We start from the raw sequence: 72,089 nt of genomic DNA, 5'->3' as shown, positions 1-72,089 counted from the left end.
AGAATGCGGAACGTGTGGTTAATTCGTTGAATGTGTTATTTATTTAGTAATTGTAGCAAGCGACGCCGGCACAGCTGGTGGTGCTCCGGAAAAATATAATTTTTAAATCGGCGTTCGAACGCTTCACAGATACCAATTTGACCTCCGAACAACCGATATAATCATCGCACCTCATCATAAAATACTCGCCTTCGACCACCGAGTACGAGCTTCAATATTCCTACTTTTGCGTGTTTCTTCCATATACTTGCGTAAATTGCCGGGTGTCAAGCAATGCCAGCCGGTGGCGCCAACGCCAAGCTCCCGAACAGCGATGCAGCCTGGTAGAATCGAGATCGGTGACCGCGACGGGGACACTCTGGGCTTGTGAGTACGTTCGGCCGGGCAGCAAGGTCAATCCAGATAGGGTGGGGTCACTGATCAGTGGGCGGGGCTTAGAGCGTGCCGTGACCGCCATCTAAATTGCGTTAAAAAGCGTAAATATTGCGAAAAACCGTTTCTTACGTTGAAAAATTAAAACAAGAAATCTGGGTCCCATATCAGCCCTTACAAATTTTTATTGTTTATTTTAGTGTTTCTTCAGGAAAAAAAGAGACGCTCGTTTTTTTGTTTACTTGGCTTGAATCCCCTCCTTTTTGCCCTCATATTGGATCCTTCTCTCTCGTGCTAGGGGGCAGAGTGTCAATGGAGCGAGCAGCTAATGGGGGGGGGGGGGGGGGGCGGAGGAAGGGGGGACGAGCGCACTTTCTTACGAGGAAGTCCATTGATGGCTCCGTCACACAAGTGTTCCAAAGTAAGGAACCGTTTTTTTTGTTTGTTTGTTTTGTTGTTTGTCTCGAGCCAAGGGCGTGACACATCTTCACTTTGTTTCAGGCAGGGTCTGTTAACGATGTTAATGCCAGCCCGTAGATCATGAGGAAAAATGTATTATGCGCTAGGCTCCAAATAAAATTTGGTAATTGTACACATCGATTTGTTTTGCATTTCAAATTGTAATTCATATGTAGTTGACCTCCCGAACGTTAGGGGAATTTTGTTTCTTCAGATAAAATTGGCAGCCAAGTGAATTTAGGCTGTTAGTACTCTAAGGAGAATGATTGGAGATGGAATTTTCTGCATGCTGTCACATGGTAAATCTCAAAATGTGCCGAACACCTTTTCATATTAGTCATTTATATTGGTTGTGAAAATATTTATACAGGTGAAAAATTTTACTGAAAAGTGTTAATCTGTGTCTTACATTAAGTACAAGTACGAATGCCAGTCCTGGGTTTTTACTCGTCACTGCTCAGTAATGTTGACACATAAGCAAAATCGATGAAAAATATTTGTCTTTACTATTTTGATTTGACACGAATGAATATCGTGTTGTATCGTCTATCTGGGTCAGTTGAAAGCTGCTTAGATTTATATCATCACTTAAAGGGAAACTGAAGAGGTTCTGTGTTCGAAGGAAACACCTAAATCGTCTTCATTTCAACTCCAGGATTACGAATATCAACATTATTTTTCAATTTGGTGCACAGAAGCTGCAAAAATTAATTTGCAAATTACCGATGAAGCCCCTTCTTTTCGGATGTGACGTCACACTAGGAGTTTTCGGAATCTCCTCTCTCGCGCATCTTCAGCGCCTGTCAAAGCTATGCGCGCCTACTCTTGCTATTTCCAAAAGGTCATAAAGAGATATCACGACTGGTGTCAGTGCGGGTGAATACATCTAGCGAGCTTGCAATTGCACGCGCTGCCCACAGAAGTGACACGCGCTTGGTGGCAGAAATATCATGTTATGACGTCACGCCTGGACCGAGGTTTCTCTCGATTTCTTGCGTTTAGCTACATCTTCGGAAAAAACGAAGTGATTTTCAGATTCACGGAAAAAATACGTCAAAATACACCTTTAACTCGCTTTATTCAAAAAGTGTATCCGATCTTCTTTTTAAGTAGGGTGGATTTGAATGGTGGACCAAATTCAAACTAACTTCCGTCTATCACAAAAAAAAAAATATATATATATATAACGGAAGAATTACCATTCCTGCGTCACCAAGTACAATGCTGAACTTTCTGCAAGCACGATAAAAAAAAAGGAATCTATCTCAGTAGTTTCGGCTTGTTACGGTCAGCTGCGTATTAAGTAAGTTTTGGAAGATACCCGGATGCCGTCGCCGCTGTCAATGACCTGTCGTTCGCCTTGCACGACATGTTTAAGCCCTCATTTCGCGTTTAATGGATCGCGCGTATTTGCGCAATTAAGCGGTTGATGAAGCAGAAAAGAGCACCCTCAATACCCTCAGTATTTATAGAATACATAGTTCGCGAAGATTTAAGCGATAGAATCCAATCTTCTTTTTTGATAACGAAGTGCTTAAGTTGCAGTGAAGATTTTTATATACGAGTATTTACTTGATAGTCGGATGTGGTCGTGGGTGAAGAGGTTGAAAAATGACGTATGTTAGAAAAAAAGAAGAAAACAAGAAAGAGAAACAGAGGGAGGAGGAGAGATAGTATTGAGATTGATAGTATAAATAAACTGAGAAGAAATATCAAGGAGCAACAGAAAAACGTACGACTCTATAGAACAACGAGAAGCGCTATTTACGCAAGAGAGCACACAGGAAATTTAGTTTATTCTTATTTGCATTATATTTTGTTTAGCTTTACAGAAAGCACATGTACCGGATTATGAGCGAAATATGGAGAAATCTTGCGCACCCCAAAAAGGAGGGGGTAATAGCTCGGCTGGCAGACGTTGACTCTAGGATGTTGCAATGGGTGTTCCAGCTTAGCCATATGTAACACCATTGCGTAAGTTGTGTTACCCCTTTTCACATCAGATGCATTGATTGAGTGGTCGTTGGGCTGGATTGTAGGAGGGTTGAGGTTAGGCTTATCGAAAGCTACTAAAGTTCTTAAGAGAGGTCTTTTTGTGACGTGCATAGAATTACGTAGAATTTGAGCTCGACTGATTGGCGACGCTGCTTTAAGATATATATGCCTTTAACTTTAAGGAGAAGCTGATGTAGGTTTAGAAACGACGACAACGATAACAACAGTGGGATGGAAATCGACTAGTTCAGCTAGAATACGCGCAGTGAAGGATCCGTAACAATAAAAAAAAGAGATAAGAGAGAACAAGCGTACATCTTCGTATCCCCATTACGTGTTGCACTCAGAAAAAAAAGGGTATACACCTACACCCCTTGTCGCATATAATGCACCTAAAATCTTCCGTTCGATGTACAGCTCACAGACGTCAACACGAAGGTATCAACTTTCACGGGCGGCTTGGTATCTGAGAGGTGCAACTTACTAAAATAGCTAATGTACGTTTTTCTGACTACAAAAAAAATAAATAAATCGGGGTTTTCTTGAAGTTACTGCACAACTTCAGTTTTTTTTTCTCTGTACATTGAAACGTAAATTAGCTGTTTAATAAGTTATATCGCACGGTTATCAAGTCCATCGTAAAAAAAAAAAAACTGGGGTCGTCCGTTGGATGCCAGTGCGCTATAGGTCGAACTGAAGTTTTTGGTGTATTATTTGGGACAAAGGATATGAGTATAGCCTTTTTTCTAAGAGTGTGTCCCAGTGCGTGGAGGCACTGAAAAATAAATTGACTGTTTTAAAATACGCAAGAAGTAACAATATAATTGTAAGAGATCCATGGATACGGGTATGATTGATAAGTTTATTGCATAAAGAGTGCCAAAGACGCTTATATTGGCGAAGAACGCTTCCAATACGATAATGCTCCATCGTGATTTTGGAGTGACTGGTTCACACCGACCCTTTGGAAAGTTCAAAGATTTTAATGAACCGAGATGGCGATTTCCATGGCAACGTAGAGAGATTAGCCAATCGCCTTGCGAGGTTTTTGTCATCTGCGTGCTAGTATCTGTTTGTGTCCCGCTAGGAGGTACGGAAGGCAATTGCGCTACTCTCCCAGGATCTAGTGACTGTAATCTACACCTTGTAGACAAGCAGCCCGTTGAGGCAGACTAACTTAAGACTGTATAAACATACACACACGCAAATCGGCCTGTGCTTCCTCGACGCGGTGAACGGCATATGTCGGCAGCACTTCTCCCTACACGTGCATCGTCTGCGAAGTGGCGGCGTAGATTGCCCAAAACAAGTTTCTTCTTTTTTTTTTGTCTTTTAAACGAGTCAAGTCCATTTCTTGATTGTTTTCACTGTAAACATCCACTACTTCGATGCAGCAGTGTAGTAAAGCACGGTGCGATACGTTAAAAAATCGTTTCTTCCCGGCTGTCTAAAATGCCTTTCAAGCGTTAGTGCACATGCTGTAGTGTAAGTAATGTATTTTATATTGTGTAAAAAATTTTGAAATTTTAAAATGTCCATTTCGCGCAGCGATGGCGATGGAATATATTTGTACTTTATCTCGCTGCATACAATAAAACAGAAGACGAGCACGTACACTGATTTCAATGCAGGCAGAAGAAAGTTGAGATTCCGTGGTATTATAAATTTTCTAGAGCTTCAGAATTTAATCGGTCGAAACAATCAAAGGGGCGGTGCAACAAGTTTACACTTGTAGCAACTGCTGCTTAGCAATATTTATTGACATTCACAACCTAACCTAACCCCCCCCCCCCCCCCCCCCAAAAAAAAAAAAAAAAAAAAAAAAAAGTTTTTGGCTGATTGTATTTTCAGTGTTCGTGCATATGGCCAGGGATATGCTCGCTTTCTGAGATGACGAACATGAGCGAGCTGGGCTGAGGACTGGAGAAAGTTGGAATGGTGTAGAAGCCGCCAATGTTTATAATAGCCAAGCGCCGCGGATGGCAAATGACAGGGAACTCGCCGCATTCCTCATATTGTTGAGGTTCATTTATCCCCGTCATCGCAGCGATTGGGCACCAGCCACAACACGTATGCATTTCGAGGCATTGATTGTCACTAGTTCAAATCGAATGCTATAAACAGTGCTCCTGTCTATTGTATGAGCTTCTTTTCAATGGCATCTTGTCGGGGATAGCGGAGCTTAACGAATGAATTCTGGGGATCGCATTGTTGGTATTACCAGCAACGCGATTTCCGCAACTTTGTCATCAGGTTTTATGAACGGGACACTGAAAGAACGACGACCGCTTTTATCGTCGAAGTTATGGACTAACATAGAACCGTCTTTGTCAGTGACGTTGCGTTGGAGTGTACTTGGTTCCCAGAAGTTTCAGTATGCTTGCCTAAAATAAGAAACATTCTTACCAAATATCGCTGCATGGCCCCTGTAAGTACGTGAAAGAAATTACAGGAGTTTACTTAGGACTGCCTACGTAAAGGAGTGCGAAAGCATTCCTACACGCAGCGCATTCCCTCAAACAGCGCGCCACGTTTTCCTATCGCGCACGCGCAGGCACACCGCGCATGCGCGGCGGACTCCGCCGGCTCCACGGCTTCCGTGACGATGCACCTGCGTTGCTGTGCTTTTCTTTGTGTTTTCATTTTCTGAGGCGCGTCCGCTTTGGCCTTGAGCGCCCCGCTGACTTCCGTGACAAAGCATCTGATATGAGGCGTCGCAACCAATGGGAACGCGCCGCAGCCATTTTATCTGCCGTTTATTTCAATGCCTCTTTTTCGAGTTCACATCCAACGCTGGCTGCGCTTTATGGAACAGTTAATGCTTTCACCTTAAAATACAATTTCCTACTGCGAGGCTGAGCAAGAAAGAGTTAGCGGGAGAATTTGCAGTCTTATTTGTTAACATTGCAATGGTTCATACACATCCACCAACTGCTACTCTTGAAACGCTTTTCCCATTCCCGCGTCTCCAGCGTTTTTATATATAAAAAAAAGATATAAGCGTCATAAATTTGAAAACCGAACATTATTAGTTCACTTTAAGTCCTAGCGTAGCCGACGATACAGTTTTATGAAGCCGTTCAAGCAGCGACAAAAGTGCATCCTAACGGCGCTTGTTGCCTTTGTTAGTTTCCCATCACTGGCTAGACGAAACAAGTGCCGGGAGTACGCCCGCATGTGTACCTTTAATGCAAAACATTAACATTCCCATGGAATAAAGCCGGCGTTACATGATGTCTGTAGCAGCAAAAAAGGATGCCTAATTAAAACCCGTCGGCTGAGCGAAGCGAAGTACCATTGGCTGAGCGAAACGGCACATAAATTCCCATTGGCTGCACAGCAGACGCGCCTCAGGGAAAAATACAACACAAAGAAAAGCGCAGCAACGCAGATGCCTCGTCACGGAGTCCGTGAAGCCGGAGGCGGTGCCGCGCCTGAGCAGTGGGAGAGCGCGATATCACCGCTGGAGCGCCGTTTGAACAATGGAGACGTGGCGCGCTGCTTGTAGGAATGCGCTGCAATCCTACATCTAAGCAGTCTTAAGTGTCTTCGTTTAATTCTTTGTGCGTGACTGAATGCTACACAAATGAGGTCTGCGCGGGTGAGATATACGACCACACGGATATTCTATTCAAAAAAAGAATGGAACTAATAGATGAACAATCAACAACAAGCAACTAATTCCGTTAAAAATTACACGTTTATATTGACGAAATGAGGGCAACCAATGTTGAAGGGCAGCCCAATTTTGTTTTTTGAGAAATGCTTGATCGAGCACGACAGTTCAAGTTATTAATTGGGAAATTGTTCTGGAAATTGCTCGATCGCGAAACCAAACTTGCGATGCCCTCCGGAAGGACAGCCATCGCTTGGCGCCGGAGGTCACGTGTTAATGACGAAATTTCCGTCACTATTTTTCGTCACAGCGCGGCAGAGTTCACTTCGTTATGTGTTTCATGGCTGGCGAACTAAAGCAATCAGCCTCATTACCGGGCGCGGCAGGCTTCCCTGCGCGATGTCAGTGAAAAATATTTTATACGAGGGTGCGAATCAAGTTAAAAAAAAAAAAACCTGAACATTAATTACTTTACAAAAATGCAATGCTTTGCCACTGTCTGACTCGGACGGCGTGCTTGATCTAGGGTTTTTAAAAACTGGGCTGCCTTCAACATCCCTTGCTCCAATTACTTTAATGTAAACTTACGCTCGAAAACGTATAAATAAAAGCAGTATTTTAGGAACTTTTCGTTAAGAAGTCATTTATTAGTTGCACCATCTCTTGAAGAAATTGTCCGCCTGGCCATATAACTCACCGCAATTTATGTAGCTTTTATGGTTCTTTTTTTTTTAGAAAAATTTGTATTCGATAGGAATGAACACCCTAGCTGTATATCTCAATCCACGCCGATGATCGCTTGCGAGTTACGACACACTACATATAGTTTTGTAGTTCACTTTGTCTCGGATCTATAAATTCAACTTTATAGAGCACACTTGCGTAAGTTACTGTCCCCATTGCCAACATATTGTACCAGACAATGTTACACACCTAAGAGCGCTGCCCTTAAAAGATGACGCTTGCATCACGGCAAGACGATGGTGCAATGTCTTTTAGGTTCTAAGTTCCACATCAAATCGCTAATCCGATTTACGGGCGCAACTAAGAATAATGATACAGAAAAACCGCCGGGGATAGCAGCTTCTTTTCTTTTATAAGTCAGAAAACTAGGGGTGACTTCAAGAGACGAATTAGGCCTAAGTTTGAGTCTAATCCGTCTGATATCCCTGCAAGAAGCCTAGTAGAATGTCCGACAGGTTTTTGTCACCACCAGATTTAGACCGAAGATGAAGATACCTGACCGAAAATACGAGCTCAGAAAAATAAATGTACACTGTGCTTTGTCGCATGATTGATTTAACCGGATGACCGTTATGATGACGTCGGGTTTTCTCGACATTTGATTGGTCATTTGGCCGAGCAATGTTGTGACGCGTCGCATACTCGACATGGGATTGGTCCGGTTTGGCTTTAGCTCTCGTTGAAGTTCATCTCGGGAGAGAAACCCGGTTTTGCTGCTCCACGTTCCCGTCCCCTCTGGGGTCGAGGACTGCAGACGATTTCGGCGATGAGGGACGCCGGATTATCGAGGCGGTGACATTTATGTCCCACGGGACGCCGCCAGGACGGCGCATTAGTGAGGACTCCGACAAAAGCTGTTTCTGATGGCTCTTTATCGCCGCGGATCCTAAATTAATCAGCTCGCCGCTCAATTCTCCCACAAAGTTAACATTAAAAAGGGAGTGTCAGAATGACGCAAGTGCGGTACAGACGTGTGCAACGTAAACATTGTTGAAATATTGGGATATTGTATGGGGACGGATATAAAGGAAGGTATTTTTGATTCGAAAAAAAAAGAGTTGTGGAAAACGTTAAACGAAGGCATATGTGTCTTTTCCTTTTTACTTTTTTTTTACAATACTGCTCCCAAGCAGGGTGGGTCAATTCAATGTTTGCAACAATTTGACATGGTGCGCCGCTAACAGAAGTATACTTTCAAACAAAAGAAAATTATACTTGCAAACAAAATGTATCTGGACATTAATGGCCTAAACGCACGTAGTGCATTAACGATATTAATATTATAAAACAGAACACGAATTGCACACAGGAAAAAATGTGATGTGTCGTCATTCCACGATATTAAAGTACAGCCTTGATGAAAGATAATCACAATTGAAGTAAAGAATAACGTCCCTTAGGAAATGGATTAACAGATGAACATTCCGCAATTTCGTTTGGTAGAAGGTTCAATAAACCCTTCCTGAAGTTCCACAATGCACCGCTGAGACCCAACGTGACCCCGCACGGCACAGGGAATTGATAGGGCCTAGTAATGTATGGGCGGTGTTGGCAGCACAGACCTGTTTAATGCCAGATTCGGTTAATACTATTATAATGCAATTAAATGCAAAGGTGCAAGCGAGCTGGACAAAAAAACGAAATTAATCCCTGGAGAAGGGGAACAAGAGGGACAAAGGACAAACATAAATCTCCAAACACAGCAAGGTGACTGATGAGCGACCGAAAAAATCCGCCTGGTCCGGGTATCGAACCCGGGACCTCTCCATTACAAGTGGGGCGCTCTACCAACTGAGCTAACCTGGGGTTAGACGTCAGTGGAGCAAACGAGTTTTACAGCTGCCTCCAGTCGAACACAACAAGGGTGAAGCTTGCCATTTCAAGGTTAGAATTATAATGCAATTAAATGCAAAGGTGCAAGCGAGCTGGACAAGAATGACGAAATTAATTCCTGGAGAAGGGGAACAAGAGGGACAAAGGACAAACATAAATCTCCAAACACAGCTAGGTGACAGGTGAGCGACCGAAAAAATCCGCCTGGTCCGGGTATCGAACCCGGGACCTCTCCATTACAAGTGGAGCGCTCCTTTGTCCCTCTTGTTCCCCTTCTCCAGGGATTACTTTCGTCGGTTAATACCTCCGCGTGTCCACGAAATGACGGCACTTGACCTTGACCTCTTGAGGTCCGAAAGTAAGTCGGCATTTCTCCTATGTATTTGAAGCGTTGCGAGTTGCTATACTTCGTTTCAGCTTTCGTCCGAGCGCAGCCAAAGCTACGTGTGGCCGGAGCCAATCACACGCCGGCAATAAGTGACGGGATCTCGCCTGCACATTTGTCTCACTCCGCTGCGCCGCTGGTCGTCCGCGCCGCCCACGCTCGTCGTGTATTTCGTCTGCTACGGCTGTATAAACGGTATTGTCTGCTTCAGGTTCAAAAGTGCCTTTTCACGTTCTGAAATTTAGTCACCGGGGATGTCAGTACGTAGGGTGGCCGCTGGCGTCTGTGTTTGAGCTTTGCACCTGTTCAGTATTTCGGCATAGTTTCGAGATGTAAGTACACACTGCGAGATACCCGATGACCCGGCCGTTGATGTTTTCTTCTACTGTCTCGATGTACCAGCTACCAGGGCTCGAGGCGGAGTCCTTTCCCCCAGATTCTCGGCGTTCAATGTGATCGGCAGGTAAAGGGGTGCCCTGATTTCGCCGCGTAAGAGTGAAATGTAGTGGCCCGGACGCTTTTCTTGTTTACAACGCATTCGGGGTACGACGCGGCCGGAGTCTTCTGATGAATTTGAAAGCAGACATTCATCACGACATCTCGCGCCTGAGGCCCAAACGTGCCTTTGCGAAAGAACGTTCTGAAGCGAATCGGTGAGGAAAGCAGCGAAGCACATGATTTGGCCATTACGGGAACGAAATCACACAGAAAAACCGAGCGCTGCAGCCGTGTTGCCAGCGGATGTACTTGTTTTCACCAAACCACATGCATTTACATATATTAATAAAAACATAAATTTTAGATATTTAATTTTTTTAGTTGCAAATCATTCTCAGCAGTACACATCTGGAATATTGTGAAATGCTTACGCACAAAATAGTTATTATACCAAAAATACTTTTGAGGACTACTTTGTGGTGCGTAGCAATGCTCTTCTCGAAGTTGCGAACCGTCCCTCAGCCTTTCGCTGCGCTCGGACGGAAGATGAAATGAAGTATAGTGCTTGGTCTGTACCGTTTTATCGGCAACATTTCATCTCGGCTCGTTTGAGATTTGAGGAAAGATAACACGACGTTGCTTTCCTCACGCCTAAAGTTACGTATTATCGTATGCTACTTCTACTAATACTGCTACTATTACTACTACTACTTCTACTATACCACTACTACTACTACAACTGCGACGACGACGAGGTCGACGGCCATGACAGCGACAACGGCGGCAGAGGGGGTAGCATTCTCTGGCAAGCAAACAAAATCGCGAAAGCAACCAGCACACCAGCCAGACATTCGCGGCCTAAGCCTCCGTCGTTACCGAAAAGAGGAACGGCGGTTTTGAAAAGCACAAATCGTTACTAGTTTCGGTACATGAAGCTCACACGACCTTACCTTCTTGGACGCCAACTACAATCAACTTCTAGTCTGTTCGTTGTCTCTGCTTCGAGTGACTTGCCGAAGCAATTTGCCGCCGACAACGCCTAACGAAGCCGCAAGCGTAACGCGTCCCCGATTGCGGCCACCAGGAGAATTTCTGTTACTACAATTCACTGGGTCTACAAGCGTATCGGGAGTTTCCCAGGCCTTGTTCTGACGCTCAGAAATTTCCACTGATTTGCAGAAGTCATCGGCTCTCTCAAGTGTTGGGTCTTTTTTTCCTCATCTGCTTCTCTCTGAGTTTCTTACTCTGTATTCCGTACTAAATTTAATCTCGAAGCATGGACTCCGCTAGCACTCCGAAGTTGCAGGACTTGACCTTTAGTTGCAGGTCTCGAATGAACAGGCCAAAGCTATCACCTTCCGTCTACTGACGTGTTCTAAAGACGCAGCGCTCGAAGGTTTCGTTGCACTTTAGAAGAAAATATTCCTCGAATCTTCGCACGACCAGTTCATAATCGTCCTTTTCAGATTCTTTCAGATTGAACATGTTATAGACGTCAATGGCCTGCTGGCCAGCCACATGAAGAAATATGGCTGTCTTCTTCTGCTGCTCGGACCTCACCTCCTTCGTTTCTGTTGCCAGGAAGTAGATTTCGACGCGCTGCTTGAAGCGCTTTCAATTCTCAGCTCTTTCCTCCTATAGCCGTAACCCTTAACGTGGCGGTATTTCGACCATGGCGGCAGTTCTTCTCACTGAAGAGGAGCACTTCTGACACCATGTATCATGCCAAGTAGGCACAAATCAAGAGTTCACTTCGCTTCAGAACGCTTATCTGCCGGACGCGCGCCTCTGTCACATTTACTTCCTCGTCTTCGTTTAGCTCGTGCGCGCTCAGCTAGCTCTATAGCCGATACAAGTGGTACTTGCCGGATCTATTTGCCGTCGACAGCGCCAACCAAGCCGCAAGCGTAACGCGTTCCCGATTGCGGCCATCGGATACCCATAATTCCCGGAGGGCCAGGACGCTTGCCAAGAGGCGCGTTTTTTTTTTTTTTTTTCGGAAGTTTACCTATATACCTAGCAAGTGTGTTCTAAGATGCGTCGTTGGCGAATCGAAATGCAAAGAGGGCACGCCAATCGAACGTGAACATAGAGAACGCGAAGAGAACTGGCAATGACGATGTAGCCAAGCTCGTGCCGTCATTGGATAAAATAGGGGAAACAAACTCACTTGGACTCCTTCGAGGGGTAAATCAGCGCACGAACTTGTAGACCGTATGGTTATGGCAAAGACGATGAACATTTGAACATATTTATAATGGGTACACAGGTACAAATATGTTTCGAGTTATTTGTTCGTATGGAGTGTTTAAAGGGGGGGGGGGGGTGCCACATAGGTTCAATGCCGGTTTGCTTGTTTGCTATAAAGTACAGGAGTTTAAGTGTTGATAACTTTGTTAGGCAGAAAACAATGCAAGATTTGATAATCACATTATATCGGTTATATAATCTGTCCTTCAGTAATGGACAAACACAAATCGCAAGCTCTGGCTTTGCAATCGTTCAAGTTTAAAAGAATCAGCTTTAGTGCCTGGGTCCCAGACTGCGCTTTCCTGGTCTTACATTGTTCAGATGAGGGTTTTGTAGGCGGTCAGCCTTGTCGATGCCGAAGGTAATCTCAACTTTTCTTTATGTGAAACAAAGTTTCCGAAATGCAGATGCACATTTATTATCTTTGGACATGCTCCCGCTGAGGCCAGCTGTTAGAGGTACTCTGAAGTATTTCACAAAGTGAACACTAGACACTTCAGAGAAATTAAACATCTTGTCAAATATCAGTAGGTTTTTTATTGCAAATGTGATAGAATCTATTTTTGAAGGCTAAGCTTTTTCTGCCATTTCTGACACCCATGAGATACCATGCAAAGACTGTTGTTGCGGGCACCTTGATCATTAGAACCCTCTTTTTTCTTTAGAAGGAAGACTAGTCTGCAAAAAAGATTAGATTATAATTTGTTTACTGATTTCATTCACAACTACATTTATATAAAAAATAAAAAAATAAAGGACCCAGCACAACCTCCTGCGGGATACCAGAGAAGAGAAATCTTCCAGGGACTCAGAACGTGTTTTTAATTTCAACAAATTGCACTTTCTCATTTAAGTAAGACCTTATCCACGGAAGAAATTCATCACAAATCCCAGTTGCTCTTAAATAAAAAAAAACATCATAAAGCACGGTGTCGAAGGCCTTCGAGAGATCGATAAACACCTTATCGATTTTCCCCTTCTCATTCAAAATGCTTGCCAGTGCGTGCACAGCGGAGAAATGTAGGTGATGGCAGATCGACTACGCCGGAAACCGCGCTAGGAGTCGAAGAAAAAGTCAGTGCTTTTGAGAAAATATTTTATGTGCTTTCTCAGTATCCGTTCAAGAAGTTTTGATTTGGCGCATGTTAAAGTTATAGGACGGTAGTTTGAAACACAAAACCTATCGCCTCGCTTATGCACCGGAACAGCGCGCGCAAATAGCCAATCTTTCGGAGCAACATCATCCTGCAGAGAGGACTTAAATATAATGCAAGGAAACATCAATACCCATCGGCATATGTCTTCCTGAACGCAGTAAGAAGATCATCTCGGCCAGACATCTTTTTTTTTTCAAGGTTAAGCAGCATAGATATTACTGTTGAAGGTATTTAAACAGTAATCGTTATACATCAGACATCGAAGGGGTATTACAACCTGGAGATGCAAGGGCTGTTACTACGCCTGCATGCCTAGTGAATACAAACTTAAAACAAAGATTTAACTCGGAACTGATATTTTTTTAAGCTATGAAAGAAAAAGTTGTGTATTTTAATTTCACCAACCACGGCACGTTACGCCAAAAAGTTTGGGGGGCAGTTCGCATCAACGTATTAAGGTACATGAAGGAGATGAACAGCTCAAAAACGCGGACAGCGATAGATAAGCACTATTGGAAAGGAATAGCTGTCGTGTCGTGTGAGTTTATTTTCTACTTCACGCTTTTTTGAGCTGTTCGTCTCAACCACGCACCAGGACTACGAACTTGCCTAAATCACCAACTTACTACATGTCACGGGTCGGCGAATAGAAGGTTGCTCCACCCCTGCTACTTTTGTCTCTCAAGAAAGAACACAAGAACACTTATAAAGAAAACTCACAAGGTGAGTTTTCTTTATAAGTCTCTCGAAATTAATTACGTCTAACATTATTCAAGGGTGCGGCCTATGAGTAGATACTCCTTTTCTGAGGAACAAAAAGCTCCATACAATATTGCACAATGTCCTTAAATATCGTCCAAAGACTGTTTGTTTTTCCAGAGGGGTTGCTGACTGAATCGAAGCTTGTTTCAAGATATATCGGCTATGCCAACATCATCCTCTCGAGAGATACCCTGTATTAGTTTATGTGATACTCTTTATGAAATCTAAAAAAAAAGAAAAATTTAAAAGTGCAATAAAATATATTGATATGCTATGTCTTCATATATATGCTAACCTCAAATGGCATAGAATAACTTACACAAGCTAGATCTAGTACAGAAGTTGTTGCTGTGGTGACAATAAGTGTTGGCTGAGTAACTACTTGAACAAGGTTGAAGGTTGAAAGAATACCAAGTAGTAACGATTCATTTGATGCACCGGAGGAAGTCGGTCATAATGAAGTTTAATATATTCCGATTGGAAAACCCCAATATAAACAGCGTATTATGGATATTGGTAAACAATATCTTTTTATTGTATTACAATACGATATGGACAGTGTATTGGAAAACATTACATTTATTGTATTGTATTACAATAAGGGTTTGTTATGGTATTCCAATATCCATAATACGCTGAAAACATTGGAATCCAATTCCGTATAAACCCTTATTGGATCCCCATGTGTCTACGGGGATCCAATGAGGGCTTACGATTCCAGTGTACTTAGCGTATTATGGATATTGGATACAAATATATTATATCGGCTACTAATAAAACTATATACGAGTTGGAATATCACGTTCAGCACGATATTTCTTTGCAACACAGTCTCTTCTTGTGTGTATTTCTGAGCGATAAAATAAAAATGTTGCTGTTGTCAAATTATGAATAAAGAAGCAAAATACTGGGCTTATCCAAACCAAATATATTTATCATATTCCTGAACTGGAGAGTCTGGCATTTACTGCAAAAGAAAGTTAATTGTTTAGGACCCTCATTCAAAAACTTGATGTTTGAAAACAGAATGTGAAATCCTCACCTTTTAAGGAAAACTGCACCTGCTAGCTGCAGCCATATAGAAACTGCAAAATAAAAATGTGTGATTAGTTCGCAACAAGTAGCAATCCTTCACTAAGCCGGATAGATTCAAAATTATGTGTGTTTGATTGCGGAAAAATAAGCTTCAATTCCACTGCCACCGGTCATTCTGAGCTCGGGTCAATTAAATATACCTATCCGCTCGTCTGGCTTCACTATTCCTGCTTCACACCTAACTAGAGTATCTGGAATGCTCACCTTTGAGGAAAAACAAACTGGTGCTTGCTTCCTTGTAGGCCGTGGAAACTGGAAGAGAGATTTGCGATTAGTTGCGTTCAAGTAGCAATTACATTGAGTAGCCCCGTAAAGTACACGAAGTCGGAAAGATTTAAAAATTACATGAACGGGATATAGATAACCTCTTGTGACGTAACTAGGCACACGTCAATGTCGCTCGCGTGTATAACAGAAAAATAAGCTTCCATGCAGGAGCCCCCAGTCGTTCTGAGCTCCATCAACTAAAAAGGCTGTAACGGCTGTCTGGCTTCAGTATTCCTGCTTCGGGAATCTGGAATTCTCACCTCTGAGGAAAAGCAAACTGGGACTGCTGGCTCTTAGGCCGTGGAAACCGCCAGAAAGATTTGCGATTAGTTGCGTCCAAGTACCAATTTTTTTGACCAGCCGCCTACAGCACACTAAGTCAGATAAATTCAAAATTACATGTGCGTGACATAATATGCCTCTTGTGACAAAAATGGGCACATGTTTTGTCGCCTACAGCAACACTGCAACCAGACAGACAAGCGGTACGGCATATTTAATTGACGAAGCTCAGAACGACTGGGGACGCTTTCACTAAAGCTTGTTTTGCTGCAATACACACGTGTGCTGCAGCAAAACAAGCTTCAGTGAAAGCGTCCCCAGTCGTTTTGAGTTCTGTCAATTAAATATGCCGTACCGCTTGTCTGGCTTCAGTATTGCTGCTTCAGAGCAATCTAGAAAATCTAAATCCTCACCTTTGATCAAGAACGAACTGGCGCCTGCTGGCTTGTGGGCCGTGGAAACTGCAAGAGATTTGCGATTAATTACCTCCAAGTGACAATTTTTTTGAGTAGCCAACTACAGCACATTTAAAATTATATGCACGGGACATAGATGCCTCATGCGACGAACTCCCTTCATCCTTGTTTTCTGTTAACTCTGCTCACCTTCACCACTCGATTCCAATTTCTGCGCTACTTCTTTAATCTCGATTCCCTGGTTCCCAAAGGCCATGCCATGGCTTGTGCCAGTCACGAGTCTGTCAGCTCTGCAACCGGCGCCATTGTGGCAAAGACGCCACAGCACCTGGCGCTGGATGTGTTCTCTTAAAGGCCGACGACCAGACACGAGATTCTGCAAGGCAAAAGATCCTCCTCCCCCTGGGGGAGGAGGAAACGGGCAACGGTGGACAGGGTAGAAGGGCCGAGAGAAGGAAGCGAGGAAAAGTGGAAAGCGCAAACTGGTCGTCGGTCTTTAATATTTTGAGCACGGCTCAAAACAGGTGGATGGGTGTCTGGTATGCCTTTTGCTTATTTGCGGATCGTTCCGAATCAGAGGGTAGGTGCTTCTGTGATCTGGGCGCATGCTCGGTATTTTACAATAGTTGAAATTGAACTCTGCAGGAATCTTGAAACATAACAAACATAATGTACACGCCAAAAGGCATAGCAAATGAAACACTTACCATCTATCTATTTTCGTTTCTTGTCCGCAAGAAGCTGTCGTAAATGTAGCCTCCCTTGCTTAAGCCGCTCCTCCCTAGTGTCCCGGTTGGGTCTCATCCTGATGAATCATCGGTGGAGACCTGAGGTGCGGTCAACATCAGATCAGACCTTTTTGAGACAGAACCATATACTTGCTGAGAGGACTTACACCCAAACAAATCTCAGGCATGTCATTTATAGTGCGTTTTGAAATGAGATGCATGATATAAAATGAGGCGTCAATACTGACGCACCCCTTTTGCGAACCTAAACTTTGAAGGCCTTGTCCCCCTCGCTAGGCGGACAATCACATGAATCCTGACATGTGGATGAAATTCTTGCCTTAACACCCCGACTCAATGCCCATCCCCGAATATTCGACCATCCCACTTTAAGAAAAAAAAAACGATTTTTTTTACAAAACACAGAGTCATCGACCACTTCGACAAAAGCCTGCACCAAGCATACTCGTACCGTGGCTTGTTTGCTCCGTGCCGCCCCCAAGTTAATTCAGGCCAACAATGTTTTTTTTTTTTTTTTCAAATGGAACCCACATTCTTAGTTTCGGTTTCACTTGTAGAGGCAGGTGGATACTTTTGTAAAGCTTCCTCCTTATGCGCTTCCGAGTCAACATTTTTGCAATGGCCAACCCCCGGGCTTTGATTTTGCGCTCCTTGACAAATGCTGAAACTCATATAGGCGGGCAATAGCTCGCCTTGAAAATACTTGCTCTTGGTGGCCGAGAAGAAACATGTGTTCCTGATTGGCAGCCATTTGCTGCGAAGAATATTTGCACATATCCTAAAGAACCCAGTCTTAGTCTAACACAGATGCTTTGGCCGGACAGAGACACAAAAGTCTGACACAAGACCACTATAAAGACAGAAAATAGAGTGCCTGTGAGGAATGAAACCCACAACACAGATAGGCATCAATCACTCACCTTGAAAATACTTGCTCTTGGTGGCCGAGAACAAACACGTGTTCCTGATTGGCAGCCATTTGCTGCGAAGAATACCTGCACATATCCTAAAGAACCCACCCCATCCTATTGAAAAACCCCAATATGAACAGCGTATTATGGATATTGGTAAACAATATCTTTTTATTGTATTGCAATACGATATGGACAGTGTATTGGAAAACATTACATTTATTGTATTGTATTAAAATAAGGGTTTGTTATGGGATTCCAATATCCATAATACGCTGAAAACACTGGAATCCAATACCGTATAAACCCTTATTGGATCCCCATTTGTCTATGGGGATCCAATAAGGGTTTACGATTCCAGTGTACTTAGCGTATTATGGATATTGGAATCCAATATATTATATCGGCTACCAATAAAACTATACACGAGTTGGAAAATCACGTTCAGCGCAGCATTTCTCCACAACGCAGTCTCTTCTTGTGTGTATTTCTGAGTGATAAAATAAAAAATGTTGCTGTTGTCAAATTATGCATAAAGAAGCAAAACACTGGGCTTATCCATAGCAAATATATTTAACATATTCCTGAACTGGAGGATCTGGCATTTACTGCAAAAGAAAGTTAATTGTTTAGGACCCTCATTCAAAACTTGCTGTTCAAAAACAGACCGTGAAATCCTCACCTTTCAATGAAAACAGCACCTGCTTGCTTTGCAGTTTGTGTACAAGCATTATGGGTTTATGTCATCAGTTTCAGATTTGTACCCAAGATGGGATTGAGTGATTTAGCAACGCAGAGAAAAACAGGACGGCTGAAGTTTCTTTATAATATGATACAGGGTAATTTGCGACTGCGTCTCTGTGATTACACTTCATTTAACGAAACAAGGCCCATAAGAGGCAAACACCAATTAACACTTGTCGAACCATTGTGTGGAACCACTTTGTTCAAAGCGTCCTTTTTTCCTAGAACCACGTGTGAGTGGAATAAGCTTCTTTAAAGTGTTTTGATTTGAGATCATTAGATGCTGTTATTGAAGCACTACTCTCACACTTCGTTGGGTAGTGGCGCTGTCTGCTTGTTATTTATTTATTTATTTACAGAAAAAAACCTGCTTCGCCGTGAGGCATTATTGCAGGGGGTGGGTTTCATACAAACACTTTTGTTTTAGAACATAAGTAATACACAAAAAAACAAACAAAAAGCAAAACACTTTCTATGGATCAATAATGAAATTAAATAAAAACATACTGTCTATAAAAACACTACAAAATTGAAAATTTAAAAAACGAAATTTGCCGCAAGCACATCTTTTGGCAACCTATTCCACTCTTCAATGGTTTTCGGAAAGAATGAAAAAGCAAAGGTGTCGGTGGGGCAAAAGTACGGTCTAATCTTCTTGGGGTGATCTGCTCTTTCGGACACATAAAACGGTTCATGTAAAAACACATCTCTGTTAATTAATAGTCTATTGTTGTAGATATCATCTAAAAATTTCATCCTAAACAATTTCTACGCTCACTGAGTTTCTCCCAATGTAGGGCATGTTTCATGTTAGTGATACTCGCTCCAAGTTCGTAATAGTTTAGTACAAATCTAGCACATTGATTTTGTATTTTTTCAAGTTTGTCTATTAAATACTTTTGGCGTGGGTCCCAGACAACTGAGGCGTATTCCATACACGGACGGATATATGTAAAGTATAAAGTTTCTCTAACTTTCCTCGGGGCTTGCCGAAAATTTCTCCGTACAAAATTAAGCATTCGTATTGCCCTTAGGGCTATCATTTCAACATGTCCTGTCCACGTTAAATCATTAGATAACATAACACCTAGGTATTTTACATTCGAGCTAGGTTTAATTATTTCATTATTTATCATGTACACGGAAGTAGTGGGATTTTTTTTCTTAGTAAATTTAACATGCACGCACTTTTTAACATTTAGGTTCATTCTCCAATTTTTACACCATACAGAAATTTTATCTAGATCACTCTGTAAAGTATTAATATCGTTAGAATCATTAATTAATCTATAAATAACACAATCGTCCGCAAATAATCGAATATACGATTGCATGCCAGAAATAATGTCGTTTATATAGATCAGGAAGAGCAGAGGACCCAGTACCGAGCCCTGGGGGACACCAGACTCGACTTTTACATAGTCAGATTTTTCCCCACCGAGCACGACACATTGACCCCGTCCACTTAGGTAATTCTTAATCCAAGCCAGTACGTTGCTATGCAGTGACAGTAAGCTAAGTTTATAAAATAAGAAATCATGATCTACAAGGTCAAATGCCTTTCGAAAATCCAAAATAAACAATCCACTTCGTCTCTAGCGTCAATGGCTCCAGCAAGAAAATGAAAGACATCAACAAGTACTGTGTTACAGGATGCTCCAGTACGAAATCCGTGTTGATCTTGAATAAGAAACTTTTCGACGTTTAGATGAGCAATGAGATTACTATGAATGACGTGTTCCATTAGTTTGCAGCAAATGCACATCAAAGAAATAGGTCTATAGTTTTCCGCACAGTTTTTTGCTCCTGACTTGTGTATAGGCACCACATTTGCCATTTTCCAATCAGATGGAAGCTTTTGTTCCAGTAGAGATTTATTAAAAAGAACACATAAGTAATTTGCCAACTCTTCCGAACAGTTTTTCAATATAACCGGAGAGATGTTATCCGGTCCGATTGCTTTCTGGACATCAAGTTCTCGCAAAAGCGAGGCTATACCATTATATGTTATTTCAATGGGCGACATGACATGTTTAATTTTTTGTTGCACGTTCGGGTGACACCACGTTGGAGCAGGTTTAGAAAAAACAGATTCGAAATATTTATTTAGATGCGTTGCCTTTCTTTTTTCATTCTCGATAAGTTCATCGCCTACTAAAAGAGGAGGAACAGACGTATCGTCCTTGTTATTTGCTTTTACAAACTTCCAAAATTCTTTAGGGTTCATTTTAAGTTTATTTTCTAACTGCTCGTAATACGAGTCTTTGGATCTTTTTATGGTAGCTTTAAAAAGACTATGTTTTCTAATTTCACCATATTGGATTCACTCCCCCTACTCTTATATCGAAGGTATGCTCTTCTTTTTCGTTTGATAATCTGTTTCACCTCTTTTGTCACCCAGGGCATATTCTTAGTTTTTGAGGATTTTACTCCGGAGGGGATGTATTTTTCAACTAGGTCATGGATTTTACATTTGAACATGTTCCAGAGTGCATCAATACTAACGTTATCGGATTGTTCTAAAAAATACGAAAAAAAACTAACAAGTTCGCTCCTTATGGTATCATATCGTCCTTTATCGTAATAAAATATTTTTCTAGCTTGACATTTATATTCATTTATTTTTGAATGAACCAAATCAGCTGTCACAATCTTATGATTAGAAATGCCCGGTAGCACACAAACATTGTCTATGGCCCCCGGCAGGTTGCATAACAACAAATCCAATACATTTAACAGTCTCGTTCCCTCCATGACGTATTGTGTTAAGTCAAACATTTCCACAATGGCACTCAAATTAGTATGAAGCGAGCTTCCTGAGTAGGTCGCCTTGCCGTCCTCCCAAATTAAATCGGGAATGTTAAAATCTCTGCCCAGAAGGGTATACTCTTTTAAGGATGCAAGGATCAAATCAGCTAGTTCATCTAAGCCGTTACTGTTCTCGTGTGGAGGACGATAGTATACACCAACCGATAAATGTTTACCGTCTAAACACATCTGGCACCATGCTGTTTCTATAGTTACATCTGGTATTGGCAAAGGTGTAGTCGGAACACCTTTTTCCACAAGGACGAACACGCCTTCGCCGTGCGAATTTCTATCCTTTCTGTAAACAGCATAATTATCTGGAAATACTTCGTTTGATCCTATAGTGTCATCCAACCAGGATTCCGTCCCCAAAACAATCGTAGGTCTGACCGTTTCGATTAAACCCATGAATTCGTCCACCTTATTTTTTATACTGCGGCAGTTAATAATCATGACTGTGCCCACCTCCGTGTTTCTCGTGGTCACAACAGGCTTGTTTGCCCCTTGTATGTCACGACGATTGGAATTGCCTAGGTATGATGAACGGTTTGCGCCGTTATACTTTACGTTTAAGCTTCATTGGATCGTCGACTGGTTTGTACTACTTCCGCTTGTCTTTGAATATTGTTTTTGTACACCTCCTGCCGGTGTGTTCCACAGAATGCTGGCAGTATCACCAAATAAATAAATAAATAAAATATAGGCAGGCAATAGCTCACCTTGAAAATACTTGCTCTTGGTGGCCGAGAACAAACTCGTGTTCATGATTGGCAGCCATTTGCTGCGACGAATACCTGCACATATCCTAAAGAAACCAGTCTGAGTCTAACACAGATGCTTTGGCCGGTCAGAGACACAAAAATCTGATACAAACCACAAAAACCAGGAAATAGTGTCTGCGAAAGATGGAAACAGACCCAGGTAGAAAGGCTCGTTCTGTTTCACCTTTGTCAAATAGTGTAGCGCATTTTGCTAAAGCAATGCATATTTGCTAAAAAAATGTATAATATATATTTTGCCCCATTTAGCAGAGTTGACTGCCAAGGGTACCTGCACACCAGAATAAGTCAGACTTAGTTTTTTTTTCTTTTGATGAGCGACAACAGAATCCTTAGCGGGTGATGAAACAAAATATAAGCCTACCAAGCCAGGCTACTTTGCCTTGATGCAAGCACAGTGCCTCGGCCGACAAATGAGTTTTTATTCTTGGTCACTTGTCACATTTGGTGGGAATAGTAAAGTAAATAAAAATAAGGCTATCTCTCTTGCAGCCCACAGCTGCAAACGAAATTCATATACCTCGATAAACGACCTAAAAATAAAATTGGGTGGTGGCCAAGCGGTTTATGGTGTCAAATTTCAAATTTACAGACTGCGTTGTTCTGGTTGAAGTCCTCCTGGTGTATATTTTTATCCTTATTAATTATAATTAAATTGTTTGTCTTTTTATTTTTGAGGCACTAGCACATAATTTATATGCTAATTCAGCTTTAGAAGCGTTTTAAGAATACTCCACGGCTTCCTAGTGCTTGTAATAAATTCTCAATAAGAGCGGCTTTCAATTTTTTTCTTGCTCTCGCTGCTGCTTGCTTCCTCACCCTTAAAATGCTGACAACTCGACACAAAAGTGATAAAAAAATGTGCTTCAAATGTGATGAAGATGACCATTCCCAAGTTGTACCCCTGCTTCATGCCCTGACCATGCCACCATACCACAGCTGAATGCAGCGACAAATGGTCCCAGGTGCTGTGATTCGACCGTATATAGCCTTACGGTGTGGCGCGACTCATGCAGCCCCTATGCTTGATGATGGAGCCAGTGCGCGAGGTGCGACCTGCTAGAGCTGTGCAAGCCACAACTTTACAGCCTGCAAAGGGTGGGAAGATGCCCCTCCCTTTGCAGAGCTTGCAATAGCTTAGCAAGAAGCTATTGCAAGCACTAGGGAGTTACGGTGTGTGAATAAGAGCACTTCTGAATGTGAATTAGTGTGTAAATTATGCGTCTATACGTTAAAACTTAAAAAAAGTATTATTTATAAATATAAATATATATATATATATATATATATATATATATATATATATATATATATATATATATATATATATATATATATATATATAACAGTGTATACTAAAAAAAAGGCAAAAAGAAAAGAAACGTCTCCAGGTGGGTTTGAACCCAGAGCTCCACTGCCCTTGATTTCAGTTCCCTAAAACCCGCTTCAGATGGGGCAACTTTTCTAGCAATTTTGAGGTTGCTGGCGGGTAGTTCCCTAGGTTTTCCCAGATCAGCACGAATTTCTGAGATCAGGTTCGGCTTAAAACAGACACGCAACTCGCACAAACTGGAAAAGTTTGAAGCGGCAGCAGCCAATCAGGGACGCAATATTTTCTCGTGACACCCCTGTGGTGGTGAGGATGACAGCTGAAGACTTGGTCCTGGTTTCAAATGGATCGTTTTTGGAAATAAACTTTTTCAGAAACATGAGTGATTATTAATGCCAGTCAAAGATATAAAAACACGTTTTTAGCACGTAGTTGTGCGTCTATATAGTGCAAGAAAAATCAAATTTCATGATGATGATGGCAAGTCGTAGCAATTTGGTTGCAGCGTCTGAACGCAGGCGGCCTGTGTTGCTGGTGTTGCGACGTTAAGTTGCTGGGGGAAATTGTCCCGTGTGAAGTGGGCCTTAGGCTTGCTTCCACCGTTCACGCTCAGCGAGCAAGCCCGCTTCAACCGTTCGCACCTCAAGGCAAGCTGGACAGCTACAAGCCACCTAAATGTCTACCGCCGCATCCCCGGCCAGGCCGTGACGCGACATAACTTATTAAAAGTCTTGCTGTCAGTGCCACGACCGGCCAGAGTGAAATCGAGAAAGAATCATCTAAATCAATTCGTAGCTTTCTTGGAACGACTCCCCTCAAGGGAGAGTCGTCCCTCCGCCTTTTGTCGACTGTTAGACTGACGCGAAGAAACTAGCCGTCTTGGCCCAGCAGTTACAAATCATAGTGCTCATTAACTCGCCTGCCAGCGTTCCAGGTGCCAACCGCAATTTCCGCCAGTTTACCCGACACCCGCTGACAATCTCGTCTGCCAGTGTTCCCGGTGTCAACTGCCATTTCCGCAATCTTTCCAACACCCACTGACAAAAACCCATCTGCACTCCAGGCCTCGACTGGTGCTTACTTGCCTACCGCATCACCCCAAGCCTAAATCCTAAATCTGCAATAAGTCCTGGCTGTTTCCCCTCCTGCCACTCGTTGTCCTGCCTTCCAGCGAACATGCCGTGACTCTCCTCTACCTCTGGAGACGACTTTCTTACATCTTAACCGCGCTCCCCGTCTGCTGCCAACCACTATTCTAGGGTACCCAAGAAAGCGTGTATTCAACCTCGTTCTTCGAGCCCTTTAGGTACTTGATTCGAGGAGACACCTGCTGAGCTCTGCCGTGATACAAGTCGCCAAAATTCCAACATATTTGTCTCAACGGGCATCGTTGGCGTTAGTGAACAACCCGCTCAACGAATCCGTGAGACTCCCTGGGGACGACTAGAAGCAGAGGCATACCGAACGAGCCCCACGTTGGATGTGCCATTTTAATACTGGTTTCTTTATGGAGTTCGCTTAGCTACTAATAATCACCGCCCAATCGGTATGCGCTCCGCCCGTCACCCAGGGAGTGACATACAGCACCGAGAAGACAGCGAATAAGTTTACTACCTCACGGTCGCCCGTCGTTCAGAGCCAGCAGTCCAGGCACGCCGACCCTTGTTGTCGTCCGTCGATCAGAGCTCACAGTCGGAGTCAGTGTCCAGGCCTGCGGATCGTCCTTCCCATGCCAGCGCTGCGTAGGCTGGCTGTCCCGGGCTATCACTGCCCGAGTCTCGCTGCGGAACCACCCCGGGATCGTCGAGGCCTAGGCTAGATGGCCAGGACTCGCCGTTTCTACCGGTCCGGTTTGAACCTCGCTGATGGACTGCTCCAAGCCAGGCAGCCCGGCTCCGATGTTCCTGCCCAGCTCCAGCCTCGCTCAGCACGCACTGTCTCGCGCCAGCTCGTGACTTCTTTCTCCGCCGACCGCCTGTCACGTGCCCTCTGCGTCGTCTTCCACCCTTGGCACCCACAAAGTTAAGGAAAGGGAATGTACCATTATGCTCAGTGAAGTACGGTGAGAAGACCCGGGACTCGAGCAGGAATGCCGTTATCCTTGGTGTGACCCTACGAGACTCTCTTTCTGCTTTTGCTGGGGTTTATCTAACTGAAGTACCTGTCTGAAAAGTAGAAGAAACATATGTGCGTAACACTCATTATTCACAAGAAAATTTGTCAACATCCAAAATGACCCATGGAGAAAATTATGTGAGGAATTTGTTGGCCACGTTCGCCGAGTCACCTCTCGTGGCCAATGTTTCATTGCGACTTTAATTGTAGTAAACAGTCAAAGGGCATATTACAAGGTGCAATTTGGTTTTGTGCGAACCTACAACGCACAAAACAGCACTCTAACACAGTATGTAGAGGTACCTCTAAACAAATTCCAGGGTTTCATGGAGCCTCCTTCAGATAACTGATGTTGAACATAAAATGTGTGCACCAAGGAGTGAGCAAACAGCGACTTCCAATTAGTATCACCAGCGACATGTCGACGAGGAGTGCAATGTGTAGAATGTCGTCTAGAGGTGTGCAGCCAAGATGAAAAGGCGAGATATAACGATATCAGAATAAGATCACACCAAAAAGGTTCCGTTACAATCTAGGCACAGTAATGAGTCAACCGCCGTACAGCCGCGATTGACTTTGTGTTGAGGTGAAACATGGCCAACAAAATATAAAAAACGCGTTTTTTTTGTTTTTTTTTCTTGTACATTATTTGCTTTGCGCCGTTGATAGAAGGACAGTTGGGCGGCGTCACAAAGTCACTCGCTAGCGCTTTTTCAAATTCGTTCATCGGCACTCATGGTATACCGGGGAGGAGAAAAGTACGAGCTCAGAGCCGAGCCGCCGAGCGTCGATTGCGACTTTCCTAAAGAGAAGCTCCGGTACACTTTGGCGACTCGTCGGCTTCAAACGACGCCTCTTCGAACGAGCCTGACGCGCCCGCGAATCCAATGCGCCGAACGGGAGCGGCAGAAAGCACGCCGGAAGGAAGGGGGCTGGAGGCTGAGTATCCGAAAGAGACGCGGCGCTGGTTTCTACGTCTATTTCGCACATGAGATAACAAACTGGCAAAGCTAGCCGAGTGTGAACAGTGTCTGACGTTGCATTGGAACACACGCAGTCGAAATGACGCCTGCAACAGAGCACAGCTAGGTGCTTTCAACAGGGGACACAGGCATTCAAAAAGGCCTCGTTTTAAAAACTTCACGTCTCCTTTCTGTCCTTCGGTGTTTACTTTGATCCGCGTACGCCAAAGCACTCAATGCTGCAAGTAATAGAGTCGTGTATACGTACCTTTCGAAGCAATTGAAAGCGTGTAGGTTTCGCTCGATGCCCACGAGTACAGAGTGCGACGAACGCCAATCACGCCGGCTGGCCAAGCTGGCCGGGTCGCGCAACACACAGTCGTTGACACAGACACAGTGGTGACAATGGCGCAACCGACGCCCGCCCGCTGCGCACTGCGCATGCTCGTCTTGGCGGCTCGCCAGCACGCTGGCATCGCGCCGGGCCAGCCGGGCTCGCTCCCTTCGAAGTTCGAACAGTTCAAAATCCAAACTGCTTGCGCGCGCGCGCGCGCGCGTGTTGGCGATGGAAACTGTTTTCTCGAGAAATGAGGCTGTAACGTATCGTTTGATGGCGCAAGTGCACGTATTTTTCACGTCGTTTTTTGGACAGTGTGTGAATCTCGCGAAACAGGCGACGAAAAGTGGTGGGTGAAATGTGCTCGCATGACGTCGTGGATTTTGTGTACCACGTAGGATTACCCAGAAAGGAGGGTCAATATCGATAAATGTGCGCGTAAGAAGCAACTACATGCACGTGACCTGTCAAACCTATTCACCCTCATTATTTTATCGTGCGAACCGACATTGTCACGTATCGCGTTCGATTTCGGTCCCAACACCGGTAACTAGTATATCGTGTCATGATGTTGTATTTCTCACCGTCGGTAACTTCGTATTGATATCGTATTCGATGTGGTGGTCGTGTCCCAACACCGATAGTTTCTTGTTGTATTGCGATGGTGTGTTGCAACATCGAATTGTATCCCCGGTACGTTGGATTTATCGTTTGGCGATCAACTTTTGTTGCATTACAACTGCAATAAACATTTGTTGGAAAACGATCACTCCAATGAGCACGTCGTTATTGGGCTTTCTCATTAAAAGGTAGGTCGCGGCGGGTGTTCCGGCTAGTTACTCTGAATGGTTTGGCGGTTGTCTAGTTTCAAGCGCGCGAGGCTGTGTGTACTGTGTGTTGTACTAACAGCTGTACATACTTGCACTGTCGATCAATGTTAATGTGTTCGCAACGCAGAACGTTTATGTTATGAGTGTATCCACACCCAATATATTTTTCGCGGATTGCCGTGTGGATATGCCAACGTAATGCATGTTGGTAACTTGGTACCCGCGTTCTGAGATATATGCACGCGATATCATATTGTATTCTCCTTTGGTCCCATGATCGACGACCAATTTTTGTATATCGTGTGGCCGTACAGTATGTCCATGTCGGTCACCAATATGCACGCGATGTCGTATTCTATTCCAATAACCGTGTAGTATATCGGGATATTGTGCTCCGATATCCTGTTGTATACCAATAACCGCATACTATATCGGGATATTGTGCTCCGATATGAATTCCAATCGTGCGTATTGGGTTAATCGGATAAGAATAAGTTTTTATTGGTTTCCATCATCTTTACTGGAATACAATATTTCCAATAAGCCGAGTTCATATTGGCCTTTTTCAATAGGGCAGTCTTAGTCTAACACAGATGCTTTGGCCGGACAGAGACACAAAAGTCTGACACAAGACCACTATGAAGACAGGAAATAGAGTGCCTGTGAGGAATGAAACACACAACACAGATAGGCATCAATCACTCACCTTGGAAATACTTGCTCTTGGTGGCCGAGAACAAACACGTGTTCCTGATTGGCAGCGATTTGCTGAGAAGAATACCTGCACACATCCTAAGAACCCAGTCTTAGTCTAACACAGATGCTTTGGCCGGATCTGATACAAACCACAAAAAGCAGGAAATAGTGTCTGCGAGAGATAACAACAGACCCAGGTGGAGAGGCTCGTTCTGTTTCACCTTAGTCAAATAGTGTAGCTCATTTTGCTAAAACAATGCATATTTGCTAAAAAAAGTATATATATTTTGCCGCATTTAGCAGAGTTTACTGCCAAGGGTATTTGCACACCCGAATAAGTAAGGCTTAGTAAGTTTCTTTTTCTTCTTTTGATGAGCGACAACAGAATCCTGAACGGGTGATGAAACAAAATATGAGCCCAGCAAGACGGGCTAGTTTGCCGTGTGCAAGCACAGTGCCTCGGCCGACAAATGAGGTTCTATTCTTGGTCACTTGTCATATTTGGTGGGAATTGTAAAGTGAACGAAAATAAGGCAATCTCTCTTGCAGCTGACAGCTGCAAACAAAATTCATATACCTCGATGAATAACCTGGAAATAAAATTGTGTGGTGGCCGAGCGGTTACAGGTGTCAAATTTCCAACTTACAGACTGTGTAGTTCTGGTTTAAGTCCTTTAAGTCCTCCTAATCTAAATTGTTTTTCTTTTCTCAATTTTTGAGGCACTAGCACATAATTTATATGCTAATTCACCTTTAGAATCATTGTAATTATACCCGGCGGCTTCCTAGTGCCCGTAATAAATTCTCAGTAAGAGTGGCTTCTAATTGTTTTTTCTTGCTCTCGCTGCTGCTTGCTTCCTCACCCTTAAAAGACTGACAACTCGACACAAAAGTTAAAAAAAAGTGTTTCAAATGTGATGAAGATCAGCATTTACAAGTTGTACCCCTCCTTCATGCCCCGACCATGCCACCATACCATACCTGAGTGCAGTGACGAATGGTCCCAGGTACTGCGACCCGGCCATATATGGCCTTACAGTGTGATGCGACTCATGCAGCACATATGCTTCATGATGGAGATAGTGTGCGAGGTGCGACCTGCTACAGCTGTGCACTACAGCTTTACAGCCTGCAAAGGGTGGGAAGATGCCCGTCCCTTTGCAGAGCTCGCAATAGCTCACCAAGAAGCTATTGCAAACACTAGGGAGCCACAGAGTGTGAATAAAAGCACTTCTGAATGTGAATTAGTGTGCAAATTATGTGTATATGTTAAAACTAAAAAAAACATATATATGTATATGCATATGTATATATATATATATATATATATGTATCAGGGATGGGCAAAATACATGCAAATATATTGAAATACCAATACAAAATACTTCGTCAAAAATGTATTTAATTACAAATCTAATTACATTTCCAAAAAAGCATTTAAAGGGATATTGAACCAAAGAATTTAGTGTCCATAATAAGTGGCCCACGTTCTTTCCACGAGCCAGCAGCCGCCGGTGTGCGCGAGCACACGCAACGAAAATTACGTCAAAGACCTCCATTCTCGCTTAAGAGGACAGTGAAATGCGTGGGATTCGGGCCAAAGGACACTAAAGCCAGGCTTTTCGTCTCTACAAGTGACAGCTACGTGCTTGTTAGACCAACTAATCGCTTACCTGTTACACCAGACATCACTGTGTAGATGAAAAACTTGTCTTTATTCTCTTTTGGCCCGAAGCCCATAGATTTCACTGTCATCTTAACCGCGAATGGAGGTCTATGACGTCATGTTTGTTGCGTGTGCTCGGGCACACCGGCTGCTGCTGGCTCGTAGAAAGAATGTTTTTTTTTGGTTCAGTATCCCTTTAAGTACAAGATACAAATACAATCAAATGTGTTTGGTCTCTTCCAAATGCATTCCTCAAAATTAGCGTCAGCGACTTCAGGGCACCTGCAACGGGATTCTGGGTATCTCATTTTAATTTTGTATCGCACACTCGGGAGTTAGTGTGCGAGGCTCTAATAATGTTATAGAAATATGATCACAAAAAATGTAATCAGCTTGGACGTAATAGGTTAAAAAAGTACAGAGCTTCAAACAGCTTTTTTTTTTTGTCGATTACATTTTGTTATAGACCAACAAAGAACCGAGACGACCAAGACGCGCAGCACTATCTAGAGAATTTTTTATTGTTGCAACTCTCACCAGTTACGAAAATCTGGACAACCCGCGCATTTAGAATGTTCCAGGCAAAAGTATGGATGGAAATCAGGCTGGAAAGCATCACAAGTGGTCACAGGTACTTATTTAGCCAGTCCGCTAGTGAACGTCGATTTCTGGACTGGACTAGCACTGGACTGGACTAGCACCGTAATCATAAAGTCACTAAACGCTTGTGCTTGATTGAGAGACACTGCATTCGGTGCAGAACGCAGTTTTCTTCCTACTCTGAACACATCTTAGGTGAGCAAATTGAGTCGTGACAATAAATTTGAGGGATGTATTTTTGCCCACAAAATTGTATTTAATTACAATTGTATTTGAAATACCAACATTTTAATAGTTAAATACACACAGGAAATACATTACCGAATTTGTAATTAAATACAAACGCAAAATACACAATGTATTTGAAATACGTATTTCAAATACTTGTATTTGCAATATTGCCCATCCCTGATATGTATATATGTGTGTCTATGTGTGTGTGTGTGTGCACGTGTGCGTGTGTGTGTGTGTGTGCGTGTGTGTGTGTGTGTGTGTGTGTGTGTGTGTGTGTGTGTGTGTGTGTGTGTGTGTGTGTGTGTGTGTGTGTGTGTGTGTGTGTGTGTGTGTGTGTGTGTGTGTGTGTGTGTGTGTGTGTGTGTGTGTGTGTGTGTGTGTGTGTGTTAAAAAAAGGCAACAAAAAAAAATTCTCCACGTGGGTTTGAATTAAGAGCTCCACTGCCCTCGATTTCAGTTTACTAAGGCCCGCTTCAGACGTGGCAACTTTTCCAGCAATTTTGAGGTTGCTGGCGGGTTGTTCCCTAGGTTTTCCCAAATCAAAACAAATTGTTGAGATCGGGTTCGGCTCGAAATGGACGAGCAACTCGAGCAACTAGGAGACGTATGAAGCGGCAGCAGCCAATCAGGAATGCAATATTTTCACGTGACATCCCTGTGGTGGTGACAATGACAGCTAAAGACTTGGTTCTGGTTTGAAATGGATCGTTTTTGGAAATAAACCGTTTCAAAAAGACGAGTTAGTATTCTCAGCACAATATAAAGATATAAAAACATGTTTTTTTTTATGGAACTGTGCATCTAAATTATGCAAGGAAAATAAAATTTCATGATGATGATGGCAAGCTCAGTTGTCATCATCATCTCCACCACAGGGGTTTCACGTGAAAATATCACAATCTCGATTGGCTGCTGCCGCTTCAAACATCTCCGAGTTGTCAGAGTTGCTCGTCCGTTTAGAGCCAGACCAGATCTCAGCAATTCATGTCGATCTAGGGAAAGCTATGGAACAACCCACCAGCAACCATACCTCGGCAAACCTCACTCATGAGGGCCCTCACTCACCCTCACTCACCCTCATCTTCAGAGGTGAGGTGAGGGTGAGTGAGTTTCTGAGCCAGGAAAATTCATGAGTGTGAGGGTGAGTGAGGGCGGTGAGGGCGGTGAGGGCCGTGAGGGCGGTGAGGGCGGTGAGGGCGGTGAGGGCGGTGAGGGCCATGAGGACCATGAGGGCGGTGAGGGCGGTAAGGGGTATGAGGGCCATGAGTGCGTGAGGGGCGTGAGGGCGGTGAGTAGCGTGAGGGCACTAAGTGTGTGAGTGGTGTGAGGGCGGTGAGTGCGTGAGGGGTGCGAGGGCCACGAGTGCGTGAGGGCAGAGAGTGCCATAAGAGGCGTGAGGGCCGTGAGGGCCGTGAGGGCGGTGAGTGTATGAGGTGGGGTGTGAGGGCCATGAGTGCGTGAGGGCGGTGAGTACGTGAGGCCCCCTTCAGATCGAGCATCTTTCTCAGCAATTTTGGTGTTAATGGCGAGTTGTTCTCTAGCTTTCCCTAGATCGACACGAATTGCTGAGATCGGGTCCGGCTCGAAATAAGCAAGCAACTCGGAGCAATTCGATTACATTTAAAGCGGCTGCATCCAATTTGGGACGCAAAATTTTCAACTGATACCTCGTGCCGGGGATGATGACGCCGAAAGACTTGGTTCTGGTTTGAAATCGATCGTTTTTTTGGAAATAAACTGTTTCAGAAAGGTGCAGTAGTATTCTTAACGAAATTTAAATGCATAAGAACACGTTTATAACGCTTAATTGTGTCTAAATAGTGCAAAAAAAATAAAATTTTATGATGACGATGGAAAATTGCAGCAATTGGTTGCTGCGTGTGATCGCGGGCGGCCCATGTTGCTGGTGTTGCGACGTAACGTTTCTGGGCGAAATTGCCCCATCTGAAGCTGGCCTGAGTGGCGTGAGGGCCATCAGTGCGTGAGGGGCGTGAGGGGTGCGAGGGCAGCAAGGGCGGTGAGGGGCATGAGGGCGGTGAGTGGCGTGAGGGCGGTGAGTGACGTGAGGGCCATGAGGGCGGTGAGGGCCGTGAAGGCGGTGAGGGCCGTGAGGGCGGTGAGGGCAGTGAGTGGCGTGAGGGCTATGAGTGCTTGAGGGCCATGAGGGCGGTGAGGGCCGTGAGGGCGGTGAGGGCCGTGAGGGCGGTGAGGGCCGTGAGGGCGGTGAGTGGCGTGAGGGCGGTGAGTGGCGTGAGGGCGGTGAGTGGCGTGAGGGCGGTGAGTGGCGTGAGGGCAATGAGTGGCGTGAGGGCGGTGAGTGCCGTGAGGGCCATGAGTGAGTGAGGGGCGATGAGGGGCGTGAGGGCCGTGAGGGCGATGAGGGGCGTGAGGGCGATGAGGGGCGTGAGGGCGATGAGGGGCGTGAGGGCCATGAGGGGCGTGAGGGCCGTGAGGGCGGTGAGTGCGTGAGGGCCGCGAGGTTCAGTGAGGGTGAGTGAAGGGCTGAAGGTGAGTGTGACTTTGGGGGTGAGTGAGGGGCTGAAGGTGAGTGTAGCTGTGAGGGTGAGGGTGAGTGAGGGGTTTAGGTGAGTGTGACTGTGAGGGTGAGGGTGAGTGAGGGCGACCTAAAATGCCGACCTCTGCCAGCAACCCTAAAATTGCTCAAAAAGTTGCCCCGTCTGAAGCGGGCCTAAGACACTCTATTGTCTAGTACAGAGACCATTTAGGAATGTTTTGGTGTTTAAACGTTGTACTACCCTTTTTACAAAAACAACAACAGAAAAACACAATTCAGAGGGAAAAGTTAAGGAAAGGGAATGTACCATTATGTTCAGTGAAGTTCGGTGACATGACCCGGGACTCGAGCAGGAACACTGTTATCCTTGGTATGGCCCCATGAGACTGTCTTGCTGTCTTTGCTGGGGCTTATCTAACTGAAGTACCTGTACAAAAAGTAGAAGAAACATATGTGCATAACACTCATTATTCACAAGAAAATTCGTCAACATCCAAAATGACCCATGGAGAAAATTACGTTAGCCAACTCCCATATTGTGGCCAATGTTTCATTGCAACTTTAATTCTACTGAACAGTTATAGGGTATATTATAAAGTGCAATTTGGTTTGTATGAAACTACAACACACAAAACAGCACTCTAATACAGTATGTTGAGGTATCTCTGAACAAATTTTAGGGTTTCATGGTGCCTCCTTCAGATAACTGATGTTGAACAAGAAATATATGCACCAAGGAGTGAGCAAACAGTGACTTCCAATTAGTCCCGCGACATGTCGACAAAGAGTGCGATGTGTAGAAGGTCATCTAGAACTATGCAGCCAAGATGAAAAAGCAAAATATAACGTTATCAGAATAAGATCACATAAAAAAGGCTCCATAGCAGTGAGACAATCTACAATCTAGGCACAGTAATGAGTCAACCGACGTACAGCCGCGATTCCCTTTGCATCGATTGAGGTGAAACGTGACAGACAGAAAAGTAAGAAACGCGTTTTTTTTTCTTTTTTTACATTATGTGCTTTGTGCAGCCGATAGCAGGGCGGTTGGGCGTCACAAAACTTTGACTCACTCGCTAGCGTTTTTAACTTCGTTCGGCGTCAGTCGGCACCACAGATCAGTGGTCGGCACTCATGGTCTACAAGGGAGAAACAAAAAGTACGAGCTCAGAGCCGAGCGCCGATCGCGACTTCCCTAAAGAGGAGCTCCGGTAACAGTTCGGCGACTCGTCAGCTTCAAACAACGCCTCTTCGAACGAGCCCGCGAATCCAATGCCTCGAACGGTCGCGGCGGCAAGCACGCCGGAAGGAAGAGGGCTGGAGGCGCTCGAGAGGTATCCGAAAGAGACGCGGCGCTGGTTTCTACGTCTATTTCGCACATGAGATAAGAAGATAGCAAAGCTAGGCGAGTGTAACACTGACTGACGTTACATTGGAGTACACGCAGTCGAAATGACGCCTGCAACAGAGCACAGCTAGAGGCTTTCAACAGGGGACACGAGCGTTAAAATAAGCTGCGATTTCAAAACATCATGTCTCTTTTCTGTCCTTCGGTGTTTACTTTGATCAGTGTATACCAAAGCAAAGCACTCAATGCTGCAAGTAATAAAGTCGTCTATACGTACCTTCCGAAGCGATTGAAAGTGCGTTGGTTTCGCTTGCAGCTCACGAGCAAGGAGCACTGTCTGTCGGTCTCGCGTGCTGGCCATGCTCGCGTCTCGACGGGTCGCGCGCAGCAGTGTGCATGCTAGGCACACCGCGGCACGGCGGCTTGGCCAGGCTCAACTGGGCTCGGCGGCCCGGCTACGTAGTCAGGCGGCTCGGCTCGCTCCCTTCGAACTCCAGCTGGTGCGCGCGCTGGTTGACGACTTCTCAAAAAACGAGGCTGTAACGTCTCGTTTGACGCCGCAAATGCACGTATTTTCCACGTCGTTTTCTTCTTTTTTTTAACAGTGTGTGAATCGGTGTGATGAAGATAAAGAGTGGTGGGTGAAATGGGTTCGCATGTGGTCGTGGATTTTGTTAACGACGTAGGATTACCCCGAAAGGTGGGTCAATATCGAGAAATGTGCGCGTAAGATCTGTCAAACCTATTCACCCTCGTTATTTTATCGTGCGCTGCGAACCGACATTGTCACGGATCGCGTTCCATTTGGGTTCGAACACCGGTAAACCATTTTTTGTTGCATTACAACGACTGCAATAAACATTTGTAAAACGATCACTTCAATAAGAACGTCTTTAATGGACTTTTTCATTGAAAGGTAGGTCGCGGGTGCACCGGATAGTTATTCTGAGTGGTTTGGTGGTTATTCAGCATTTCAAGCACGGAAGACTGTGTCTACTGTGTGCCGTACCAACAGCTTTATATACTTGCACTGTCAATCAATGTTCATGTTTTCGCAAGGCAGAACGTTTGTGTTAAAATATCTTTCTCTCGCGTGTTGCCGTGTGGTAACTCGTGCAGTTTTACGATACCATTCACGCGATGTCATATATGTGGGCATACCGATATCCACATGTTGCTTCACGAACGCTGAATATCGTGTTACGTTTTCTGTTGTTGGTAACTTGGTATCCGTTCTGAGATATATGCACGCGATATCATATTGGGCCCGTGATCGACGACCAATATTTATATATCGTGTGGCCGTACAGTATGTCCATATCGGTCACCAAAAGGCACGCGATGTCGTATTCTATTCCAATAACCACGCATTATCGGGGTATTGTGCTCCAATATGGTGCTGTAACCAGAAGTTCTATCGGGATATTGTGCTTCGATATCGTGTTGTATACCAATAACCGCAACTTCTATCGGGATATTGTGCTCCACCAATATCCTGTTGTATACCAATAACCACAAACTATATCGGGATATTGTGCTCCGATATGAATTCCCATCGTGCGTATCGGGTTAATCGGATAACCATAAGATTTCATTGGTTTCCATCAAGTTCATTGGAATACAATATTTCCAATAAGCCGAGTTCATATTGGCCTTTTTCAATAGGGTAGTAACCCGTTACTACCCAAGACTGTCTATGTACCGCACTCGATCAACTGCGAACTGACACTTTTCCTTTTTGAGACGAAGGCCTGCTTGGGAAAGTCGCGATAGTACCGTATTCAGCCTTTCCAGGTGTTGCGAAGGTGTTGTCCCGCTGAAAATTAATTCGTCTAAATATTTTGATTCCCGGAATTTCCAATAAGCTGAGTTCATATTGGCCTTTTTCAATAGGGTCATTAAGAAATCAGACAATGATTACTGTTTAATTTCTAATAAACCCAGACGAACATACCCTGTCTCTATGAAGGCGCCTGGCGCGTTTGGTGCCCTGTAAACAACATTAGAACGAATAAAACTTTCCGATTTGAACTCTGCATCGTACACCCTTGGGATTTCGAATTCATATTAAAATCCTACTACGGTTCCGGGATAAAACTTCACGACAAGTATACGAGGCCTTAACCATCAAGAAAAAGGAAGACGCATGTGTGAGTGCACCATCGGTGGCATTAACTGACAAAGAAATATTTTACCTTCGTTTGCCAACTTAAGGTTGATTGAGCGGGAAATTCTAGTTTTTTTTTTTACTTCTTTCTTTCAGCTAAGTCTTTTTTCTTAATTTAAAAGTATTCCCCGGAAATAATTTAGTTTCGTTGTTCCCTTTCATTTCTTTTCTTTCCTTTTTGTTTATACCTTTCAATTTTCTCCGTTTATTATAAAACTTCTTCCTTCCTTTTTCGGTGTATTTGTACACATTTGGTCACATTATGCTGCTTCCTTCTTTTCTATTAAAACGCCAGTTGTGAGTTAGCGCATGTCCTCTCTACATGTTCTGTCCTTTCTCCTTTGTCTAACATTTGCGGTATTTAAGTTTTATAACATGCATATCCTACTAGCCCACCTCAGTATCTCAGTCATTTTAAAACTGAGCAGCATTTTTTTTTTTAAATAATAAGTTTTTTTTTCGGGACGTACGGTCGTTTTGCACAATCTAATGAGTAAAAGGGACTAGTTTACAATCGCAAATTCCCGAATGTAGCAAGGTTTCCGTAATTATGTCAGCATCATATTAATGTAGTTACTCTCGAGGTCAGCAAGTTTGTTTAACCTAGTTTGAGCAAAAAAAAAACAAACTTTGATACGATAATTGACGACGGTCATTCAGAATTAACGGGTATGTCACGTCTTCCATTTGAAAGCTGAACACTGCAATTCATATCATCAGCCCAGACGTAAGTATTTCGGTTTATGGTAAGTTGGTCATAAGAGAATTGAACTTCTTCGCCTTTTTTCGGTTTGAGTTTGACGATTCCATAGATTCGTTTTCCTAAGCATCTTGCTCTTGCAAAAAGTTTCGCATAGAAACAGGCGTTAACGTTTCAACTCTAAGCAATTCTTCAGTAGATGCTGACGTTTTTTGTAGCAAGAAAGGGTCGTGATGAAAGGTTTGATTTCTTTCTTCAGTCTTCTTTTTGAGCCTGTGAATTCACCACAATGAGCTCACCTCTACCCGAAGGCAATGTTTGAACGCATCATCAACAACTACACTTTCTAATAATTCTCAAAAATTCGCCGGAAAGCCAAAGAAAATTGAGGTATTACCTCTTCGCGGTTTTCTAAGTCATCTAGCGTCTTTACCTGATTAAATAGGGTGTTGTGTAGGACAGTAACAGTATTTTCAAGATCTACGACCTGTTTGTTTGTTTCAAACATTGTCTTAAATATTGCATGGGAATACGAGATTTTCTTGTTGATGGCATCAGTGAAATATTGACTACTTTTTATATTTTTATATTATCAGCCATTTTATTTTCTTTTCGTAGTATCGACTTGACCCTTTCTTCAAGATTAGGGTAAGGCGTGGGAGTTTCCTCGATGTCACCGCAAGAGGCAGAAGTGGGACGGAACAGCACCATTTTCTACTCATTAAAGTGTTTTTTGGGCGCGGTACAACCATATAATACACCGACTAGCACTTCGGTAACATAAAAAATATACTTTACACAATCAACAATAATTTCAACAAAAAACAGAGGATTAAGATGCATCGCCGCCCTAATTTCGAAGTGCCCATTGTGAAATCACGGTGGTGTGGAGTTTACAGAGCTGTGGACATGATGTTAAGTTGAACAGCTCAAACGTGCTGAGGACATTGTTTAAACGTGCTTAAATTTGCGATATTTTTAGGTATAAGTATTAATTTAGAGGGCAATATTTTTTTTGACAACCGCTCTAAACTAAAATTTAATTGAATGGTCGACATTAACGGGCTAGACGGATAAGGCTATTTTGTGTTTTGATATTGTTTGCAAAAACGAACTCAACCAACAAAGCTCCCATTTTTGTTCTCAATACTAGTAAGACGGGGCAGAAAAATGTTGTTGCTTCTTTTATAAAATTACAATACCTTTGCGGCGGGAACTCTCGTGACGGTTTAGGAAGAAAAAAACATTAGCAGCTGTATATGGATCTTCCGATTGAACCGTGATATGCTACATTTCAATGTATGCAAAACTGCGGGGTTTCGCGATTTTTTTCTTCAGAGCACATTCTGAAGATTCGCGTGACGTTACATGTCACTGGATCAGACGTAACTTTACGGAATGACTCTAAAATTAACGTTATAGTAACCACATCCCGGCACATCGCGCCACATGACGGCTTTGCACCGCTAATTAGGTCACCTGACGTTGCGTGACATGATAAATTTGCACCTAGAGTCACGTTACGCCAGATCACGTGACGTCAGATCGTGTAGCGTGTCACGCACGTTACGAAATTTGTTAGCTTCCCTTAAAATACAATTCTACGTTAAAACAATTTGTCATTCCCGCAGTATGAACGAAAAGACGCCATGTTGTCCTCTGAAAATGTGCTGTGTCACGCCTAATAGTATACGTTATGGCTGCTTCGTAAAAGGCGCTGCCCATTATTGTCGCTGAATGCTGCACGCTCACGGTCACCCAAAAAGCTCTCGGTTAACACTCCAAATCCTGCCTAGCCCTCCACGCATGGTTCATTTCCTTCTAGATATAACCGCTTTTTTTTCCGTAAAATATGTCCGCAAAACTACTTTATAAGCTCTTCTGGCTTATATGGAGACGGCGCTAAAGCGCTAAAACTACAAGACTTACAAAAAAACACAAAAACAAAATCCCGAATAAATTGACTTTTTTTTTTTTACGCCTCTCTGCTATACTTCTACGCAATTTACTATTTTTTTTTTTTTTTACCTTTAACCGTTTTCGAATCGTTCCTTGCACCCAAGTTCTCGTTCCCCTTTGATTTTAGTATCTTTCGAAACTTTGTCTCTTTTATTTTTATTTCTGTTGATTTCCCCAATTTTCCTACATATACGCGTTGAACCTTTCGGGCTGGAGTCGACCATCGAAAACGGGAACCCTCTTCTTTGGTCCGTTTACGCCGGGACGCGTCCGCTTTACGAGCTTCGTAGCTCCTAACGGAGAGCCATAAAGCCTGCGAGTGGCGTTCTTTCTGCAGACATTAAGAATGAAGAATCCTCCCCCCTCCCTCCCTTTTTCCTTTAGCCAAGCTACACCTCAATATCGATACGTCCGAGATATTTCACTCAAACAGGACGACTGCTGGTTCGCCCGAACAACGATGCGGGGGACATCATCAAAGCCAGGGTCGTACGTGCCCCAACGGCAATGTTGAAGTCCTCAAGAAAAAAAAAAAAGAAGTACTCTTGCTTAACATTTATTTATGAATAAAGCCGTTTCACCGTTTGGACACTACAAATACGCCTAAATGCCATATTTAGAAAAAAGAGTGTGTCCGTGCAGAAATTTGAGGTAAGGATACATTATCTTACAGCTTGACAACACTAAATTTTGAAGGTGTGTTTGATTGAGTGTAAAAAATTACGTGAATTGGCGCCTGGAAACACGAGAAAAAATTCAAGTTTAGTTATTTTTTAAGTTTAGGGAAGAAGTAACGAGCAACATAACTACGTTACCCATTACTCAAAATAAGTAAGGTAACTATGTTATTCGTTCCTGTTTTGAAATAGCAACCAGTCCGTAACTACGTTGCCGAAAAAAAGTGACCCGTTACCGCCAACAGCGCCTAAAGGTGACTGGGAAGGATGATCAGAGCCACGATAGGTCACCTAGGATACGCAAATGTGGCTGCCGTTTAAAAAACTTGCAAATTCGGTTTATCTCTAGCAGAAAAAAAATAAGAATGATGGAGAACATTGAGAGAGCATGGTGTTTTATCCTTGAAAAGCCACGGAGAATGCAGGCGCTCAGGATGCAGTGTAGGTGTGTTTTTAGGCCGCAGGTCTTAGGCATCTGTTTCGGCTTGAACGGCGTCGTCGTCGCCGTCGGCGTAACCCCGCATTATGGTAAGTTTCCCATAATGACGTTATACGTGACGTCACCTGGCACGTCACGAAGGCAAACTATTGCCACTAATTAGAATGGATGCTTGGGCGAGTTGGGTATTCATATTGTAGGAGAAGCGCTAAGTAGATTCACTGACCCTCAAACTCACACTCACACTCACACCAGAAAATTACGCACGAGCTTCCAAAGCTAGGATACTTAAGATTTCTGGGCCTAAGATTGTCTTTTCAGCCCCGTCATGTCTGTTGGTCGTATGAGCCAAGAGGGAAAAAACCACTCCTCAATTATAATTCGGCGCATTCCAAATTAGTAAAGAGAGGCACAGTTAATCAGTGCTTCAAAAACTCTATTTTCAAGTCCTGCCCACATTCAGGCCAAACGAGCTTCACAGGACACGTATCTAGGATAGTAAGTGCGGGATATCCTTCACATATATTAACTTCAGTCGCCGAAAGTCTCCTTAAACAGATTAAAAAAGGTCAAATCACATCCCCCAAGCCACGCGAAAGATTCAGTAACCAGAGACCGGTAGTCATCCCCTACATTCATAACATTTCTCATGACCTGAAGAAGATTGGGAATCGCGCAAACATCGACGTAGTCTTTTCCGCCCCCATCAAACTATCAGGCCTTTGTAAAAAAGTTAACGCCACACCAAAAACTAATGCCGTCTGCACTAAAAAGCATAAAACCCCATACATACCTTGCTCAGAAGGAGTGATTTATTCCTTTCCCCTATCATGCGGCAAACAGTACATAGGACAAACTGGAAGATGTATTAACGACCGATTAAGGGAACACAACAACAACACCCGATTAGCAAACTCAGGACTTTTGGGCATTCACTGCCGTGACTGTGGGTGCGCCGCGGACTTCGAAAATAGCACCATAATCAGAAAGAACCATCATCAGTTAACACGTGAGATAATAGAGGCAGCTCACTTCATAAAAAGAAGTGACACCTGTGTTAGCAGTCCATCCATAACGCTAACGGAAAAAGAATTGTTTTATCTTGATTCTCGAAGGTAATGTGCGATAGACACTGCTAATTGTTTTGTACAGAAGAGAACGAAGTGAGATGACAATTTTAATACGGCTAAAAGAAAAACGAAAAAAGACGAAAATACAATTTGAGTTGAAAGTCAGCGCGAAGTGAATGACCGTTTTTCTGGTGTGAGTGTGAGTTTGAGGGTGAGTGAATCTACTTAGCGCTTCTCCTACAATATTGCCACTAAATTTGACAAGAATTTTTTCCGCTAAATTTAGCTGGAAAACTTCCCGATAAATTTAGCGGAAAAAATTTCCTCCGAATTCAGTGGGAAATAAATACCCTCGTGACGTCACGAGGGTATTTAGAAGAGAGGGTAACGTGGGCGTGATCCTCTCTTCCGTACCCTCCTCTCCTCCTCCACAAGAGCTGCACTCTAATTTGGTAAAACAGAGGATTGTAAACGTCCTTCATTTTTTTTTTTTTACTTGAGTGGTTCTAAACTATTTTGTTTTTATTTATTTCTCTATTTATGCGCGTTGTGTGCCCTGAAAAACTAAAAACAACGTGCATGTAAAAAAAGTAAGTCAATCTCTTTTCGGGCTTGCACCATATTTTGGTGTCACTCAGCATTGATTTTTTTTGTTTTATCCGCTGGACACCCTTTAATAACTTCAGCTGTGATGGATACCGGTATGAGTCGACCCCAATTCCAAGTCTAGCCGTTTCGAAGCAAGCCAAGCGAATCCAAAGCTTCCACCGTTGATATACCTTTAAGCTGCCCGTCTCTCCCAACGTTCCCGACAAAAAAAAAATATATATATATATATATATAAATGCATAGTCGAGGTAGGAAAAGAGAGCCGAGCTGTCTCACGAACGTCCGAGCCAAGGGCCCCTTCGCATATAGATTGCTCCCGTTCACGTAATTCCGAGCCGAGGAGTCGCGCTTGACTGGCATCGTTGGGCCGTTGTCCGGCCAATATATTTGTCCGTCCAAGCACGGAGCACAAATCAATGACTCGTTTTCTGCGGCGAGAAAACCCGGGTAGTAAAACCATGGCGGACAACAAGGGGGTAAAATGAATTGCCGGTAGGGCAGTGTTGCGCGCTCACCAACTTGACGGATGGTGCCTGCCTGTGGCGGGTGTCGAGAGTAGGCTCGGCGTTGGTCGGGCGTGACTCCAGGTGACGCTTGCGAGAGCACCTTGTCGCGCCGGCTCGGTCAGGTTCGGCTGCTTTTTGGCGAGCAAAAATATTTGCCAGGTGGGTTTTTTGGGCCGGTTTGGAGATTCTGATCAAGATGATGGAGGTTGGAAAGAGGACAGGCAGAGTTTTCTTTTTGTGTTTTGGGGGGATTGGCGTTAAATTGTGTTAATGGGTTGATGGAGCACCCCGGAATGACAGGGTATATATCTCAAAGCGGAATGGAATGCGGGACTAAATTTATTGAACCAAGGTTATAAAGCTTTATCAAATCGCGTGTATAGAAGCTGAATAAGTACTGGAAAATGAGTGATCTTGTGTGCGGTTTGAGAAATAACCAAATTTATTATGATTACTTTTTTACGTTTACGAATAACTGTTCAATGTTTCTTATTAGTAGTTTTTTTTTTGTGTCTAATGATAAATGTTCATGCACACAGATGCCTTTAAAGGCGCAAAATGCTTCGATTTTTTTTATGGAGGTGGTTTTATTTTTCTATTGAAATGTTGTATTTTAATTAATCGTACCAGCAGGAGTGAGATATTTAATTTAATTTAATATTGATTTGTTCAGCTTTACACGGTTTACGAAATCAAAGGCAACACGACCCTCAATTAAGTTTAATGAATCCTGGCACACATTGTGGATCTGTTTAATGCACTGTACAGACATTTAGGAGTGTGCAATTTAGAATAGGAGACTTGCTACACTTTGGCATGCTCTATGAAAACAATAAAAACATGTGTTTGGAAAAATAAACATATGGAGCAGATGATACGTTCTTGGCATCATCTGCTCTCATATACCTCCTCTTGCACATATCAGTTAATAAGTATCAAATACCTGTTAATGTGGCAGACAATATTAAAAGCGCTAGTAAAGCGTCACGATTTTTTATTTTTAGTTGTCAAAGCTAAACGCATACTTTATGTCAGTGGTTCTAAAATGGGATTCCGCGGACCTGCTGAGGTCGGCGAAGCCTCGTCTCAAACCCCCGCCTCTTTTCTTGAAAAATAGAGATTGCTTTTTGTTAACCCTCATTAGGGTGCGAAACCTAAAGCCCGTTATAAAGGGTACAGCAGTTACCACCTATTCATACATTAATAATTTTAGTTGATGTATAACGGTAAAGGCTATGTTATACTCCGACGTCGAGCTCAGCAAAGGCGGTGTAGCGCAGCGCTCACAGATACTGATTGGCCGCAGATGTAGAATTCCTGTTCTCCGGCCAATGAAAAGTCCACGTTAAGCACTACGGTACGTTCGCAGCGCTCAACATCGGAGTATAACGAAGGCTTAATGGCTGCCGTTTTTACAATAGCATGCGATGTCCTAATTTATACCCTCTCCTTCGTCCTTTCCCCGTTGCATGGGATGCCCATAACTTTGACGAGACCCCAAGGGGTCGCTGACACGTCAATCGTTGAGATCCACTGTATTTTAAAATCAATGCAGCTCAAAGTGTTTTCGATGTAGAAAATCGAATTATTTCCGACACACTCAAGTCACTTACCATTGGAGCTATATTAGTCAAGAGCTTTAAAGCTGACAGGAGAGTCTAGAAGTCGTTTATTTGTAGGACGCTCTTAACGTGGTTATTTTTATTATTCCTTTTATTTCGTGATTAAAACACAAAAAAACGTTTGGTCGGGATAGGGTGTCGTGCTTGAGGAATCATAACACGAATCGCGTCGGGAGAAAACGGGAAATTATTTTATTTTTACTGCCGGCTTTTATGGAAAAGGGTGCTGCTCCAGCATGCATATAGATAATCACCACCGCAACTCACACGCGCATTTTAGCTGCCGATTCTGGCAGTCGTTCTTCACATAGGTGTGGCACAATTGGCCAAAGGGTGGATGTTGTTTATGTTGTGGTACATGGATAACACTAATTTTAATTTGTGGCCATAAAAACCTCTTGGAAGAAAGGAATTCGACAAATCCAAATAAACGTGAGTCTTTTTCATTTCCATGAGATACCATAATAACAAAGAGATGTGTAAAATAAACATATATAGCACACACAAAAATAGAAAAGGAAAGAGTGGCCGTAATGGAAGCTGTATTCTTAATTTGCCATTCACATGTTTGTGCTATTGAATTGTCAATCAATCTTAAATCACTTTCAAAAGCATGGTCTTTATGTTTTTGACGTGACGACGTCTGGGATCTGAAGAAGTGCATGAGCATAAACCCGGAAACCTATGCAAAGGAAATAAACCTCCCTATAGGGAGGTTTTACGTGACATACCTCGGGCTCCGAATTTCTAACCCCCCCCCCCCTTCCCCCGCCCTCTGAACGAGCCACCAGTAGTACGGTGCTAGGAACATGTGTCCGACAAGTGGGTGTACCACGTACAAAAAAGTTGTCTCTCGATTTCCGCTCGATGACGTCATAGAATTGTCACGGTGTCGCCGGTCGCGATCCTGGCGGCGTCCCAACAGCTGTGGTGCATGTGGCAGACGCCTGTTCCCCTGCAGGCCACTCTCCAGTGTGACAGTTCATGGAAGCTTCGGAAACCAGAAGTTGGGACGCCGGGACGACGGCGACACTAGAGTTTGATTTTGCTATTTGCAAGCATTTCTACGACCAAGCGACGGGAACGCTACATCCCACGGCATTTCACTCCGGATTTTGTGACGTCATTTGTTGCCACTTTGGGACCACTTTGGATGTATGGGGGGAATAGGACGCTGAACACAGCAGTCGGAGACGCCTTCCCGGCACCATACGTGAAGATCACGGTGATGTGCTATCACACTGACAGAGTTACTCGATAATGGAAGAGCCGTCGACTATGTGTACTGAATAAACCGCTCGAACGTCTGTACCAACAACGACCTAGAAAATAACATATTTTTTAATCCTTTTCCTTCTTTCGTGAAATACCTTCCGTTCCAGTTGTAAACCAAATAGCCGATTGCGGACGCAGTGAAATACCAGTCCATCAGCGCTCGGTGAGGCGCGAGGCCACATTACCGCTAAACCACAAAGACATATTTCGTTTTTTTTTTTTTTCTGCAATTGGTTTATAATTATTTGCGTGTAACCATATCGAGGACTTTCATCTTCAAAGATAAAACGCAACTCACGTTTCTACGTGCACTTGCTTGGATGGTCTGTGTAGAGGCGTTTGTTTTTACATTTCATTCGATCAGTTTCTTGTGTATCGTTTAGTTGTATAAGCTTACCTCTTGTTTAAATATTTATTTTGTTCAACTTATTTTGTGACTAACAAAGTAATGTGCTCAATTTCATACTTGCGTTTCATTCCACGAATTTCTTTACATTAAAATAAATTTGTTGCATCAAATACGTGCGTTTAATTTCACTAGACTCGGCCCGTTGACGACTCCTAAAACTTTCGGCCGTCTTGTATACCCAGCCTGTCCATACTTTTATTAATTTTCTCGACTTATCCACCCTTAAGTTGTAATACTTGTTACTTAACACTTTTCCATTCTTGTCTGCGTTCTCCCAACCGGAGATGAATCCTAGATTAGCACGAGTAGAAACTGATTTAGAGGAGATGGGAGGGCACTGGGACGTCAGAACACCGATCTCTGATTGGAACGATTAGTGGGTGGACGCAAAGCTAGCTGTTTTTGTCTCTACTCAGCGCTCAAGCGCGTTCCAAGATTGAGCTGAGAGAGAGACCGAGAGTTTTTGCGACTACCCACTAATCGTTCTATCCAGAGCTCGCTTCTTTGAACTCGCCCCACTCAAACAATTTCTACCATACAGTCAGAGACGCCACCGCCTGTAAAGTATCATGCTCCACATCGAGAAGTTGCTGAGAGAAAGCCTCCTAGATTCTTTCAGCTTACTTACGTATCCTTGCAGTGGGCTCCATTTTCTCTCTATCTTTTCATGCCTGCTACATACCTGCTGATATTTTTTTAGCTTTACACTTCAGCGTATACTTGGCTTTTGGTCTGAGCACTTTTTCTTAGGATTGGGTGCAAGTTGCGCGAAAATACTTAGCTCTCATTCTATAGCGTGTTTTATTTGTAATATATGCAGGTTTGTTTAAAAAAAAAGTTGTGAAAGCTACACTTATGCGGTGTACCTGCGTGGACCACGATGCCTACTGTCGCGTTGGGATCCTCTTCAAGGCATGCGGTGATCTTTGTAGCGTCCTATGCTGTGCTGCGTTCTCCAGATGAGGTGAGAAACACTCGGTCACATCACGACTGCCAACTGCCTTTCTTGGATGGGGCACTGTTTATTTTTAATGGGCCGTCGCACGTGGGCCACGCACCAAAAAATGCGAAAAATCACAAAGGCATCCAACTTTTTATTTAATTTTGCTACGGGAATCAGTTGATGGAGTTGGTACATTTTATTTTCCTTCGCCAATAAGGAAAATGCATCTCGTCCCAACAACGTTTCAAGAGAGTTTGCTCGCCTGGATACATGAATGGACTAAGAATGGTGCTGAGTTAAGGCGGTAGCGTGCGCCACCTAGCATGAAAGAGGTCCACTAAGTTCGACTAGGCTTGTCTAAATCCGCGACACCTTCACAGTACGCATAGTTCCCAGGAGCGCTAACTCGTGGCGCTGGCGTTTTCAGAAAGGTCTATCCCTGGCTGCCGAAACGTCTGGTGTTTCAAGGCGGAGTGTGACCTCCAACAGAACAGGCGTCTGCAATGAACAGCCCAGCTGCTGCGACACCACCACGTATGCGAACGGCGAAAAAAGGCTATTTAAAAGAAACACTAAAATAGAAAATAAGTTAATATTAAAGGGCGTAGGTTTGCCACGTATTTTTTATACTTTTCCATTTAAAACTTTTTTCGTGCCATATTTACACCGTTAGACGCCATTCCAGTGGAAATCACTGACCGTTCTAAGCCCCCTCCACCAGAGTAGTGTCCCCGCCCATTCTTACTGGATTGGCTTCGCTTCTCGGCGTAACATGCTTGCAAGCCTAGTGCTTCCCTTTCGCGACATCCGGTGCGTGAAGTCTGGCGTCTGACACGGCCTGCTTGTCGAGCAAGCAGACGCGCGGCAGCCGCCGACATCGTCTGCTATTGTGCCATCGTCTATCGTCGTCTGCAATGCCCAGACGCTGACATTAAAGCTGCGCGTCGGCGTTCCTTTTTGGCGGCTTTCGCATTCGTCCGTCTGCTATTCCGCCCCCTCTAAAAACTTCCTGAGCGCTCGCAAAACGTTACATCGAAAGCGGCGTTCTAGCGTTCCATCATGCACGAGCCAAGGTTCAAAACAAGCGTCTTTCAGCGGCTGTCGATGTGTGCTAGAAAGCTACTGAGAGGACTAAAACAGACCAAGAAAATAAATATTCAGTACTTCCAGCTTTTCTGCTCCTGTTTTTTTTGTTTTTTTTCCATGACATTGGCGAGCAGGTTGGGTGAGCGACATGACGCACAACTAAAACGCGACGTAAAAGTATTCGCTTTGGCAGGCCAAAGGCGCTGCAAGAGCTACGAGCCTTTCGAGGCAAAATGTCGTGAACAAATCAAAACAAATTTGATGCGAGTCGAACGCTCGATCGCCTCCAGTCAAATGGCTTGGATATTATGGCGTCTGTAGGTATTTTCCCGGTATTGAAACCAGGGTTGCAATCACGGCAGTTGCACATTTTACAGAGCAGCGGGACCGCTTTTCCGGGAACCAACATCCTCATAAAGCATAAATACGCGCAAAAAAAAATCATGCCAGTTCAAGCAATGTGTTTGACTTGAGGCGCTACACTCTAAAACAATTTGTTCTTGAAAGGTACTTTGAGGCCCAAAAACTCTTTCAGCTCGTGAAAAACGGTTTCGACTCGTTTCGACTCGAACACTACTGCACACTGGCGCACTAAAACGGCAACTGGGCGATGAAACGCTCTCTTGCGTCAAAGAGGTAGCATAAAAGAAGCCATTAGAGGTTTTTCACAAAGAGCTTGTTTAGGGGGTTCTTAAAGTAACTTTCAAGGGTGTAAACTTTTGACAAGCCAAAGTACCCCTAAGAGTCCTATTACCACCAAATTTTTATGAAACTGTAGGATCAGGCCGCTCACGATATCAAGACAAGCACCCGCACAGCGCTTTCGAATGCGCGTAGTTTCAATCAATTTAATTTTATTTATTGTATTATTTTTCTGGAGAGACAACAATCAGAGATTCCGGAGGCCGTCACCATATAACCTGAAGAAAACCAAAATAAAAAAAAACAATTTAAGAAAAAAAAAGGAAACAACGCACAAAAAGGTTTTGCTAAAAACTACATCGGTTTTGGAGATGTTCCTCTAAACACCTCATTGAACGCAAAATGACTTTATAAAAATAGACGTGCTCAACGAGCTGCGCTCGTTGGGCACTCCGTAAACACCGCCAGCCATGTTCCTTATCGTTTTATACCGATGCGAATGGACAATCTTCGTAAGATTTTAAAAAACAATATTGACTCCTTAAAAATGATTTGTTTCTCAAGCACAAAAAAAAAACATTTTTTCTATTACGACACTAACATAGAATTGTTAAACCAACATTTGACACGTCAATCCACTCTCCATTCAGTGAGAGCCGAGAAAAGGTGCCTAACATGATGAACTAAAACGCTGAGACCTGGTAGAAAGATGACTAACAAGTCTAGAAAAAGGAGAAGTCCGAAATACAGCTGTGTTTGAGGCACCTGTTCTTTCTCTCCTTCTTTGTCGTCGTTCTCTCTAGTAAAGAAAGTTTAAGTTTACCAGCTTCAACCATTACCAGCTCGTTTCCGCCCTACCATTCAGTTCATCGAAAGGGGCTTAGTTATCTAAGCCCCGGGCGGGGAATAGGGCAAGGTTACGCCCACCTAAATTGCATCCGATGGCTTAGATATTGCTAGGAAAATTGTGGTCCACCTAAACCCTTAAAAAAACAACTTTATATTTGTTTCTCCTTATTAGTGTATTTTAATACGGAGTCGAAACCGACACGTATCCCAAATATGTGCTCCGATACAAGTGCAGATTCCCGCTTCCGGTTTTACCGTCACCGCTCCCTTTGTTTGTGTTCCCGCTCACGCATTTAAAGTTAAAGTATTTCGACGTTTGCGGGTGCCCTCTATTCTAACGTGGGCGCCCGTATTGAGGTAGTGGTCAATTAGAGAGCGCGCTTTGTTTCCACCGGTGATCACGTGCTCTTTGCGTGCTTGACGAACGAACGCTGCCCCCGATGCCGGCAACGCTGGTGTCGCTGAGCGCGGGTTGGCCGGGTGCGCTGCTATCGGCTTCTCGCAGTGATTTGTCTGCGCTTTATCTATCCGGGTTACGTTTCTTTTGTCGCCAATTTATGTCGTTATCCGCTTTTGTGCCTGGTAGTTTCTCTGAGATGATGTGGCAATTCGATTATTGTTCGCCGACGACTGTTTTATTCAATGAATGATACCCACTGAGATGATGGCTTCAAATAATTATTTATTCTTCTGTAAAACGGGTGTTTATGCCAAGTACCGTTGTTTGCGATCAGTCGAGTGGTAAATAAGTTAAGCAATGATTGCCTCCTCCTACCATTGTCGCCCATTGAGGCTTCGTGGGTCAAAGTTACTGTCGTGCCCTCCCGTCACCCTGTTCGTTCCGACGACGCGAAGTAGGAACAATTTCGTCACCCTTCTCCCTTTCGTGCGAAGTAGTGAAAGTACTTTTGCCGCCTCGGTACGATGTCGTTCCGCTCAATGGGCAGCGAACTTTGCGCCTGGAAACGATCGACGTTGCCAATGTCACCACGTCGCTGATTTATTTATCGAATTTTATTTATTGCACATACCCTCAAGCGTCGAAGCATTGTAGAGGGGAGGGGCAATTCAAACAAAACTGAAAGAAAGTGACAAAACAGAAAAACAAAAAAAAACATACGGTAGGAGATTCAAATATGAAAAATACACTGCGATTGGCAAAAGCTGTAAGCAATATCTGTTACTAACGAAATAAACAATATAAAATAACTCATGTTGGCTCATGAAACAGAAAGGTTAACGACGACTGTCGAAAAAGAAAATAATCGGGTATAGTTATGATATCTGCTGGAAGGTGGTTTCAGTCGTTTGATGGAAGTTGGTTTCAGTCGTTTGAATAAATGAATAAAAAAAGTGTTTGTTTGGCAACGTGTTAACTCAACTTTAATCAGATGGTCCAGACGGGAAGAGTAATAGTTAGGCACTGTAAAGAAATGGTCTCGCAGCGACTGATGATGGTACACTTTATGAAACAGGCAAAGTAGTAAAAACTTTCTCCGCAATGACAAAGAGGGTAACAACAAACTAGACTTCAATGATGATATGCTCGCTGTTCGATTATAATTAGACAGAATGAAACGAACGGCGTTATTTTAAACTAGTTCGAGAGCTTTGTGTAGGAAGGCGTGGTTAGGATCGTAAATAGAGGCTGCGTATTCAAAATTTGACCGTACAAGTGTGTTCTAAAAAAAAAGGTTTACGTTAACTGGGGCCGTTCTGAAGTTTCGTCGTAGGTATCCTAACATGCGGTTAGCGTTGGCGATTATTATATTGATATGAGGTTTCCAGGTTAAAGTCGATGATATAGTAACACCCAGATAACGGTATGAGTTTACAGATTAAAGTTGAATGTCGGTTAGTGTACATGCTGAAGGGCGCGCGCCTTGCCGGGAAACCCGCATTCGTTTGCATTTGTTAGGGTTTAGTTCCATACGCTCCTTTTTGCGCCAAAGAGCAACATTATTTAAATCAAATTTCAAAAGGAGTTCATTATCATCATCGTCATAAACTTACCGATAAATTACACACTTAATCTGCGAATAAATGCATGGAGAAAGAAACACAGCTTGTTAGATCAATAATGAATATTAGAAAAAGAAGCGGGCCTAAAACCGAACCTTGGGGCACGCCCGATACCACATCAGTCAGGGGTGAATTATTGCCATTTAAAGTTGTATATATATAAATAACCAGCATAGACAATCGTGCCTTTGATAAGCTAGTCTCGTCATATGACTGGATCGGATTTCTAGAGTCCGTCCACCACAGTGACGTATATAAAAACTTCGTTCTTTTGTTTGATAAATTCTATAATACCTGTCGGAAAGAGGTGTACATGAAGAAACGTAACCCTGACCTTTTATGGCTAAATACAAATATTTTGACAGCAATTAGCGATAAAAATGCTTTATGGGCTAGTGCCGTCGTTCACTTAACAACGTGCAATTGAAGTCAGACTTTAAATTCCTTCGCAACAAAGTCAACGCAATGATTAGATCTGCCAAACGAAACTACTACCAGAAAAAATCCGCAGAATTTCGTTCAGATGCACGAAAAACTTGGTCCCTGATTAATGAGTTCCGTGGAACTAGCACGCGCCACTCTATCGACGATACGATGAAGCAAAATTTTGGCGGTAATTTATGTCATGTTGTAGAAAATTTCAACGCTTTCTTTGCTACTTTTTCTGGAAAGGCGAGAGATCCACCAACTCCTATTGGTAACACTGCCAGCTCCTCTGCGTTGCTTTTCCCACTCCAAGAGACGGATCTGCACTCGATCTTGTTTAGCTTTAAGCCAAGCAAGTCGCCTGGAATTGACAACATTCGTCTCTCCGATCTTCGCAGAAATTATGTCAGTCTCAAAGCGGTCCTTCTTTTTATGTTAAACGGCTTTATTGAGGCTAAATCGATTCCCGACGACCTTAAAACATCAATAGTGGGTCCTCTATACAAAGGTGGTGCCAAAAATAACATCGAGAATTATCGACCGATTTCTATTCTACCGATAATCGCGCAGATACTCGAAAAGCATGTGTTTCAGGTAATGACGTCTTTTTTAGATAAATTTAATATATTGTCACCTACTCAGTTTGTATTCGTGCAAGGGAAGGGCACACAGCCCCTTCTGGAAGATTTTTCTGATTATCTTTACTCTGGTTTTGATAACAACGTTGTCACGTCAACACTATTCTTGGACGTATCTAAAGCGTTGGACACCGTTAGTCACTCGTTACTTTTACGTAAACTTCACAGCATAGGCTTCCGTGGCACTTTTTTTTTATTTTTTTGAGAGCTATCTTGACAATCGCTACCAGCTGGTATCTGCTGGAGGTTTTAAAAGCTAACGAACCAAACTAAAAGCAGGTGTACCACAAGGTTCAATTTTGTCACCACTTTTGTTTAACATCTTTGTCAATGACATCGCCAGCTATGTACCAGGATGCAAGATCTATCAGTATGCAGATGACACTGTAATCATGTCCCAACATATTAATTACGTAGACTCGATTCGCCAGTTACAGCACCATGCGACTGCGGTCATGGACTGGTTTGAGAAGAACCTAATCGCTATCAATGTGAAGAAAACAAAACTAATGTGTTTCTACAATCCACATAAAACAATCAATCTCAGCGTTCCTTTTATTTTACACGCATCTGCTTGTAATCAGTGCGCCTGTGTCCCCTTAGAGTACGCTAGTAGTGTTAAGTACCTTGGTATTTTTTTCGATAGTGGCCTAAAATGGCATGCCCATTTAGCATATATTTCCAAAAAATTAAGGAGCGCCAGCTGCATCTGATATAGATCCAAATGTCTCATGCCTCTTTCTGTTCGTAAGGTTATTGCTCATACTCTAGGGTACAGTATCCTTCGGTATGGCATAACAGCTTTTGGAAATTGTTCCGCTTTCTGGAGAGCTAGAATTGACAGCATCCTTAAAGCAATCCTAAAGAGTGTCTCCTATAACATGCAAACACCCGAGGACACCACTCTTTTCGACCTTCTTCAACTGCCTGACTTTCACACCCTCTATGTTCACACAGTTATTTTGCGACATTTCTGGAGCTCTGTATTCAAAACTTTAAGCTCATCATCTCGTGCCCTCCGACACGTGCAGCGTTTCCAAATGCCTCTTGTGCATACCCGATACGGTGAAAGTACGCGAGCATATTACGTTCCAAAGCTTTTCTCACAGCTGCCGCCCGAGCTTCTAGGCCTTACCTCGCTCCGTAAACTTAAGAGATCACTTAGAAGTATGAGTTTTTGACGATCTCTGTTTTACTTTGTTTAGTGTTTTCCAGTGTGAGTTTCACTTGTTTAGCCTGGACGTCCTGGACAATCGCTCGTTGGACGCCGTGTACTGCAATTTTGTTTTTCGCCTGAATATTTTTTCTTTTTCTTTTACACATCAGGCGCGACACTTTGGTCTTCGTGATTATCGTTATTTTTTATATTAAGTTCTTTTAAACCTTATCTATGTACTTGAATCAGTATTTGGAGGCGTGATTTTGTGTGTTGCATGCACCCAACTGCTGACTTTGACTTTGGGACATTCTAAGGACGTGTGTATGTCAATCTGTCTTATTTCCTTTTGTATACCGGGTAGCAATGTTTAAAGTGTTAATTTTAGGGTAGCATCACACAAGCCTTGTTTTGGCTTTGATGCGCCCGTCACGCAAACAGTGTTGTGCTCCATACAATAAATGTATTATTATTATTATTATTATTATATTGTGAGCGGTTGGTAAGAAAGCGTTCCAGCCAGGTTAACAAATTAGGATCTAGGTTTAATGAAGAAAGTTTAAGCATTAGTAACTTATGAACAACCTTGTCGAATGCTTTAGAAAAATCTATAAAAATACGGTCAGCCTGATGGTTTTTGTCCAGTATAGCATGCAAATAAGGATTGAAATGAAACAGCTGCGTTTCACAAGAAAATGAGCGACGGAGATCATGTTATTAGGGGCGGAAACTGAATTTGATTATAGGTAATTAAAAACATGAGAGTACAGTATGTGCTTCTATATTTCACAGGGAATACTTGTTAGTGAAATGGGTCGATAATTTAATGGAGAATGCTTGTTACCGGACTTATGCAGTGGAACCACATTGACAGTTTTCCATTCTATTGGGAGCGTTCTACACTCAAGAGATTGCTGGAAAAGTTTGGCCAAAAAAGGATGGGTACATTTTAGTTTGTCTTAGAAATTTTGAGTTAATATCATCGCTTCCACAAGACGATGATGCTTTCAAAGAATCAATTAACTTTAAAATTCCAGTAAGCTCCATGGAAATTAGAAACATAGGGCTAAACTCACAACGTGGAACGTCATAAAATATATTTCCATTACCTACAGAAAATCTACTTGAAAACAACTTGATTAAACACTGATGGATATTCTGCATGAGGGATTAACGCCCCAGACTCATCGCTAAAAGAAATTAAGCCGCCTGCATTCATATTAAGTCTTCCAGAACTTTTGGCGGTCATTTAACAATAAACTTGGTAAGGTGTTCTTAAGAAAAATTTCTTTGACGTCAGATACATCTTAGAAATATTCGACCTCAGCCGCAAAGTATTCTTCCCACCGATCAATCGTGTTACGTAATTTAGCTAAACAAAAAAAAAATCGCTGTTCTTTTTTTTTATTGGAAAAACGTTTTAGGGTTTGTAGTATACCAAGGTGCTTTAGCATCAGATTGAATACGTCTGACGGGTACATGCGCATAAATCACTTCGTTCACTTGAAAAAAAAAAAAAAAATAATCTCCGATTTTTCTGTCCGCTTCGTTGATGAAATTGTGGCAGATATATGTCCCGGTAGCTGCACAGTTTTAGCTTAATAAGATCAAAATTGGCTTTATTGTAGTCCGAAATAAGCTTCATTTTTTTAATATTGATTGGTGGAGCAACTTTGAGATCAAAGTATAACAACGAGTGATCACTTAAGCCTGGAAGATACGTTAAGGGAAGATAGAAGGTCACGGTGTGTCGAAAGAATTAAATCAAATGCGTTCACTGTATCATTGGCACACCATTGTTGGCTTGGTCACCAGCTGTGTCAAATTAAAACACGCACACAAACCCCAAGAAATGTTGACTCTGAGTTGAAACAGGTTGAAAAGAAGGTGGGTCAGACCACATGATATCAGTAAAATTAAAATCTCCTAATAAAAAAAAATAGGAGAACTAGGATACTACCAAACAATAAAATGCATACCGTCATGCAAACCATCAATAAATGTCACTGCGCTGTTTGGGAGGGCGGTAGCAGACACCCAGTAAAATTATTCTGTTATTTAAAGTGATACAAGCCCAAACCATTACTAGATCAGAAGCAACATCTACGCAAAATGAATGTATGCTGTGTGATATGGCTATGAGTGTGCCACCCCCGTGTTTACCGTCTCTGTCAAAACAATATACATTATATGTTTCATCTCCTCGGAAATTTGCAGAGCTGCGGACATGTTTACTGAGCCATGTTTCCGTAAGAAAGATTAGGTCTGTGTTTGTTGAGCTTACAACAGAGTTAAGCTGATCTTGTTTATTCATAACACTTCCTATGTTAGTAAACGTAATGATGCTAATGCAGTAATATGTAAAGCAAACTCTGTTCTAAAGACGTTTTGTCAATGGTCGAAAGTAAATCGGCTGAACGTAAACGCAAGAAAATCGAAGGCTATTTTATTCGGGGCTACCAATGAACCAATCGTGGTAAATCATGCTATCCAATCTACACTTCGGAAATTGAACTAGGAAATAAACCTAACACTCCAGGCGTATTTTTTTTCGGAGCACTTGACGTGGGAATTTCATTTCAACTATCTACTTGCTAAACATTTTTCAAATTGACGGTATTATCGCTCGTTGTAGGAGTGTTTTACCCCCAAACATTAAGCAACAAATTTACCACTCTCTTTTTCAGTCTCACTTAAACTATTGCCATCTCGTGTAGGCTACGACAAAAACTAATCTTCAAAATGTACTACTACTGCAAAAAATATAGTACGTTATCTTCGGATATTTCGTATTCAGACCACACAGTACTTTTGTTTACAAAATTTGGAATAGTTCCTGTTGCGAGCATGTACGAATACCGTTTACTCTGTGCGGTTCGTTTTTCATCTCAAGCATTTGTAGATTTTTTGTACATTATTTCAGGACTTAAAATGAACGAAAACGATGTTAACACACGCCGTAGAGAGACATATGTGCTCCCTCAATCTCACACAAACTATTATTTTCAGTCACTACATTTTAATGTACCATGCTAATTAAACAAACATATCACAAACAACATAAACATATACACGTTAAACAAAAAAGACCTCCCCTTGTACTATGTGTAGCTTCGCGTAGTGGAATGTTGAAGTGCACGTTTTTGCAGGGATTGTTTGTTGTTTTATATATATATATATGATTTTCAGTGTCAAAGCTGCTGCCAACGTAGATGGATCCCAGACCGAGCCAAGCTGTTTTTAACAGCTTTTTGTCTGGCGAACCCTCCACTTTTCTAGAAACAAATATTTGATTTGATTTGAAACAGAAGGAAAAAAAGCAACGTGTTCTTCACTGCGTTTTGCACGTAGCTATGACGCTTCTGACAGTGTCTGCAAGTTAGAAGATGTTGCTGCCTGATTTTTACGAGCACGGGTGAAATAGGCTTGTTCATTTGAACTTACTTGGTCATGGTCGTCCGAAATAGTTTTGGCACGAGCCAGTCTTTCGCGAGTTTGTTCGCATAGCCTGTCACCGACACTACCTCTTCCGGACTGGGAAGTGCTAGCAAAATCATCTTGTGCCTCGTTCACGTCATCAATCCCAGAGCCCGTAAGCTTACAACTTCGACAATTTTCGTCATCCCACACATAAACATCCTGATTTATAACCAACTTATCATACTTAAGATATACTTTATCTTCGGGTTTTCTTTTATCTTTAACAGTTGCTCATAACTGTTCCCGGATGTTCTGAATTCCAGGGGAAAAATCTTCTGATACTCAAATTTTCGTTCCTTAAATTTTATTGCGTTTCTTAGTAGCTTCGATTTTTCGTTGAAGTCAAACAAACGCCAAATTACAGGGCATGTTTTGTTTGCTGTCTTTTTACCCAAACGATGGATATGCTCAAGGCTACTGTCCTTAAGGCCCAGCTTCTCATCAAATATTTCTGTCATGACAAACTCCCGGAGAGAATTAGACGTTTCCGTTACACGTTCATTGACTCTATATACAATCAAATTATTCCGTCGACCGCGGTTTTCTATATCATCTATTTTGCTCGTTAGCATTGCAACCTGATGATTTAGAATATTGTTCAGAGCACGCTCACAGTCATACTCTCTTTCTACTGTACGCGAAAACGACTTTAGCTTTCCTCCTATAGAAGTCAATCTTACATCTGTTTCCGATATGTGTGAGTCTAATTTTCCTTGAATTGACTTTAGTTCTTTTCAGTTTTCTTTTTGACTTTCAATGATTTGTGCCAGCTGTTTGTCAATAGTTGAACCAGGGTTCATTTCAACATCCCCGCTCAAAAGACAAATAAGAAAACAAAACGAGTCAAAACAACCCGATATACAATCCACACAACACGCCTGGTCGAGGCAGCAGAATCAAACATAAACAATCACTTTTCAATTCTTTAATAGAAATCTCTCTACCAGTGTTGCGGAGTTGCCACTCACGAGTTTGAATGATTCCGGAATCATTGCGCATTTTCGCGACCCCGGAATGGAATGGAAATGGAATGGCGGCAACGTTGAGGAATATGGGAATGGAATTAGATGCCTTTTGCCCGGAATGGAATGGGAAAGGAATGGGCGCGGTTCTTTATATTTTTTTACTCCTTAAACTCTTTTTTTTTTTTTACGTTTAGCTATATCGAGCCAGTCAGCGAGTCAGTTGTTCAGAAAAAAAATGAGCGGGAAACTGCAAACCCGCGTGGAGCCCTAACAGACTTATACGCAAAATACAAAAAAAGCGTCAAGGCAAAGAACGAAGGGGGGAAAGGGAGGGCGGCAGTGGCGCCTTTCGCTAGTAAAGTTTAACACATATCCAAAAGCGTCTGCACCTATAATATTGCATGGCTCAAGGGTACGTCATCAGGCAACGTGAACGTGACCCGCTGCTATGGTGATCCGATACCCAGGAAGGAGGCCACACGTGGCCTCACTGTGCCGACCTAGACTTCGTACACCTGCGACTCGTCTCGAGCGCGCTGTTTTTCGGAGAGCTCTCACCTGTGCCAGCAATATGACGTCACAATCCACGAGGTCTCTGCCTGAATGATGCTAGGCGAAACTTCAGGACTGGCATTCATGCGTCGATGGCGAGGGTCGGCAGGAAAGACCTGCACAACAGGGATGCCGCCGCATCGATTTTCAACCATAACATAAGATAAGACAGGTGGTCCACTTCAGGTGGTCCACCATTCTCGAAAATTCCCAAAAGACACTGCCTGCAGGATATTTAACGAGGTACCCTACAACGAAAGTACGTATTGTCTTTTTATACAGCAGCGTGGTAAAGTTTTATGCTCAAGGCAACACCAGTCTTGGGTAGTAACGCGTTACTACTAACCCATTACAGTAACATCGTTACTTTTTTGCTAACTTCAATCTGTAACGAGTTACTTTTTTTTGAAAATGTAACTTGTAACTGTAGTACTATGACTTTTTTCTGAAGTAACGATGAAAATAACGACGTTACTTTTGTCGTTACTTTGCAGTGTTTATTGAATAATATATTACTGAACGAGTGTCATTTAGCCATTCCTTGGACTTTCCAAATCGTCTATTCCGACATTTCGAGTGTGTAGTAGGCCTTGCATAAAGTTGTGAATACGTCAATTCTCGTGAGTCACGACCCGAATATAGCCACGTGTAGATTATTAAAAAAAACTATACAGTTATGTTTACGCACGCGCTTGTACTTTGTGATTGAACACATACACCTTACGCACTATCTATGTTGCAGTTTTTCTTTTTTCTGTGCAAACGCTTTTTAATCAGATGAATTAACCATGAAAGACAATACACGTGGAGGGCACTGCACATGTCTCGTGTTTTTATTTGCGCAACTACTCGGGCGTGGAATCTTTCAATCACTAACTTCGAGAAGCAACTGCTGCTAAGTTACCATATGAACCAAAAAGGCATACATTTTAATTTTATGCAATAAAACGCTGTCAAAGGAGTTTTCTAGTGTTTTCGTGTTATAGAAAAGTAACTGAAAAGTAACGTCGTTACTTTTTAAAAGTAACTGTAACTGTAACGAGTTACTATTTTGTTGCGGTAACTGTAACGGTATCTTCGTTACTTTCTTCCGAAAGTAACTGTAACGGTAACTAATTACTTTTTACAAGTAACTTACCCAAGACTGGGCAACACCTACAGATACAAGAATGCTAGTTCATTGTACCGTGACGTCATGTGATCAGTGTTGATAAGGGCGCCCTTATTCGACAGGGAAGTGGTGATGTTTTGATGGAATTTATTTAGAGGTGGAAGTCTTTTCGCATCACTGGTTAGACAAACAGGATGCCAGGGAAGAAACCGCGGTCAATCCTTGATGGAACGTTTTTTGAAACTATTGAAGACTCCTCTTCGTCTGGAACCACTACCTTCAAGGCGAAGTGCCAAGCCCACGGGAAAGTAATTTCGGGATAAAAAAAAAACTTCCACTTCAAAATTGAAGCCTCATCTCCGTTGGCGTCTCAAAGAAATTTGGAAAATATATTACATTATCAGTATTTATATTTCTGCCCTCCCTAAAATGCAATCCTGTATTTGTATTTTCAAAGACTTTTTGCCTCTTGTTAAAATGTATTTCCGATAGGTACTGGGATTTATTTTTACAGGTATATTTGAATGTCAGTATTTAAGTTACTATTTTTATCTATCCGAGTATTTGTATTTCCAAATATATTTTTGAGTATTTCTGCTCAACCCTGCAACGCAATGCAGCTGTCAAATGCCAATTTTTAACTTTAGGACTCAGTGGAATTGGGTGGAACGATTCAGCCATTCCAGGAGTGGGAATGGGCCAAGTACCCCATTCCCAGGAGTTGAACGCGACTGAATTATCGAAAACTGTAATTCGTCGGAATGGAATGGGAACGGAATGAGGGTGCCCATTCCGCAATACTGCTTTCTATTAACCTAGACGAAAAAAGCGAAGAAATTGAGCCGTGGCTGCATCGTTCGGCTGCTGCCTTGCCCATTGACGAAAAGAGTCTTTGAGGCGTACTCGCTGGTCGAAGAGGATAAAATTCGAAAAACCGAGCGATACTTCTGTTGTGTACCGCTGAGTCACCATCGTCGAACGCTGTCATCGTTACTTCTTGGTGGTACTTGGCACAGCACGAATTATCCGCGCTGCCGAGATCTTCGAACGAAACCGGGTCGATGCACTTGACGTAGCAGGAATCATCCACGCCGCCGACATCATCGAACGAAACCGGTTCGATACACTTGATGTAGCTGGAATCATCCACGCTGCCGACATCACCGAACAAAACCGGGTCCATGCACTTGACGTATCAGGAATCATCTACGCTGCCGACATCATTAAACGAAACCGGGACAACGCACTTGACGTAGCAGGAATCATCCACGCTGCGGACCGCTCCGAACGAAACCGGGTCGATGCCCTTGACGTGGAATCATCCACGCTACGGGCATCACCGAACGAAACCGGCTCGATGCACTTGATGCAGCAGGAATCATTCACGCTGCCGACATCACCAAACGAAACCGGGTCGATGCACTTGACGTAGAAGGAATCATCCACGCTGCCTGCCGACATCTCCGAACGAAACAGGGTCGATGCACTTGACGTAGAAAGAAACATTCACGCTGCCGACATCTCCGAACGAAACCGGGTCGATGCACTTGACGTAGCAAGACTCATCCACGCTGCCGACATCACCGAACGAAACCGGGTCGATGCACTTGATGTATCAGGAATCATCCACGCTGCCGACATCACCAAACGAAACCGGGTCGATGCACTTGACGTAGCAGGAAACGTCCACGCTGCCGACATCTCCGAACGAAACCGGGTCGATGGACTTGACGTTGCAGGAAACATCCACGCTGCCGACATCACCGAACGAAACCGGGTCGATGCACTTGACGTAGCAGGAAACATCCACGCTGCCGACATCTCCGAACGAAACCGGGTCGATGCACTTGACGAAGGAGGAATCATCCACGCTGGCGACATCACCGAACGAAACCGGGTCGATGCACTTGACGTGGGAGGAATCATCCACGCTGCGGATATCACCGAACGAAACCGGGTCGATGCACTTGACGTAGCAGGAAACATCCACGCTGCCGACATCTCCGAACGAAACCGGGTCGATGCACCTGACGTAGGAGGAATCATCCACGCTGCCGACATCACCGAACGAACCCGGGTCGATGCACTTGACGTAGCAGGAAACATCCACGCTGCCGACATCTCGGAACGAAACAGGGTCGATGCACTTGACGTAGCAGGATTCATCCACGCTGCCGACATCACCGAAGGAAACCGGGTCGGTGCACTTGACGTAGCAGGAATCATCCACGCTGCCGATATCACCAAACGAAACCGGGTCGATGCACTTGACCCAAGCAGCACATTACGACCGGCTCAAGCTGGAGCCAGACTGGGTAGCCAGGGAAGTTTCACTGGGCCTAGATTGTTTTGCACCATGGCGCTAGGCAGCCCCATCGTGGTATGCCAGTCTGGCGACCACCGGCAGTTGCCTGTATAGCCATGGACTGGCTCACCACTGGAATTATGGCCTGGGCCAGGCGGGAAGCTCAGTGGTACCCCAAGCTTGGCTCTTTATTTTATATACAGCATGGGCCAGGTTAGTGGCCGGGTGGTCAGCCAAACTTGGCTAGACAATAGAAATTCACCATGCAGTTAAACCAGTTAAACTGGTCATATTGACAACACACGTCGTAAATTAATGAAATTCAATTTATTTCCACTAAAATACATACTGGAGGCTGCAAAATAAACATAAAAACATATGTACAATGCAAAAAAAAGGCATTATATTATTCATGTGTCCCAGGCGGGTGGCGAGATTCTCCACATCTTCTGGAGTGTCGGGGTTCCGGTGGTGGCTAACATAGTACCGCAAGGCATCTGAAAAAAGAATAAACATCAGTAATTATAATCATGGCAGATTTATTTGCACCCGTCTGTCCTAAAACGGTTAATAAGTAATGCCACTAATAAAAAAATATGCATTATCATAAACAGTATGAGAGGGAATATGGAAGCGTGTGCCAGTCGTACATGTGGTGCCAGTCTCGCGGCAATTAAGTAGAAACCGCATGTAAGAGATTTGACGAGCCACGATACAAGCGACGACGATCCGCTTCCCTGTCGTTCGGTCAATCGCGCGACGCGGCAAACCGCATGAAAACGACGGGAGCAAGCGACCAAGGCGATGAGCGACGATTTCTAGAAATCCAAAAACCGAGCGATGCGACAAGCGACCGTGGGATATCTCCGCCGCTCGTCGCCGAGTCTCGTCGCTCGCTTAATCGCTTACATACGGTTCAGCCTTTACGTTGCATAGCGGACGACAGACGAGGAAGGCAGGAAGGAGCAACAGCAGGATCCTCTACCACAGTGGTTAACCACTGCGGTAAAGGATCTCTAAAGCTGAATGTATACAATGGCGGTTGTATTACTAGCATGGCTGTTCCAAATATGGTTGCAAAAATGTTCGGATTCACTTGACCCTGATTATGAAAATGAATACAAATGGTCGAGCCTGCTTACCTGGCTCGCTGGCGCCGAGACAGAGACAGCCAGTGCCCGCGCTGCAATGAGGACGGAGCGAATTCCGAACACGCCGTTCTGGGATGCAGCCATTTCGCCCGCGAGTGAGTGGGACTCAGGCGAAGTCAGGTGGAGGACGTCATCAGCCACAGGAACCATCGGCAGAGGCAGCACTCAAGGCACCGGCAAACTATCTTATTCAAACACAGCAACTTGCAACCTCCCCAAGCAGAACAGCAGCGCGAACAAAGACCCAAGTTCGCGTTACTAACGCCAGATCCGGTTTTTTTTTCTTTCTTTTTTTGGTTTTCGGAACTTCGCCGCCGCCGTCTCAAAACTGGCGCTTCCAGCGGACGCGAGAGCCGCTCTGATTGGCCCGCGCGCTCCCTGTCCTTGCACGTGAGCAGCTCTTCTCTTTCCCGCGCTGCGCGCGGGGAGACTGCATTGACTGCATCATCCCCGGTCCCGGGGGACTGGCGCATTCCAGGCATGATTCATCTGGAGGGTGCGGGATCTTTCCCGCGCTTTTCCAGGCACCCCGCCTCGGGCACTTGCGCTTGAAGCGGCTTCTCCGTGCAAGCCAGGGTAGATAAAGGCCGCGGTAAAAAGCGGGAATATGATAAAGTTCGAGTGGGACCAATTTCGATAGTTTTATTTCCAATTTCTCCGGTGCAATTTCACTACAACCAGTTCATTTAGGGTTTGGCCTGTTCATATCCAAACTGTTTTCAAAGAGTCTTTTTTTCTTTTTCTTTTTCAATGGAGAAAGCGTGTTTTTTTTATGTCTCAAGCTAAAACAGACTTCTTGCACTCAAACGTCACTTTCTAGTGCTAGGGCTCTTGCCACAAAGCACCAAAATTTTTTTAAGAGAACGCTCATACGAGTTAAAAAAAATGGAAAAGTTAAACGAACTATAGAGTAACAGTGGCTTTCAGTGGGCATTCTGGGTCCGATAAAATACGAGCTTGAGCTACGGAACGTTGCATAGCGGCAATGCACTGACATTCCTTGGCTCACCCCATCTTTGATCTGGCGAAATGCCTGAATATTGGCTGTTGCTTGTGTTGAGCGGACCAGAGAATTCCTGCGAACTACCATGGAACCCCAAAGCTTGGCAGAGGCATTGCTACCCTGGCCATCTCTGACCGAGGAAAATCAATAGACAGCCAGGGTACATCAAATACTGGCAGCGGCCTGTTTACACTGGCCATCAATGACCAAGGAAATTGATTGGTCAACCAGGGAAAGCGTTCCCTGGCAGTTCCGTGGCTTCGTGGAGCAAGGAAAGACTATGAAATGCCAGGCTGGCATACAGACGTAAATTGCTGGGCAGTCGTGGCCTAGCTATCACAACTAAGTGCCAACCCTGGCCCCAGCTAAACCAAACAAGTGTGCTACCTGGGGACGTAGCAGGAATCCTCCACGCTGCCGACAGCACCGAACGAAACTGTGTCGATGCACTTTACGTAGCAGGAATCATCCACGCTGCCGACATCACCGAACGAAACCGGCTCGATGCACTTGACGTAGCAGGAATCATCCACGCTGCCGACTTTACCGAACGAAACCGGGTCGATGCACCTGACGTATCAGGACTCATCCACGCTGCCGACATCACCATACGAAACCGGGTTGGTGCCCTTGACGTGGCAGGAATCATACACGCTGCCGACATCACTGAACGAAACCGAGTCGATGAACTTGACCTAGCAGGAATCATCCACGCTGCCGCCATCTCCGAACAAAATCGGGTCGATGCCCTTGACGTAGAATGAATCATCCACGCTGCGGACATCACCGAACGAAACGGCGTCGATGCATTTGACGTAGGAGGAATCGTCCACGCTGCCGACATCACCGAACGAAACCGGATCGATCCACGAGGCAAGAACCCGGACAAATAAGTGAAGAAATTGAGCCGTGGCTTCATCGTTTGGCTGCTGCCTTGCCCACTCGACGATCGATTGACCGTATAAATGACGATCTATTTTCTCGACAACGGAGGCACTTGTACCGGCCGCATTTGACCCGTGGCTGCAAAGTGCCTTCGCCAGCCCTCCTTCGCATGTATTCCGAATAGGCTAATGTTTTACGGATGGCCGTAGATACCGAAACGTGCGGTGGAACACGTTTTCTTTTCTCTTTTTGCATGTTTTTTGCGCAGGTATCTGAAATACGAGCCTGTTTGGACCGCACTTAGCTTCTATGAGGTCGTCAAGCCGATATAAACAGATCACTTTTGAGGATGTGGTAAGCACACCAGTCAGAGACGCCTTGAAGGCACAGCGGTAAACAGACCAGTCGGAGGGGCATTCCAAGCACCATACAGGTTCCAACAAAGGCTGCAAGTTTACGGAGGAATCGAAGAACGATTTGCATCTATTCTTGAATTGGGATGAGGAAAAGAATGATTCAAAAGCAGAAGGGGCAATCATAATTTAAGCTTAAGAAGGGAATGCAAAAAGAACACACATTAAATGAGAAATACATTCCTCATTTAATGTATAATATTCGATTCGTATTCGAAATTTGGAATATTCGCCCATCACTAGTTTTTGAATAAATCCGAATTGTGAAAAATAATATTAGGATGCTACCGAGTCTATCAAACCCACGAAACCATATTTATATCTGACTCGTAATTGAATCTGGTTGCCAGTGGCTTTCAGTGTTGTCGATTGTAGGGTTATACGAAAAATAAATGCGAAGAAAACAATCGGCTCCCTCACGCTGTCATGAAAAAAATGACGCCAATACTTAATTTAGATTTCATTTTAATGCGTGGAAAGCAAATGCACTATGCAGTACATTTTTGTGCAGTTACGCTCAGAAGTTTCTAACTTTTCTGTACTTGTTTTGATGCGACGGCTTCCTCAATGTTTTATGTACTCTGAATTTAATGGTTATTCTTCTTTAGTTTTGCGCGTAAGCACTATCGTACGCTTTACATTCATGACTGCAGCTTCTCTTTTGGCGAAAAACAAAAAAAGTTTTTTCTATGGGAACAGAATATTCACAAATAGGATCCCCTTTTCTGTGGGAAGTAGTGTCGCCTCCGGTGTGATGGGATCGAGCGAAGCCCAATTTAGCGAACGGCCGGCAAGACTTAAGTGCCTGCTCGTTAGCGGCGTGGATGGGTCGCCCTTTTATCAGGAGAGTTTCGTAATAAAGGAACGTCTATGGTGCTCAAAGGAGGAAAGCGTCCCCACAAACGGTTTTGCACTTTAGACTTCTGGGGTTCTTTGTTTCTTTGTTTGAAATGCTTGGAAATTGCGAAACTCAATTGAGCCACCAATGTCGCGAATATGGCGTTGGGTTATTTTCCCCTCACCGACTTACCTGTCAGACATAGTAACGCGAATTTACGTAAACTTTAAACAGTATACCTACAAAATTGCGAATTAAAGAAACTGGCAATTGTATAATGTTTTGTTTTTGGGTTCACTGAGGTGTCTTGTAGGTACGTCAATCGACTTTCCACGGCATTAAACTAGCACTGAAATAAAAAAAAAAGATTAATGGGCAAAAGGGAGAACGTAGTTTTTTGTAAATTTTTAACGAAAAAGATACAGTCACGTCCCGTTAAAATGGACCTCGTTAGTACAGATACCCCCTATATGTACACCACTTTGGGGGCAAACTTGGAAAATTCATGCATTTTTGTCTGGTTATTATGGAGAACTCACATCATGGACAATTTGTTTTTTACGGGAACGGAGGTGGTCCGTATTAACGAGACATCACTGTATTGCGTAATTTTTACGTTGTTAGACGCAATTTCGTTGAAGCTCACGGCCTGCTCTTAGCCCGCCCACAGATCAGTGGCCTCTCCCATTACTACTGGATTGGTTGGGCTGTTCGGTCGAACACGCTAACAAGCCTAGTGTCCGCCTTTCGCGACATCGGATGCCCCTAGTCTGGCGTGTGTCACCGCCTGCTAGTTGTGCGAGCAGACGCGTGGCAGCGTCCGGTATCGTCTGCTATTTCACCACCGTCTGTCATCGTCTGCAATGCCCGTAAGACGCGGGCAACAAATCTTTGTGTCGGCGTTCGTTTTCGCCTTCGTCCGTCTGCTATGCGCCAAAAAAGGGAGAGAAAGGAGGAGGCGAGAGCGCGTTGGGACATCGGAAAGATCTCGCCCCCTCCGCTTGCTTAGGGTTAAAATTTCACAAACATTTTTCTTTGATACGGATGCAGTCCACCACATCTGCTTGGTGAGAGCATTTATTTTACTTTCTTTGGGTTTTCCAAAGCTTTACCGACTGCCGGTTCAAACATTCAATCGCTATTGAATCATCAATCAAATCATCGGTAGATGACTTTATTGCCATAGTCATCTAGAATTGAAGATGTGTCCTTGGGTTGTCCTATCGCTGCCTTCATAAAAACCTTTTTTTATATACTCTAATACACTCTTTGTCAGAACTTGGCTTCGTGAGAAAGCCTTAACGTGCCGTGGGGCGTAGATTCCTTTGTGCAAAAAGCCTGAAACTACCCAATATGTATTTCTTGACTGCTGGGACGCTTTTCTTTTGTGGGTTGTCCTCCAGCGAACTATTTAAAATGCTTGGCTTTAACCCCATTCGGCATTAGGTATTTTCGAAAGATACTGAGATTCCTATCATCCAAGTCATTCTCCTGCACTAAAAAGAAATTGTGGTCGTAAAAGAAATTTTAGGGGTTCTTCACTTTTTTCATATTTTGCACCCTTAAGAATTATTTTAAACACCCCCTAAGAGGGTTCTTAATGAAAAACCCGTAGGGGTTATTTTGAACTTTTTTTTTGTTTTTTGATGCGAAAGAGTTCTGCGTCACTTATTTGCCTTGTGCGCCAAAGGGCGGTAGTGCTTGAATTGAAACCGTTCTTCACGAGCTGAAAAAGTACTTTAGGCGTCAAAGTGCCTCTCAAGAAAGGATTTATTTTAGGCTGTGGGCCTGCATGCCAGAGGGCGAAGTAGAATGGCTCCGAGGCATGTCAATGTATTCACATTGAAAATGGCATGCCCGACCCGGACGTAGGTACTTCATGAAGTCGGTTTGCAGACGAAAATATGTTTACGCCACTTTAAAATGTGCGCCTAATTGGGTGTCGATTCTGAACGTATTTCGGACCTTGGAACAATTTTAAATTTTACAACCCCACTTTGATCTTCTCTAAAAAAATTTAACATAATGGTCGTTTTGTTTTGTGTGTACTTGCCCAAACAAAGTATAAACAAAGAAAAAGCTATGGCCTAACTTAGTGGCAACGGCTTCGAATCGCAAGCAGCGGACCCAGGTTCGATTTCCGCGGGCGTCGGGCGAGCGTTTTTAATGATATTTTCCAGATCGACGACGATCACCCTACATCGCCAACTACAACAAAAACACCTGCTACATCAACAACATCAACTACTACAATATCAACAACGGATGTCATTTGCAGAGGCGGGAAGATCCCATAGCAGCGGTTGCTTCGAAATATACGAGCTCGACGACCACCCCGCAAACGCCTGTATCCTCGTTCATTATCGTTTCACAGCAATGCGCAAAAAAGCAATCTCAGGAAACTTTTGCAAACAATTTCGAGTCTTTCTGGATTATTCCTTTCTCAATCGTAAAGCTATATTCGATAAAACTACTGTTACAGCACGGAGAAACAATTTTACAGCGAACATTCCGCACTTCAATCATCTCCACAAACAAAAAGGGCCGAAGATCGGAGGGTAGTTAACTGGGTCCCTAGGGGGGAGGGAGGGCTACCTTTCTCTAAATTGCGTCCAATGACCTAAATATTTTGCTTTTTTCTGTGAAAAATAAAAAAAAAGAGGAAAAGACATACGTCTAGTCATTAAGCACTTAAAAATGTCATTTCTTTTTTTCTTGTTTGAGTGCATCTTTAAGTGCATCGTTTCTCAATCTCTCGCTCGACGAACGTGTTTATCATGATAATGTAGTGATTGCGCAGGCGAGCTGGTGCATGTTAACCGTTTTGTTCTTAGCCCGAGACTGAGGCAGGAAAAGAGGAAAGTTTCAAAGTAGAAGAAAAATGAACAGTCGAGGACACGTCTCTAAAGTGTTTATCATGTCCTTTGTGTCAACTGGACTCGTCCGTGCAATGCGCCGATAAGCTTGAAGGAAAGGAGGAGGCGAGGTCGTGCGGGGACATCCGAACGCCGTGCGGGTTCGTCAGAACGGTGCAGGAGGTCGTGCGGGGACATCGACTGCAATCAACTCTACAATTGGATGAAGTTTGTCTGGCAGGCACCGGAAGTGTATCCTCCCTGCGCTCGTTCTCATTAGGGAGTTTTAGGGAACCGTCTTTACACATCCGATACGCTACAAGGACCCTCCGGTACGAACTACATATGCGCTATCACAGAAGACTCGCCTATGCGCACCTCGTACCGGAGGGCCCATGGCACAGCATCGGATGAGCAAAAACGTTTCCTTACCACTTTTTGTTCGGTTCATTCGGTTTACCTGCACCACCACCTGCACCGGTCCAGAGAAGTGTAGACACTCTTCTGCACCGGTGCAGAAGACACTCTTCTGCACCGGTGCAGGAAAATCGAAAGAACACTCTCAAGAAAAGGAATGTCAAAAGGTGTATTCTTACACCCTTTGTCCCATATAATACACCCCAGAATTTCAATTCGACGTACAGTGCCCTACAGTCGAACAGAGGGCCCGAAATTTTACGAGGGGCTTGATAGCCGTGTGGTACAACATTGCCAATAACTATTTACGCATCAAAGACCGCATAAAGAAAACACCGAGTTTTTACAGTAGGGCCAAGAAAACCAGGATTATTTTTTTCGTGTTCAGTAAAACGTGCATTAGCTATTTTAATAAGTTGTACCACACGGCTATCAAGCCCCTCGTAGAATTTCTGGCCGTCTGTTCGACTGTAGGGCGCTGTATGTCAAATGGAAGTTTGGGGGTGTATTATATGGGACAAGGGGTGTAAGAATACACCTTTTGACACCCTTTTTTCTTGAGAGTGAAGCTATTGCGCGCTTGCTATTGCCGGTTAAACCGATCCTGTTACGTGAATGCAGCGCAATCCAGCGCTTTTGTTACGCGCGACATTAGTCCAGGCGGGGATAGTCAACGCACGAAAAGGGCGTGCGCCACTACGACGCGCGTTTGTCGCAGCTGCTTGACTGGCGCCATGGGAGCGTAGCGTTGGCTGCACTCGGATTTGGTAAAGATTACAGAGACTTAGCCAAGTCACAAAATAGTCTTAAACGCCTCTTGCGACATGCTCGTGAAAAAAACAAATATATTACTTACTCAGTGGCCGATCCCCCACCTCCTTAAAACTAGGGTGAATCTATCACGTTTTTTTTAGGCCTTTAAATGAAAGGTATTATAAAGGGTGACCCAAGTCCTTAGGCTCGGTCTAAAGTGGACTGTAAAAATCGACGCCTGCACGTATCAATCGGAATTTTTCGCCAAAGGTGTATTTCGCACTTAATTTTTTTCTCGCAAAATTAGAAGGCGTGGCTCCCTTTCTGTAAAACATGGGGCCAAGAAACTTCCCCGGGTCACTGTTAGGCGGCGATGCAGACAACTAAGTCGAGTAGCGGGATGTGCTTGGCGCGTGTATTGATTGATGGCGTCGCCAGCAGCGTAGGAAGGTGCAACCGACCAGCGAAAGAAAGCAGACGACACGCAGACGGAATCCGTTGGCAGCAAAAGCGCCGTAATTATGAAGACGCGTTTTTTTTTTACTTGAAGGTTTGTTTTTGTTGTTTGCATTTATTTTATAACTAAAGGTACATGACAAAATATTGTGTACATTTTAATAAACCACGGTGGATTCAAGCCGCATCGATTAGTCTCGATAGGGAAGTAGCGCCATCTATCAATACGCGCGCCAATGGCGCCCCGCAACACGACCTGGTCGTCTGCGTCACCACCCGCCGTTGACCCAGACAAGTTTCGTAGCCCTATGTTTCACACAAAGGAAGTTACGCTTTCTAATTTTACAAGAAAAAACGGACGTGTGAAATAAACCTCTGACGAAACGTTTAGATTGCTACGTGCAGGCGTCGATTTTTACGGTTCAATTTAGACCAAACCTGGTGACTTGGGTCACCCTATATTTAACACTAAACATAGCGCCCATTCGTCTTTTGGAGAAAATCGCGTTTTACAACTGCAGCTCTGTTTACTGCGCAGGCGCAGAAACTTGCTCTTTGAAAGAACGAAATATCTTCTCCGATAGACGCCTCAAACTTCATTTCATGTCCAAAAAAAATACGAGCCGCTTTTTGTTGTTGCTGTTGTGGTTTTGTTGGCGGAAGAACTCACAACGGGTGTCAAGGGGTGTTCCTACTATGTCGGCTCAGAGCTGGCGCAGTGGATTCGGTCGATGGAGGCGGGCGCAACCCGACATTCTCTCCCGTAGCGTCGAAGCAGCACCGGTGGCTGCGACGCGACGTCGGAGAGGTCGGCGCTTTGTCATCCGCGATGGATGATGTGGGAGCGACCCGGTCTCGCCGACCGCTCTGTTTTCTGGGCAGACTCGCTTGGGTTTCGCTCCCTCGTCGTCGGGCATACACCGGGGAAACGGCGAATGTTCGCGACTTTGTCGAAACAATATTTAAACAAACGTGTCGTCCTTTTACTGAGTTTTCACGAGTGCGCCATGTTGCT

This window comes from Ixodes scapularis, unplaced genomic scaffold (genome assembly GCF_016920785.2).
Source record: "Ixodes scapularis isolate PalLabHiFi unplaced genomic scaffold, ASM1692078v2 PGA_scaffold13__105_contigs__length_92229423, whole genome shotgun sequence".
NCBI lineage: Eukaryota > Metazoa > Arthropoda > Arachnida > Ixodida > Ixodidae > Ixodes > Ixodes scapularis.
Note: the sequence above shows the minus strand (reverse complement) of the source record.